The sequence below is a fragment of the Mus caroli genome, unplaced genomic scaffold, assembly GCF_978045245.1.
Source record: "Mus caroli unplaced genomic scaffold, Mus_caroli_1 scaffold_8, whole genome shotgun sequence".
In the NCBI taxonomy this organism is placed as follows: domain Eukaryota; kingdom Metazoa; phylum Chordata; class Mammalia; order Rodentia; family Muridae; genus Mus; species Mus caroli.
Window position 1 is genome coordinate 130,011,632 of NW_028227263.1, and position 70,534 is coordinate 130,082,165.

Here is a 70,534-nt window from a genome sequence, read left to right on the forward strand (position 1 = left end):
ACTCTCACCTCCAAGGTTGTAGGTACATTCTAGAGGGTCCTCACACATCATATCCCCAAGATTGCATATTTCCATTCCTTCTACTGGTCCTAAGGGCTTTTTCCTATGTCACCCCCAATACCTGATCATGCTCCCCTTTTCTTTTCTCCACCTCTCCCTTCCTCTCCCTCCTTCTGCCCCCATGATTTTTTTTTTTTTTTTGCTACCTCCCTAGTATGATTGAACCACCCTTACTTAGGCCATTTAGCTCGGTAACCTCTTGAGTTCTGTGGATCATATCCTGAATATCCTGTGTTTTTTGACTAAAGCCACATATTAGTGAGTACATATTATGTGGGTCCTTTTGGGTCTGACTTACTTTACTCAGGATGATATTTTCTAGTTCCATCCACTTGCTTGCAAACTCATATTGTCGTCATTCTTAATACCTGAATAGTATTCCATTGTGTAAAGCTGCTGTGAACATAGTGGATCACATGTCCCTGTGGCATGGTGGACACATATATCTTTTGGGTATATGCTCAAGTGTACAGCTGTGGCTTCAGGGAGATATATTTCCAATTTTCTAAGGAACCTCCAGATTGATTTCCAGATTGATTGTACCAGTTTGCAATCCCAGTACCAATGGAGGAATATTTCTCTTTCTCCACATTCTCCCCAACAGTTGCTGTCACCTGGGTTTTTGATCATAGTCATTCTGATTGGTATGAGGAAGAATCTCAGGGTAATTTTTGTTTTCGTTTTTGTTTTTGTTCTTATTTCAAATGTTTTCCCCTTCCAGGTCTTCCCTTTGGAAAATCCCTACCTCCTCCCTCCTCCCACTGAATCTATTGGGATGCTCTCCCATCCATGCACCCTCTCCCAACTTCCCTCCTTGGCATTCCCCTACTTAGGGTCATTGAAAACCCTCGGGCCCAAGGGCCTCTCCTCCCACTGATGTCCAACAAAGCCATCCTCTGCTACATATGATATCAACACCATGGGTCCCTCCATGTGTATTCTTTGGTTGGTGGTTCAGTCCCCAGGAGCTCCAGGGTTTCTGGCCTGATGACACTGTTGCTCCCTCCATGGGGCTGCAAACCAACTCCTCTCAGCTCCTCAGGCTCTTTTCCAATTCCTTCATCAGAGATCCCCATGCTCAGTCAAATGGTTGGCTGTGAGTATCCTCCTCTGTATTTGAAAGACACTGGCAGAGCCTCTCAGAAGATAGCCATATTAGTCTTCCATTACCAAGCCCTTCCCAGAATCCATATTTGGTCACTATATATGGTATGGATCCCCGGATGAATCAGTCTTTAGATGACTTTTCCTTCAGTCTCTGCTCCACACTTTGTCTCCATATTTCCAACTGTGAGTATTTTCTCATTAGTTCTAAGACGCACTGAAGAATCCACATATTGGACTTCCTTCACCTAGGCTACATATGGTCTGTAAATTGAACCTTGTATGTTCCGAACTTTTGTGCTAATATTCAGTTATCAGTGAGTATATACTGTATGTGTTCTTTTGTGACTGAGTTACCTCACTCAGGATATTATTTTCAAGTTCCATCATTTGCCTGTGAATTTCTTGAAGTCATTGTTTTTAAGAGCTGAGTAGTATTTCGTGTGTAAATGTACCATATTTTCCATATCCATTCCTCTGTTGAGGGACATCTGGGTTGTTTACAGGTTTGAGCTATCATTAATATGGCTGCTATGAACATAGTGGAGCTTGTGTATATGTCCTTATTACATGTTGGAGTGTCTTTTGGGTATATGTGCAGGAGTGGTATAGCTGGGTCCTCAGGCAGTACTATATCCTATTTTCTGAGGCACCACCAGACTGATTTCCAAAGTGTTCTTATCACCTTGAAATCGCACTAGCAATGGAGGTGCTAACACCTGATTTTTTTTTTTTTATCTTAGCCATTCTGACTTGTGTGAGGTTTGGTCTAAGGGTCTCAATGTCATTTTGATTTGCATTTCCCTGATCACTAAGGACTTTGAATATTTCTTTAACTGCTTCTTGGTCATTTGAAATTCCTCTGTCATAAATTCTCTGTTTAGCTCTATTCTCCATTTTCTTATTGGTGGGTTGATTTCTGGGAGGTTAGCTCCTTGACTTCTTAATATATTTTGATTATTACCCCTCCATTGGATGTGGGGTTATTGAGGTTTTTTCCTAGTCTGTAATTTGCCTATTTGTCCTATTGGCTATGTCCTTTGCCTTGGAGAAGCTTTTCAGTTTCATGAGGTCCCGTTTATCAATTCTCAGTTGTCAGGAGCCATAATGTGACAAGGTAATATCTAGCACGTGATCTTTCTGAGATGGCCTGCTTCTGATTATAATATAATCTGTGACAGGGTTGCCCTTATTGAGAAATGCTTTAAGGAAATACATTTTAGGAAAGTTTCCTACTATTAATATACTTTTCCTGTTGTTATTAAACCTATATAACAATCATTAAGTAACAGCACAAGCCTTTGGAGCAGGTCACTGCAGATACACAAAGATGCATTTTCTTGAAATGATGCTATATAGACAAATAGATGACTTCTTATGTCTTAATGATTATCCTAAAAGAATTCCTAAATTATATTTGTGATTAATATGCTTTTTTGTAGTGGGACTGCTATTAGGTCCTTTTCTGATAGTAAAAACTGCAATGAGAACTCTGCCAGTCTCCCATGTGTCACACTTTAACTTCTCTTAGTAGTAACCAGACTCTCTCCTACTCAGAGCACATTCCAAGAGGTTGTAAAACAATTAATCAAAGGTCATAAAAGAGATCTAATGACTTTTTACAGGTTAGAGGATAGAAGATAAAATATTGACTGGTTTTTCTATACAAAACTTCACTAATAACTTAGTTATGGTTTTAAACCTTCTGTAAACCTGTGAATTTGTGACTGGTGAAGGATGTTTAGCCAGATAATTACGCCTATTGGATTTGCATGTAAATATTCTCTGTTGAAAACTATTTCAATTTATGCTATGATTTATTTGTGTGAACTTGTGAAGAACCTTGTAACATGTGACCATGTATTCTGAAAGATGTATAAGTACTGAGGACAAATAATGAGAGGCAAATACAGAAGAATTTTTCCCTTAGAACATTTTTTCCCTTACTAGGATTTTTGCCCCTTCCCCTAGCCCTACCCCACTTTGGATCTTTCTGCTTTTCTCCTAAGTTTGCTTTCATAGGAATGTTTTTACAACATAGTAATAAATACTATAATCACTTTTCTAAGTGTCCCTTTCTCTTCCTGCTATTTACAAATAGGTGGCTGATAGAGCAGTAGAGTTCCTGCTGAGATAGTACAAAGGCTATTCACTTAATCCTTTGACAGTTTTAGGAAGAAATTAGTTTCTGATCTCAGATGATCTCAGGAGGCAGGTCAACTACAGTAGCAAGGTAACATAGACTTAGATCTAAGTGTCATAGTGAGGTTTTCTATTCCTGCACAAACATCATGACCAAGAAGCAAGTTGGGGAGGAAAAGGTTTATTCCGCTTACATTTCCATACTGCTATTCATCACCAAGCAAGTCAGGACTGGAACTCAAGCAGTTCAGGAAGCAGGAGCTGATGCAGAGGCCATGGAGGGATGCTCTTTTGTGGCTTTGCCCAGCCTGCTCTTTTATAGAACCCAAGACTGCCAGCCCAGAGATGGTCCCACAAGGGGCCTTTCCCCCTTGATCAATAATTGAGAAAATACCTCACAGCTGGATCTCATGGAGGCACTTCCCCAACTAAAGCTCCTTTCTCTGTGATAACCCCAGCCTGTGTGAAGTTGACACATAAAAATAGCCAGTACAATAAGTAAACTGTTTATTATTATACAACAACCCTAAATATCTAGTAAGACAAAGTCTTATGCCTGTATCTCATGAAACCAAGTCTTACTCTCTGCTGATGCTCTTCCCTCATCTCTACATCAAGAAGAACAGACAAGAAAGAAGAATCCCACTGGGATTGGCCCTGGAGGGGAAATACAAACCAAAATTATATTGAGATTCGGTCTTATATTTATAAGGCTTCAATTTATTTCTTTTTTCTTTTAATTAAATATTAATGTTTTCACACTCCATATTTTATCAGCACCTGCCAGGCCGGCACTTGGACTGCTCCACATCCCATAACTCCTCCTCATCCAGACACTTTTTATCACTATAGCTCTATAGTAAAGCATGAGGTCAGGGATGTTCATTTCCCCAGCTGTTCTTTTATTGTTAAAAATTGTTTTCACTATTTTGGGTTTTTTGCCTCACCGAACGAATATGAGAATTGTGCTTTCCATGACTTTGAAGAATTGTATTGGGATTCTGATGGTAATTGCATTGAATCTATAGATTGCCTTTGATAGGGTGGCCATTTTTATGATGTGAACTCTACCAATCTGAGAGCATGGGAGATCTCTCCATTTCTGAGATCTTCTTTAATTTCTTTCTTGAGAGACTTGAAGTTATTGTTTTATAAGACTTTCACTTGTTTGGTGAGAGTTACCCCAAGATATTTTATATTATTTGTGGCTATTTGGAAGGGAGTTGAGGTCTTGACCAGGCAAATTAGGATGAGTTCTTAAATGTCCAAAGACAATCCTTTAAAGGAATAGTATGTTTTTTCTTAACTTGAGTTATATAAGCACATCAATTGCAAATTTGAGAATTAGCAGTATATGAAAAAAAGGAACGATTTTAAGCCATTGTAAGCCCTATGGAACAAAATAAAGGGGGGCCCTGTGGGGGCCCAGGGGAAGGGAAGGTGCTCCTGTGCACAGGGCAGGCAGATGCAGGCAGAGCTGCTGGACACTTTTCCACAGGTCCCTGTGTGAGCATGCCTGACCCACGCAGTGGGTTTGGAAAAGGGACAGCCCCGGACCAGGGACCTCATTGGAGCAACCTTGCTAACACACCAGGGTTGCAGGAGAGAAGGAATAGGGGAAGAGGTTCCCAACACTGAACAGAGTGTGCAGTGGAATCTTGATGGAGCAGAGACTGTCTATGGTTTAAGAGATTCATTATAGAAATGCAGGGGAAAGAGAGAAGGTAGAAAATAGGAAGACAGACAGAGAGAGAGAGAGAGAGAGAGAGAGAGAGAGAGAAAGAGAGAGAGAGAGAGAGAGAGAGAGAGAGAGAGAGAGAGTCTTACCTGTCCAAAGTCCCTGTTCAAGGTGCCAGCTGCCATTGACTGGACTCAGTCAGTCCCTCAATCCACGAGAAACCAGGATTTCGGTAATCAGGCAAGCAAGGAGTTGGAGAGGATGACAGACAGACACAGAGAGTGCTGTATCTGAATATAATTTCTCAAAGCGAGCATTACATTTTTACTACAGAAGAAAATAAGGAATTTAGGTGACACATCACTCAAGGTACATTGAGGTTTTCTGATGATTAATGACTCTTATCCAAAACAGAGGACTACATACATAAAGACTGGTAGGAACTAGGCAATAAAACAACTGAGACAAAGTCTGTTCTATCTAAGGTCAACTACATTTTTAGAAGACAGGTATGAGATCTTTACACTCTGGACTAAGGGCTTTCATGCCCAAGTTCAGGGAGTTACACTCTAGCTAACCTTCTCATAATAATGCAATACCTCCTTAAACCACAGCCAGATCTTCTTCCTAAACCATTGTAAATTCCTGTAAATGGAATTGATGTGGCTGCTATTGTAAGTGACATTGTTGGGGACTTTCTTCTATTAAGCAATGTAATGTGCCATACATAATTATGATATAATTCTAAACTCACTTTGCTAAGGTTGCCCAGAAATTTCTAATTCTATGTAGTAGATAGTAATGTTTGATTTCTTTCATTATCTCTCTTATAATACTAGTGGTAATTCTGAATGTTACTGAATAGGTAACATTCTTACAGAATTCTAAGACCAGGGTCAGTTCAAGGACTGCCTAGGACATTGGTGAAGGCCAGGAAGCAAAGGTGAATTTTGCTTAGGTATTTGACAAGTCATTGTTTGAAGGTACCTCTAATAAAACAATAATACAAAACACAGATTGATTCATTGTCTAATGCAAGGACAAGTTTGGAGCATTCATGCTATGGGATGCCAAGGCTTCAGAAGACTATGTTTCCCTAAAACTTTTTGCCTCAGGATTTTATCCAAACTTTTGGGCCTGCAACTCAGTTTTTACTGGAGTGGGTGTGGCAGTGAAGTGATGTTGTAATCTGTCAAATGCTTTTTCAGCTTCTAAGGAGATGACCATGTGATTTTCTAATTTGAGTTTGTTTATATAGTGGATTACATTAATGGATTTTCATATATTAAACTAACCTTGCATCACTAGGATGAATTTGTCTTGATGGTTGTGATGAATTCACTCATGGTGAATGGTGGTTTTGATGTGTTCTTGCAATTAGTTTGCAAGAATTTTACTAAGTATTTTTGCATAGATATTCATAAGAAAGATTGGTCTGAGTTTTTTTTTTTTGGTTGGGTCCTTGTGTGGTTTAGGTATCAGAATAATTATGGCTTCATAGAAGAAATTAGGTAGTGTTCGTTCTCTTTTTATTATATGGAATAGTTTGAGGACAATTGGTATCAAGACTTCTTTGAAGGTCTGGTAGAATTCCGCACTAAATCCATCAGGCCCTGTAGTTCTTTTGGTTGGGAGATTTTTAATTACTTCTTTTATATCGTTGTGTGATATGGGCCTATTTAAATAGTTTACCTATGTTAATTAAACTTTGGTATGTGGTATCTGTCCATAAAAACTTCCATTTCTTTTAGATTTTTCGGTTTTGTTGAGAATAGGCTTTTAGAGTAGTATATGATGTTTGTTTGTTCGTTTGTTTTTTCTTCTGGTTTTGTTGATTCTTCGTATTGTTTTCTTTGTTTGTGTTTGGTTGATTTTGTCCCTGATTTTGACTGTTTTCTGCCTTCTATTTGACTCAAGTGAGTACGCTTCTTTTTATTCTAGAGCTCACAGGTGATCAGTTAAATTGTTAGCTTAAGATCTCTCCAATTTCTTTAGCAGGGCAAATAATACAATGAACTTTCCTCTTATCACTGCTTCCATTGTGTCCCATAAGTTTGGGTATGATGTATCAACATTTTCATGAAATTCCAGAAAGTCTTTAATTTCTTTCTTTATTCTTCCCTAACCAAGTTATCATTGAGTACAGTTGTTCAGTTTCTATACGTATGTGAGCTTTCTATAATTTCTGTAATAGGGACTGGCCTGGTATATAGTATGGTTCTGCCCTGAATATTTTGGTTTCTTCATATGTGTTGATTCAGTGTTTTTCTGGGTCTAGTAGGCTGGCCTTACATTTGTGTTGCCTTAGATTCTGCATGACCTCTGACCAGGTTCTTCTGGCTTTCAAAGTCTCTATTCAGAAGTCTTGCTTAATTCTGATAACTTTGAATGTTATTTGGTCCTTTCACCTTAAATCTTCTAATATTGTTTCTTTGTTCTGTGCTTTTAGTGTTTTGATTATTATGTGACATGAGGATTTTCTTTTCTGGTCCCATTTATTTGATGTTCTATGGGGGTCCTGTACCTTTATGGCCAACTTTTTCTTTAGGTTGGGGAAGTTTTCTTCTATAATTTTGTTGAAAACTTTTTCAGGTCCAACGAGCTGGGAACCTTTGATTGTCTTCTATTCTGATTATTCCTACGTTTGTTTGTTTGTTTTTGTCAACGTGTCTTGAATTTCTTGGATGGTTTGGGGTAGGAGTTTTTTAATGTTTTAAATTTTCTTTGACTGTTGTATCAATCTCTTCTATTTTATCTTCTACACCTGAGATTTTCTCTTCTTTTTCTTTTTACTTTTAATTTATTTTTATTAGATATTTTCTTCATTTACATTTCAAATACTATCCCAAAAGTCCCCTATAACCTCCCCATGCCTTGCTCCCAAACACACCCAATCTGCTTCCTTGCCCTGGAATTCCCCTATACTAGGGCATATGATCTTCATAAGACCTGGGGCCTCTCCTCCTATTGATGGATGACTAGGCCATCCTCTGCTATATATGCAACTAGAAACACAGTTCTGAGGGGTAATGGTTAGTTCATATTGTTGATCCTCCTATAGGTTTGCAGACCCCTATAGCTCCTTGGTTACTTTCGCTAGCTCCTTCATTGGGGGCCCTGTGTTCCATAAAATAGATGACTGTGAGCATCCACTTCTGTATTTGCCAGGAACTGGCATAGCCTCTCAAGAGATAGCTATAGCAGGGTCCTGTCAGCTATTCTTTCTTCTATCTCTTGGATTCTGTTGTTGATACTTACATCTGTAATTCCTGACATCTTTCCTAGGTTTCCCATTCCCAGGTTTGCCTCCATTTGTGTTTTCTTTATTATTTCTACTTCCACTTTTAGGTTCTGGATGACTTTATTCAATTCCTATGCCTGTTTATCTGTGTTTTCTTGTGTTTATTTCAGTGAGTTATTGTATCCTTCTTAAAGACTCTATTATCTTCATGAGATATGATTTTGTGTCATCTTTCTGATTTTTCAGGTCTGTTGTATTCAGGGCTTGCTGTTGTGAGGGAACTGTGTTCTGATGATGTCCTCGGATATTGGCTTCTGTTGTTGATTGTCTTGCACTTGCCTTTTGCCATCTGCTTATCCCTGGTGTTTGTTGCTCTGGGTTACTGTCTGGAGTCTACCTGTTTTGTCCATGGATTACTTCAGGTCTCCTGCATCCTTGGTTGTAGCAGACTACCTTGTGTGTGCCTCCAACTTAGGAGCTCTTCACAGGGGTAGAGAACTCCTGGGAGCCCTTCAAACTCTTGTGTCTTCAGTGAAACATTCAATCTGTTGTACAACTTCTCTGAGTACAGCTGATCCTCAATTACTCTGAGTGCAGTAATCCTCAACTGCTCAGAGTGCATCAAGTTTTATAGAATAGATCAGAATATGGTGTATTCACTGAAGCAGACCAGCAGAGAATCTGCCCCAGCAAAATGGACTGGGCATCTAATTACTTTCTTTAGTTCTTCCATGACCAATTTCTCACTAGGAAGAGAGTTGTTAAGTTTCCATTGGTATATAAGTTTTCTGTTTTTTGGTTGTTATGGAAGTCTAGCCTCAGTCCAAGGTGATCTGATAAAGTACATGGGATCATTTCAATCGTCTTGTACTATTTGAGGTTTGTTCTGTTACAGATTATATGTTCATTTTGGAGAAGGCACAGTGAGGTCCTGAGAAGAAGGTATATTCTTTTGATTTAGGGTGAAATATTCTGTATATATCTATTCAATCCATTTGTTTCATAACCTCTCTTAGTTTCACTGTGTCTCTGTTTAGTTTCTGTGTCAATGACCTCTACATTAGTGAGGGTGGGGCGGCGAAATCTCCCAATATTATTGTATGGGATTCAATGTGTGTTCAGAGCTTTAGTAAGTTTCTTTTATTAATGAGGTTGCCCTTGTATTTGGGCATAGGTGTTCAGAATTGAGACTGTATCTTAGTGGATTTTTCTTTTAATATATATGAAGGTTCCTTCCCTATCTCACTTGATAAATTTTGGTTGAAAGGTTATTTTATTGGATATGACAATGGCAACTCCAACTTTTTTGGGGGACTATTTGCTTGGTAGAATTTATCCATCCTTTTACTCTGAGGTATTGTCTGTCTTTATCTTGGAGGTGTGTTCCTTGTAGACAGCAAAATGTTGCCTATCTGCGTTGTTGGATTAAACAAAATTACTATGCAAAAATTAGTAGTATTCCTAAATGTCAACAATGGACATGTTTAGAAAAAATATAAATTATAATAGTTTAGAATATATTGGAAATAATTCTGAAAAATGGAGTGAAAGAATTTTACAATAAAAATTTATGATAAAAATAAAGTTTTATTTATTCATTTTATATCCTGATTCCTGTCCTCATTCCAATCATACTCTCCTACAACCCTTATCTCTACTACCTCCCATTCTCTTCTAAGATATGTAGACCCCCACTGATATACCCCCAACACTGGCAAAACAAATTTCTGCAGAGATAGGCACTTTCTCTCTTACTGAGACCAGACAACACAGCCCAGCTAAAATAACATATCCTAGAGAATGGAAACAACTTTCAGGATAGCCCTGGCTCCAGTTGCTTGGTACCCATATGAAGAACAATTTGTCCAACTGCTACATAAATATGGGGGAGTGGGGTAGGGGCTAGGTCCAGCTTGTGTTCTTAGTTGGTGTTTCAGCTTTGAGAGCACCAAGGGTTCAGGTTAGTTGACTCTGTTGGTCTTCCTGCATTGTTCCTGTCCCCTTTTGGGCCCCTCAATCCTTCCCTAAATACTTATAGAATAGGTCCCAATCTCCATCCTCTGTTGGGATGTGGGTCTCTGCATCTATCTGAATTAGCTGCTGGATAGTGCCTCTCAAGGGACAGTCATGCTAGACTCCTGTCTGCAAGCATAACAGAATATCATTAATAGCATAAGGGATTGTTCCTTAACCATAGGATGGGTCTTTAGTTGGGCTGGTTATTGGTTGGCTATTTCCTCAGAATCTCCTCCAACCTCCCTGACTATAGTTCTTCTAGACAGTATAAATTTTAGGTCAAAAGTATTGTAAGTGGATTACTGTACCTACCCTCTACTGGTGATCAACTTCATATTGCATATCTCCAATGCTGTGAGTCACAGTTTGAATGTCTCCCCCACCCCAGATTTCTAGCATGTCTTCCAGATCCTCCAACCTCCCCTGTCAGTTGCTGTTTTCCATTCATTCTCATAGCCATCTGGACATCTCTCCTGTCCCTCCTCACACCTAATCCTGAAACCCACATCCTCCCCCCCCCAACCCTCTCTTTACAAAGTTACAAAGTTCCTTCACTCCATCTGCCTCCATGACTATTTTGTTCCCCCTTCTAAGTGAGATTCAAATATCCCCAGTTGGCTTCCCTCCTTGTTTCTCTACTTTAGAAGACACCATTTTTTTTTTAAATAACCTAAAAAATGGGAAAACATAGACTGGTTCCTTGTTGATTACATCTGTGCCAGAAGCTCCTTGTGTAAGATAGCCCCTGGAGTTGATCCTGTGCAAAAGGACTCCATACCCAAAAGTGGCTGGAAGAGAGCTGAACTCCCAGGAATGCCAAAATACCTGTGAACATTGGTAAGACCACCATTTCTGCTCAAATTACTGGTCCAAGAGGGACCCACCATGATCCATCAGGACACAGAAACCAAGTAACAGCAAGGGACAGGATCCATCCATTTTCTGTCTGAGCCCAGAGCTGAGCCTGTACCACAGCACTCCATATACAAAGTCTTCCCAGAGAGAACTGGTCTTCCAGGAATACTGACACACAGGCTTGAAGGAGGGAAAAGCCACAGTCAGAGATAGTAAGACCAGCTGGCACCAGAGATAACCAGATGGTGAGAAGCAAAGGAAAGTACATAAGCAACAGAAAACAGGGCTATTTGGCATCACCAGAATTCAGTTCTCCCACCATGGCAAGCTCTGGATATCCCAACATACTGGAAAACCAAGATCCTGATTGATAAAAATCACATCTCATGATGATTTTTAGAGGACTTTAAGAAAGACTTAAATAACTCCCTTAAAGAAATTACAGGAGAACACAGGTAAACAGGTAGAAGCACTTAAACAGGAAACACAAAAACCCCTTAAAGAATTATAGGGAAACACAATTAAACAGGTGAAGTAACTTACAAAAACCATCCGTGATCTAAAAATGGAAAGAGAAACAATAAAGGAATCACAAAGGGAGACATCTCTGGAGAAAGAAAACCTAGGAAAGAGATCAGGAGTCATAGATGTAAGCATCACCAACAGAATGTAGATAAAAGAGAGAATCCCAGGTGCAGAAGATGACATAGAAAACATTGACCCAACAGTCAAAGAAAATACAGAATGCCAAAAGCTCCTAAACCCAAACTTTCAGGAAATCCACGACACATTGAGAAGAAGAAACCTAAAGGTAATAGGTATAGAAGAGAGCAAAGATTCCCAACTTAAAGGACCAGCAAATATCTTCAACAAAATTATAGAAGAAAACTTCCCTAACCTAAAGAAATAGATGTCCAAGAAAATATATGAAACCTACCGAACTCCAAATAGATTGGACCAGAAAGTAAATTTCTCTTGTCATATAACAGTCAAAACACCAAATGCAGAAAAAAAACAAAGAATATTAAATGCAATAAGAGAAAAAAGTAGGTAATATATAAAGGCAGACTTATCAGAATTAAACCAGACATCTCACCAGAGACTATAAAAGCTAGAAGATCCTGGGCAGATGTCATACAGACCCTAAGAATACACAAATGCCAGCATAACTACTATACCCAGCAAAATTCGCAATTACCATAAATGGAGAAACTAAGATATCCCATGGCAAATCCAAATTTACACAATATCTTTCTGCCATGCCCTCTGGTCGTGTCACTTTGACAGGCTGAAAAACATCTGTAAGCACTCAGTGAGGAAAAGAGTTTCAAGGAAGCTCACCTCCTGGAGTTTTGGCGTTCTTGTTTACCCATATACTCATCTCTATTCCCGAGTTAGTCTGGTGTATGGATCTATGAGCTCTCTTTTAATATTTTATTATAAATGCCTTTTAAGATTAAATTCTGTTATAGTTAAGTCTCCCCATTGTTTCAAGGTCCCAGAAGCCTGCAAGCTTGAAATCCAAGCTTGAAATCTCATAGGAATGCAGTAAGGAAGTTTACCTATTCAGTAACTAATTAAGCATTACAAAAGATGGAGCCAGTAGCTCAGAGCTGGTCTACCAAGGACAGTAGCAAATCTCACCCAAACAAGGGAATGCCATATTAGAGCTAGGGAATCCCACTGAGACAGAGATCTTCTCTACAGCTAGGTATTGCAAGCTTCACATTAGAAGCAATTTGGTAAATCCTTCTGTAGACACAGGAATGGGGTGTTGGGGTATTGCAGTATTCATGAAAAGGTCTGCTAGTGCAGAACTCCAGGTGGTGGGTTTAACAATAGACTAGTTTACACCTAGTTCCCTTCTTTTGCAGCAGCAGCCTGGTCCCCACCTTCTTTTGATGCATATATTCCTTTTGTATTGCGTCATTGTAACTTTGTGGATTTTATTTTGCCTGTTTTCTTGTTATTTCTTTGGTATAAAAAGTTTGATGCTTGACCTGACACAATACAATCAGATTCTCTACAATCTTGCATGTTGTTCTGTCTGTCACCTCCTGACACCTTGTCCACCTGCCCCAGAGACCCGTTCCACGCAGACAAAGGGACCCTGAGGGTCCGCAGCATCTTTCCACAAATCCAGCCCTACAAAAGATAAGACCCAGCCCTTTGCTGCATACAGAAAATGCACCTTAGTGACAAAGACCTTCACTACATCAGAGAAAAGGCTGGAAAACCAGTTTCCAAGCAAATGGTCTTAAGAAACAAATTGAAGTGGCCATTCTAATATTCTATTCTATTCTAATATTGAAGAAAATCAAATTTCAACCAAATTTACCAAAAAGGATAAGGAAGGACACTTCATACTGGTTAAAGGAAAAATCTACCAAGCTCAAATCTCAATTCTGAAAAATCTATGCTCCAAATACAAGGGTACCAAGAATATTTAAATATATATATATATATATATATATATATATATATATATATATATATATATATATATTAAAGCTCAAAGCACATATTGGACCTCACAAAACAATAGTAGAGACTTCAATACTGAACCATCATCAATGGACAGATCATGGAAACATAAACTAAAAAAAGACACATTGAAACTAACAGAATTTATGGACAAAATGGATTTGACATATCAAAATCTATAGAACAGATCATTCTAAAACGATTTAATGTACCTTCTTCTTAGCACCCCATGGTACCTTCTACAAAATTAACCATAGAATTTGTCACAAAACAGGCCTCATCAGATACAAGAAGATTAAAACAATCCTAGTTATTCTAATAGATCACCGTGGACTAAGGCCAGTCTTCAATACCAACTAAAACAACAGAAAACCCACATACATGTGGAAGCTGAACAATACCCTGCTCATTGATAATTGTTCAAGGAAAAAGAAAGAAAGAAATGAAATACTTTTCTGAATTTTATGAAAATAAAGATACAGCATACCCAAAGTTTTGGGAAAAAATGAAAACAGTGCTAAGAGGAAAACATGTAGATCTGCTGCAGGAATTGCCAGCTGGTACAACCACTCTGAAAATCAGTCTGGTGGTTCTCCTCAGAAAATTAGGCATAGTACTCCTTGAGAACATAGCTATACCACTTCTGCATGTATACCCAGAAGATGCTTCAACATGTAATAAGGACACATGCTCCACTATGTTCATAGCAGCCATATTTATAATAGTCAGAAGCTGGAAACAACCAGATGCCCCTCAACAGAAGAATGGATACAGAAAATGAGGAACATTTACACAATGGAATACTAACCAGCCATTAAAAACAGTGACTTCATGAAATTCACAGGCAAATGGATGGAACTTGAAAATACCATCCTGAGTGAGGTAATTGAGTCTCAAAAGAACATACACCATATATACTTACTGGTAAGTGGATATTAACTATCCCATATACATTCACCATACACTACACTATTGTGGATGCTGTGAAGTGCTTGCTGACAGAAGCCTGATATGGTTGTCTCCTGAGAGGTTCTGCCAGAGCCTGGTAAATACAGAGGCAAATGCTTGCAGTCAACCACTGGACTGAGCATTGGGTCCACAATGGTGGAGTTGGAGAAGGGACTGAAGGAGCTGATCGGGTTTGCAGACTCATAGAGGGAACAACAGGGTCAATTGGCCAGACTCTGGAGCTCCAAGTGACTGGACTACAAACCAAAGTGTACACATGCATGGCTCTTCCTACATATGTGGTAGATCATGGTCTCGTTGTCATCAGTGGGAGGAAATGCCCTTGGACCTGAGGGTGTTTGATGCCCCAGTGTATGTGAATGCCAGGGTAGGAAGTCGTGAGTATTTGGGTGGGGGAACACACTCATAGAGTCAAGGGGAGGAGGAATGGGATGGGGGATTCTGAAGGGAAAATCAGGAAAGGGAAAACACTTGAAATTTAAATAAAGAAAATATGTAATAAAAAATTAAAGATGGGAAGGCACCTGCACATACCACTCACAGATTGGCAGAATCAATATTATGAAAATGATAAAATAAGCAAAGGAAATCTACAGACACAATTTTTAAATTGCATTCCTTAAAATAAATAATGCACTTTAAATTTATTTTACTTTCATGTGTGTGAGTGTTTGCATAAATGATTGTGTACGTCATACATACTTGGTACCTATAGAAGCCAGAATAGATCATAGAATTCCCTAGAACTATAGTTACAAATTGTTGTAAGTGGCATATGGGAGAAAAGAATGGAACCTGGAGCCTCTAGAAGAACAATTGCTTTTAACCACTGAGCCATATCATTCCTCTCTTCTTTCAGGGTCTGTTTGTAAAATGAAAAATCTTGTCCAGCAAGACATGCTTATGCCTTGAATTCTATGACATACAGGTTTCCAATAGTCTAATCTCTTTTTTTTCTCCTATCATAATCAGACCGGGTACTTCAGAAGAGACAAAATTGTTAGAAAGGAACTCAAAATGATGCTATATTTTCATCTGATTTATTCTGTAGTGTTAATGCCCATTATTTTCTCCAAAATGATATCTGGTGGAATATGAAAATAATGGGCCTAGTCTAATTTTTATCCACACAAAAAAATAATACCTTAGATATTGAGGACTGTTGTTTCCTAAAATTAGTACTGAAGACATTTTGAAAAGGTATATGGAAACTTTATACATTAGAAGCTTCCTTAAAGTAAATAAAAATTACTTAAGTAATGTTATGATATATGGGGCAGACAATGCCCCAAGTGGAAATTATACACTACCAAGTAAAATCTCCAGTAGCAAGAATTGGTAACATCTTGTGAGTTGTTGAATAAATATGTCTAATATGACCCCCTAAACATTTCAGGCTACTGTCAATGCTATTTATTGCTTACATCCATAACATGATGGTAAGGTCCTATTACTGATGACATGAGGTAATTTCTCTCATTGTACATGTAGAAATTGAGCTGGTGTCCAACCAGATGCTTCAGCTTTTCTTTTTTTTTTTTTTTTTTTTTTTTTGACAGAATACAAACTAGATTTAAAATGCTGCATTAAAAACACCACAAATACCACATTTGGGTACCTACAATGAATGTTCTATTTGGAAGACAACAATATAGAGCAAAAAGAATGCACAATGCTTGCTCACTCACCACTCTACTTGCTGTTTTTCATTATAAGGTGTTTTTTATCATAGGGTGGCTGTTGTATCTTTGTGACTAGAAGCCCAACTCTTGTGCTAATTAAAGTATATCAGAATTTTGTTTAAAATACTTTAAACACCTGCAATAAACTACCGAATTTGCCAAGAATAGAGGTACTCTGGATAACAATCAAAAGGTTTTAAATATGAATGCAATCCATAAGAACAATAACAACAAAAATAGAACAATTTTCTTTCAAGAAAAATAGACCAATTGCTACAAGTTATCATTATGCGAAGATAGTATTTTGAAGGCTTAGTCACAGGTGCCTGTGGAATTTGCTGCTGGGCTTCTGCTTCATGCCTGGAGAACCTTGGGAAAAGCAGTACTAACACAACAGAATGACATTTGTAGCGTAGAATACTGGAGTGAGAGACCTGAGGTTGATGGCTAAAATCACATTCCTGTGTATTAAACTGTTACATCTTAATTATTCATATAGCTCATTGGTTCAATAGCACAAAAATAGAGAACAGCATCTCAAAATTTATCTCATTTCAAGTTCAGAGACAAGTCTCAAAATTTACCTCATTCCAAGTTCAGTTCCAAGGCTTAACCATTTTTGTCATTATTTTCTGGAGGCAATTCCTTGTTTACAATCTGATGGCATTCACACTGTGATAGTTTCCAAAGATACTATATGAAGAGGATGCCGAAGGCGATCACTATGAACCATATGGCCACATAAGGACTCTTGCATTCACCAATTCGGGCACACTTCCAAAGTATTACCAATAGTCCAGTTTTACTTCTGTCCAGGATGCTGTGTGCCAGAGATTGAATATAAGCACCCATAAATATAAGCAACAAGATTACAGTCAATAGACTCTGAAAATTGAATATGGCAGGCATAGCGAGGTCGTTGCTGGTTCAGCCAGATCATCATTCTGGCCAGGGCAAAAGAGAATGCCCAGATGCTTCATCTTTATTGGTTCTCATTAATAGTGCTAGAAGGTACTGTACACACTATAGGAGAAGGAAAGAGATCATCAATATTAAATAATGATGAACCCTGTGACCTGCAACAGTGACTTATCTTCAAGATATATTGGTGCAATAATGGCATAAGTGTTATGAGAATGACCAACAACTATTTGATTGAATTTAAATACAATGTCCTGAGATGGAACCCACACCAGACAATGGTAATGAAGCCAAGACCCTTATGGTAAATAGATTCTACTAAATCAACATAGCAATAAACTGACTCAAAGGGAGAAAACTCTGAAATAGAAATCCTAGTAAAGAAGTCAGGAACCATAGATGCAAGCATCAGCAACAAAATGAAAGAGATCGAAGAGAGAATGTCAGTTGCAGAAGATTCCACTGAAAATATAGACACAACAAACAAAGAAAATGCAAAATGCATAAATATCCTAACTCAAAACATCCAGGAAATCCAGGACACAGTGAGAAGACCAAACCTACAGATAATAGGTATAATAAGAATAAAGATTTTCAACTTAAAGGGCTGGGAATTATCTTCAACAAAATTATAAAAGAAAACTTCCTTAACCTAAAGAAAGAGAAGCCCATGAACATAAAAGAATTCTACAGAACTCCAAATAGACTAGACCATAAAAGAAATTCCTTCCAACACATAATAATCAGAACATTAAATGCACTAAACAAAGATAGAATATTAAATGCAGTAAGGGGAAAAGGTCAAGTAACATATAAAGGCAGACCTATTAGAATTAGACCAGACTTCTAGCCAGAAACTATGAAAGCCAGAAGATCCTGGACAGAGGTTATATAGACCCTAAGAGAACACAAATGCCAGCCCTGGCTACTATACCCCAAAAAACTCTCAGTTACCAAGGATGGAGAAACCAAAGTATTCCATGAGAAAACCAAATTCACACAATATCTTTCCACGAATCCAGCCCTTCAAAGGATAATAAAGCAATAACGCTAACACAAGGAGGGATATTATGCCTTAGAAAAAGCAAGAAAGTAATTCTTCAACAAACCTAAAAGACGATAGCTTCAAGAACAGAATTCCAAATCTAACAACAAACATAACAGGAAGCAATAAAGACTTTTCCTTAATATCTCAATATCAATGGACTCAATTCCCCCGATAAAAGACATCGACTAAAAGACTGGTCATGTAAACAAGACCCAACTTTTTGTTGCATAGAGGAGCCCCACCTCAGGCATAAAGGCAGACATTACCTCAGAGTGAAAGGATTGAATACAATTTCCAAGCAAATGGTCTGAAGAAACAAGCTGGAGTACCCACTCTAATATCGAATAAAATTGACTTCCAACTCAAAGTTATTAAAAAAGATAAGGAGGGCACTTAATACTCATCAAAGGTAAAATCTTCCAAGATTAACCCTCAATTCTGAATATCTATGCGCCAAATGCAAGTGCAGACACATTCATTAAGGAAACTATAATAAAGATCAAAGCACATATTGCACCTCACAGAATAATTGTGGGAGACATCAACACCCGACTCTCATTAATGGATAGAACATGGAAAGAGAAACTAATCAGAAACACATTGAAACTAACAGAAGTTATGAAACAGATGGGTTTAACAGATATCTACAGAACATTTTATCCTAAAACAAAAGAATATACCTTCTTCTCAGCATCTCATGGTACATTCTCCAAAAACTGACCATATAATTGGTCACAAAACAGGCCTCAAAAGATACAAAATATTGAAATTATCCCATGCATTCTATCAAACCACTATGGACTAAGGCTGACCTTCAATAAAAACATAATAATAGAAAGACAATATTCACATAGAAGCAGAACAACACTCTACTCAAGGATAACTTGGTCAACGAAGAAATAAAGAAAGAAATTAGTCTTTTAGGAAGTTATTTATTTAGATATTTTCTTCATTTACATTCCAATTGGTATCCTGAAAGTCTACTATATAGTCCCCCTGATGTGATCCTCAACCCACCCAATCCAACTTCCTGGCCCTGGCATTCCCATGTACTGAGGCATATGATCTTCGCAAGACCAAGGACCTCTCCTCCCACTGATGGCATATTAGGCCATTCTTTGCTACATAAGCAACTAGAGACCCAGCTCAAGGGGGTACTTGTTAGTTCACATTGTTTTTCCTCCTGTAGGGTAGAATACCCCTTTAGCTCCTTGGGTACTTTTTCTAGCTCCTTCATTAGGGGCCATGTGTTCCATCCAATAGATGACTGTGAGCATCCACTGCTGTATTTGCCAGGGACTGGCATAGCTTCACAAGAGACACATATATCAGGGTCCTGTCAGCAAAATCTTTCTGACATACTCAATAACATCTGAGTTTGATGGTTGTTTATGGGATGGGTCCACTTGTGAGACAGTCTCTGGATGGTCCTTACTTCTGTCTCAGCTCTGAACTTTGTCTGTGTAACTCCTTCCCTGAGTATTTTGTTGCCCAATCTAAGAAGGAAGGAAGTATCTACACTTTGGTCTTCCTTCTTCTAGAGTTTCATCTGTTTTGCGAATTATATCTTGGGTATTCTAAGTTTCTGGGGTAATATTCGCTTATCAGTGAGTGCATATCATGTGTTTTCTTTTGTGATTGGGTTACTTCACTCAGGTTGATATCCTCCAGACACATCCATTTGCCTAAGAATTTCATAAATTCAATGTTCTCAATACCCGAGTATTACTCCATTGTGTAAATGTACCACATTTTCTGTATCTATTCTCCTGTTGAAGGACATCTGGGTTCTTTCCAGCTTTTGGCTATTATAAATAAAGCTGCTATTAACATAGTGGAACATGTTTCCTTATTATAAATTGGAACATTCCTGGGTATATACCCAGAAGAGGTATTGATGTATTTTCTGTTTGTACTATGTCCAAATTTCTGAGGAACCGCCAGACTGATTTCAAGAGTGGTTGTACCAGCTTGCAATCCCACCAACAATGGAGAAGTGTTCCTCTTTCTCCACATCCTCATCAGAATCTGCTGTCACCTGAGATTTTGATCATTAGAGTTTAATGAAAATGAAGCCAGAACATACCCAAACTTACAGGACATAATTTAAGATGTCCTAAGAGGAAAATCATAGCTCTGAGTGCCAACAAAAATAAACTAGAGAGAGCATACACTAACACCTTGACAGCACACCTAAAAGCTTTAGAACAAAAGGAAGCAAATTCACAAAAGGAGAATAGACTGCAGGAAGTAACCAAACTCATCATCGAAATCAACGAAGTGGAAACAAAAAGAACTATACAAAAAAATAAACCAAACTAGGAGTTGGTTCTTTAAGAAAATCAACAAAATAGATAAACCCTTAGCCAGACTAATTAGAGAGCACAGGGGCAGTAGCCTAATTAACAAATTCAGAAATGAAAGAGGAGATGATATAACAGCACAACCTGAGGAAATGCAAAGCATCATCAGACCCTACTACAAAAATCTATACTAAACAAAACTGGAAAACCTGGATGGAATAGACAATTTCCTAGACAGATACCAGGTACCAAAGTTAAATCACGATCAGATTAAACAATTTATACAAGTCCCATATTCCCTAAAGAAATATAAGCAGTCATTAATAATCTCCCAACCAAAAAAGGCCAGGAACAGATGGGTTAAGTTCACTGTTGTATAACACCTTCAAAGGAGATGTAATTCCATTACTCCTCAAACTATTCCACAAAATAGAAACAGAAGATACTCTACCCAATTTATTATATGAAGCCACAATTACTCTGATACCTAAACCACAAGAAGACCCAACAAAGAAAGAGAACTTCAGACCAATTTCCCTTAGTAATATTGATGCAAAAATACTCAATAAAATTTGCACAAACCAAATCCAAGAACACATAAAAACGATCATCCTTCATGATCAAGCAAGCATCATCCCAGGAATGAAGGGATTGCTTAATATATGAAAACCCATCAACATATATATATTCACTATATAAACAAACTCAAAGACAAAAATCACACGATCATCTCTTTAGATGCTGAGAAAGTATTTGACAAAATCCAGCACACATTCATGGAAATCAGGAAATCATCAGTAATTCAAGGCCCATAACTAAACATAATAAAAGCAATATACAGTAAACCAGTAGCCAAGATCAAAATAATGCAGAGAAGCTGGAAGCAATCCCACTAAAAGTAGGGACTAGACAAGGCTGCCTACTCTCTCCCTACCTATTCAACATAGTACTTGAAGTCCTAGCCAGAAAAATTCAACAACAAAAGGAGATCAAGGGGATTCAAATTGGAAAGGAGGAAGTCATAATATCACTATTTGCAGTTGATATTATAGTATATATAAATGACCCTTAAAATTCCACCAGAGAGTTCCTATATCTGATAAACAACTTCAGTGCATTAGCTGGATAAAAAAAAAAAAAAAAAAAAAAATTAACTCAAACAAATCAGTGGCCTTTCCCTAGACAAAAGATAAACAAGGTGAGAATTAAATTAGGGAGACAATCCCCTTCAGAATAGTCATAAATAATATAAAATACCTTGGTATGACTCCAAGTAAGGAAGTGAAAGATTGGTATGATAAGAACTTCAAGTCTCTGAACAAAGATATTGAAGATCTCAGAAGATGGAAAGATCTCTCATGCTCATAAATTGGCAGGATTAATATTGTCAAAATGGCTATCTTGCCAAAAACAATCTACAGATTCAATTTAATCTCTGTCAAAATTCCAACTCAATTATTCACAGAATTAGAAAGGGCTTTTATTAAATTCATCTACAATCACAAAAAACTTTGGATAGCAAAAAATTAAGGGGATCAAGGAACTCTCATACAAAATGAGAGACACTGAAACTTATAGAGGGGAAAGTAAGGAAAAGCCTAAAAGTTACCGGCACAGGGGAAATATTCCTGAACAGAACAGCAAAGACATGTGCTGTAAGATCGAGAATTGACAAATATAATTGTAAAGATTCTGTAAGACAAAAGACACTGTCAATAAGACAAAAAGGCAACCAAGAGATTGGGAAAATATCTTTACCAATCATAAATGAGATAGGGTACTAATATTCAATGTATATAAAGAACTCAAGAAGATGGACTCCAGAAAAATCATATAACCCCATTAAAAAATGGGACACAGTGATGAAGAAAAAATTCTCAAGTGAGGAATATCGAATGGCTGAGAAGCACTTGAAAAAAATGTTCAACATCCTTAATCATCAAGGAAATGCAAATCAAAACAACCCTGAGATTCCACCTCACACCAGTCAGAATAGCTAAGATCAAAAATTCAGGTGACAGTAGATGCTGGCCAGAATGTGGAGAAAGAGGAACACTCCTCTATTTTTGGTGGGATTGTAAGCATGTACAACCACTCTGGAAATTAGTCTGGCAGTTCCTCAGAAAATTGGACATAGTACTAACGGAGGATCCAGCAATAACTCTCTTGGACGTATATCTAGATGTTCCAACTGGTAATAAGGACACATGCTCCACTATGTTCATAGCAGTCTTACTTATATTAGCCAGAAGCTGGAAAGAACCCATTTGTCCCTCAACAGAGGAATGGATACAGAAAATGTGGTACATTTATTTACACAATGGAGTACTACTCAGATATTAAAAACAATAAATTTATGAAACTCGTAGGCAAATGGATGAATATGGAGGATATCATCCTAGTGTGGTAACCAAATCACAAAAGAACTAACATGATATGGATGCACTGATATGTGGATATTAGCCCAGAAACTTAGAATACCCAAGATACATTTTGCAAAACACAAGAATATACAGAAGAAGGAAGACCAACGTGTAGTTATGCCATTCCTCTTTAAAATAGGGAACAAAATACCCATGGAAGGGGTTACAGAGACAACAATTGTAGCTGAGACCAAAGGATGGACCATCCTGAGACTTCCCCTCATGCAGGGACCCATCCTATAATGGGACACCAAACACAGACACTATTACATATGCCAGCATGATTTTGCTGAATGGACCCTAATATAGGTGTCTCTTGTGAGGCTATGCCAGTGCCTGACAAATACAGCAGTGGATGCTCACAGTCATGTATTGGATTGAACACAGGGCCCCCAATGGAGGAGCTAGAGGAAGTTCCCAAGGAGCTGAGGGGTTCTGCAACCCTATAGTTGGAACAACAATATGAACTAACCAGTACCCCCAGAGCTCATGTCTTTTGATGCAAATATAGCAGAAGATGGCCTAGTCGGGCATCATTGGGAAGAGAGAGCCCTTGATCTTGCAAACTTTATATGCCCTAGTACAGGATAATATCAGGGCTAAGAAGTGGGAGTGAGTGGGTAGAGAAGCAGGGCGGGGGATTGTATAGGGGACTTTAGGGATAGCATTTGAAATATAAATGAAGAAATTATCTAATAAAAATTATGAAAAATACTGACCTTTACCTCTGGCCAGTTTTATTTTTTCACAAGAGAAGAAATATATATATAAGAACTAAAATATACCTTCTTAATTGGTCAAAAACTTTAGCAAGCAAGGTAATAAAAATTAAACTATTTTGAGATTTAATCTACTCTAGTCAGAAATAATATGACCAAAAAAAAAAAACTTACAAAAAATGCAGGTGAGATAAATGATTGTAATAATTTGGGAAACGGCGACCCTCACGAACTTAACTGCATTTCAATATGATGAAGTCACTGTGAAAATCAGTGTGAAAAGTGTATCATATGGCACAGATACAATATTCCTTGACATATGTGAAAGGACTTGATATATTACTCCACAAATTGTTTCTCAGCCATGTTTATTACTTTTGTAGTCATAATAACTAGAAAACAAAAACAACTTAAATATCCTTCAACTAATAAATGAATAATGAAAGTGTGGTTCATATGTACAAAGAAAATCTACTTAGATGTGGAGATAAATGACATCATGAAATTTTTAGGCAAACAGGTGGATCTATAAGAGATTTGTGCGTTCTGCCTTTGAATTTGTAACTGTGTGCTTATAACTTGGAGTACAAACAGTAACCAGGAAAGTTAAAAGGGATCATTTGAGAGAAAAATTCTAGACACTGGAATAGCACACAGGTGTTACAAAGGGAAAAATGGGGAAAATAGGATGGAGTGTATTTTGGAAACAGGACACAGGTCTAATGCACAGTAATTGAAGTGACAAAAGGCTAAATAATTCCATGGATGTTTAAAAAAATATAGAAAATCATATTATTCAGTATTTATCTAAAATCACATATGATAAATATATATGTGAAACATTAATATGTAGTTTAAAGATATTTTGCCATTTGGAATGACAATGTTCTCCACAAGAACTATGGACTATATATCAAAACCCCAATATCATGCATGAGAAATATTCTCTAAAGTAGTTAGTAGAATCTGAGAATTCCCCCCCAAAAAACATAAGTTCTTGATGGCCTTGGTTGCCTCCCAGATCTTGGAGATGCACTTCAGACACACAATTTGGAGGAACTGATCTAAAATAGTCTGGAAATCTCTTGCCAATGAAGTGGTTTCATAAAGTAAGACCTTGCTCACTATGCCAGGGAGAGGAACAATCACTCAAACTATGCAGGCATGAAGCCTGTGAGCCAGAAGAATGACTTGACTGGCAAGGCATCCAATGAAGCCAAAAAGTGGCACTTTTATCTTGGGCTGATCAAAGGCTATATAATTAGACCTTAAGCCTTTTCAAATAGAGGCGAGCCATGTCTGGTATTATAAACATAAAACCAGGTGGGAATGGAAAAAGCAAAACCCCATGAGTCGCATTACCAACAGTTCCCTAAACCAGTGTAATTTCCAGCTGTTTTCTAAGTACTTGACCTTATACCCACAGGTTAATGCAGTTCTCACCCATTGTCAAAGATACTTCTTTTTGCAACATGTGGTGACTCTGGCAAGGATCCACAATGGACCAAAATGTAGATAATAACATAAAGGTACACAACCCCAACTGATATATCTGAAATAAATCCCTACAACCTGAGTGGCTCACAGAAAAGGTCACAGAAGAGGATACAGAGTTCCCCCAAAGGCCAAGGTTCCTGTTGATACAATATGTCTCTCTTAGACACAACAGGAAAATAGACACATGAACTTTTAACAGTATAGTTACCCAAACAAACCAGCGTAATGGCATTAGTAGGTATACTAAAGAAGCCAGGGGAAATTCTATATGATTTTACTATATAAGAAATATCTCATATCAGTTGTTGCTAAGATATGGAGAATAGGCTGTGTCTGAAGATGAAATCTCACATTGACTTTTCTAATCTTAACTGCACACCTCAAGATGCATCACATACAAGCTCAAATGCATGGACTAAGTAGGTTGACTATACATGTGTGTTTATATAAATAGCAGCAAATATTAAAGAAGAGATCAAAATTATGGGAAAAGGAGGGAAGGCTTTGAGGGGAAGAAGGGCAGTTAATGTACTATGAGTTTCTCAAAAGCAATCACTATTTAAAAAAAAAAGAAATTCCATAGAAAGGTTTTGTATGATCTCTTGTCATTTTTCTGTACATTCAAAATCATTCTGAAAGCTAAATTATATTACTAGACATTTTAAATTAACTTGCATTTCTATGTCCTATTGCATCTTACCGAGTCTCTGATTTGAGGTCATGAACTTGGTCTCACAAATTGCAGAATGTTATTTGTACAACTTTAAAATTGCTCAATATAGTAACCTTTGACTGTAGGTTACAATATTTATTTCTTCCTATAAGTAAATATTTCACAGCAAACAAGAGAATGTTAATGATTTTTACCTGCACTATAAATCTTACCTCTCAGCATTTGCTATAAGCTGAATAGGTGTGCTGGGCTTTAATCCTAACAGCACCTACAAGGAGCTATTCATGATGTCAGACTATAATTGGTTTGAAGGGATACCTTTTCCTACCCTAGCATATCAAAGAGAAGTTTTGGAAGATATCCGTAATAAGTTTGTGGTGAAAGAAGAAGACTTGTTGATATTGACTTACCCCAAGTCAGGTAAGGATCATCAGTAAGACTAATTCTGAAGTGTATAAGGGAGGTTAGTACTTTGATCCTAATTCATTTTGTATGATGAGTAGAGTGTTCTATATATTAATGTGTAAAATGACTTGTGGGCATGGAGATTTGTGTGTGTTCCACTCTGTCTGACCTATGTGGGCAGAGGAGATTAGCTATGGCACCAGAACAATGATAGTGCGTGCTCCCTGAGGCAGAATATGCCATTGGTCCCTTTCTCTGGGGTATAGATATAAGAGTGAGAGCGGTGAGATTAAATACAAGAAATAACATTAAGAGATAAAGGCATGTATGTGAGGATATTTGGAGAAGAGGGCAGTTTTAAGTAAATTTACTATGGACCTTGTGCAGGACGTAGAAAGAATCTGAAAACTCAAGAAAGCATAAAGCAACATCATGGTAGTTCGGGGGTATGGATGATTGCTGTTTGGAAGAAGCACTGAACATTGAGTAAGTATTAGGTTTTTGACTTTGAAAGAAAAATGACACAGAAATTCCATAGGCAGTAGGAATACAGGAAAAAAGTACCAGACAATATCTCAGAGAAGGAAGCTAGAGAAACATCCACTGACAAATGAGCACATAAACACAAATCAAGGGTGTGTGATAAATATGCACAAGGGAATTGATTCACTTTAAAAAGAAGAAGTACTCAGTCATATATTGCAGCCTGGGAGCGTCTCAATAACAGTGAATTAAATTAAAGGAGGTAGTCTCAGAGGGCATGTGCTATGATTAAAACATTTTGAAATATTTGAGATACAAATTCATCCCACCAGAATGTAGAATGATGTTGGCCCAGAGCTGGAGGAGATATTCCATTGCCAGGTTGCTGTTTATTGAGTATAGGGACTCTGTTTTGCAAAATTAAGTCTAGAATATGATGAGTGAATATACTTTGCACCTATGTCACATGGACATTGTGAACACAAGTCTGTGTGCTTGAAATTGGGCAGCACTGTAAATTGTATGGGCATATATTCTACTTGAAGCTTTTTCACAAGTAATGTTGACATGAGTGACAGTCACTTTTCCTTTTCATTCAGGAACAAACTGGCTGATTGAGATTGTCTGCTTGATTCAGACCAAGGGAGATCCAAAGTGGATCCAAACTGTGCCCATTTGGGACTGCTCACCCTGGCTAGAGACTGATACAGGATATCCTGCATTAGTCAATAAGGAAGGACCATGACTCATATCCTCCCATCTTCCCATCCATCTCTTCCCCAAGTCTTTCTTCAGTTCCAAGGCCAAGGTCAGTGTCCAGTGGTTGAAATTTTCTTTGACTAAACACTCTGAACTTATTTTACCTGACAAGTCCTGAAGATCTTTCTGAAATGTGAAGATGGGATTCTCATGCACTAGGTGATGCTGATGTTTCCCCAACTCAGACTATATTAGATAGAGTACAAGGATGTGGACCAGCACACAGTGATCCTGGGCAGCTTTAAGAAATAAAGTGAAATATCACACTGAAATATTCATGAACTATATACAGGCCAAACAGAGTTCAAATTCTAATGTACAGATATAATTACTATATCATTGTCATCAAAGAGCCAATCTTACTTATAACATATACTCTAAGCCCTGTGGGTGAAACACCTAAGACACAATTGCTCATAGGGGAAACAAAATGACCAGGTATCAATGTTCAAAGATCAGTTATATATAAAGTGTCATCATGTGTCTAGCTGTCTATTAATATCAGTAGCCACAGGAATCTCCCATGAAATGGAAAGAGGATCAGTAGAAGGAATCAGAGATATCCACATACTGACCTATCACAGGTACTAGTTAGTAAGAAAGTTTTCTGTAAATCCCTCCATCCATTAAAGCTATAAATAGTTTATGCTGCAACTACAAAGACAAACTTAGAATAATCTCTCATTAAAATTGCACAATGAATTTGTGGCGACTCTTATATATGTGTGTGTCTTATCTGGATTTGGAAAATTTTGACAGGGGAAACTGAAGCTTAAAGAGATAAATTCTATATTTCTGGCAGAGCCTCTCAGAAGACAGCTCCTGACAGCATGCACTTCTTGGCATTGACAATAATGTCTTGGTTTGTTTACTGAATATGGGATGGATCCTCAGATGGAGCAGTATCTGTATTGTCTTTCCTTCAGTCTCTGCTCCACACTTTGTCTCCATGTTTCCTCCCATGAGTTTTTTGTCCACCCTTCTAAGAAGCATGGAAGTATCAACACTTTGGTCGTCCTTCTTCTAGAGCTTCATGTGGTCTGTGAATTATATTTTGGTTATTCTGAGCTACTAGGCTAATATCCACTTATCAGGTAATGCATATTATTTAGATACTTTTGTGATTGGGTTACATCACTCAAGATGATATTTTCTATTTCTATTAATTTTCCTATGAATTTCAAAGGTCATTGCATTTCAAAGGTTTTTGTTGATGAGTAGTATGCTATCTTGTAAATGTACCACATTTTCTGTATCCTTTCCTCTGTTGAAGGACATCTGATTCATTTCCAATTTCTGTCTCTTATAAATATGGCTGCTATGAACATAGAGGAGCACATGTCCTTGTTATATGTTGTAGCATCTTTTGGGTATAAGCTTGGGAGAGGGTCCTCAGATAATACTTTGTACAATTTCCTTAGAAACTACCAGACTGATTTTCAGAGTGGTTATACCAGCTTGCAATCCCACCTGCAATGGAGGAGTGTTCCTCTTTTCCATTTGTCCTAATGACAGTGTTCATTGACTTACAGAAACTTTGCAATTTTATTAGGTCACATTTGTCAATTCTTGATCTTAGAGCATAAACCATTTCTGTTCTGTTCAGGAATTTTTCTTTTGTGTCCATATATTTAAGGTTCTTCCTCTATTTATCTTCTAAAAGTTTCAGTGTGTCTGATTTTATGTGGAAGTTCTTGATACACTTGGAGTTGAGCTGTGTAAAAGGAGATAAGAATGGGTTGATTTCCAGTGTTCTACATGTGGACAGCCAATTAAACAGGCATCATTTGTTGAAAATGCAAAATATCAACTGAACATAGGAGTGTGGGTTCAATTTTGGATTCTCAACTCTATTTCATTAATCTACCTGCATTTCATTGTACCAATAGCATACAATTTTTTAAATCAGTATTGCTCTATAATACAGCAAGAGATCAGGTATTGTGATTCACTCAGTAGTTCTTTTATTGTTGAGAATAATGTTTGCTATCCTTGGGAAGTAGGAGTGGATGGTTTGGTCAGAAAACACTTTCATTGAAGCAGGGGGAAGGAGATTGGATTGGGGGCTTCCAGGGAAGAGGTGGGAAGCTGAAAAAAGTGATAACATTTGAAATGTATATAAAAATATCCAATAAAATATTTAAAATTTCTAAAAAGACTTAGAGAGATGGCTCAGCTGTTAAGAGTTCTGGCTTCTCTTGCAAAGGACCTCGGTTCAATTCCCAACACACACATGGTGTCTCACAACTGTCTGCAACTCTAGTCACAGGGCATCCAACCACCTTTTCAGGTGGTTTTGGATTTCTGTCCACAAATAATGTACAAAAATGAATGTGTGCACTCAGACATGAATAAATCAATATTTTTTAAGTTAAAAAGATGAGATCTAGAAGTATTGGTACAAAATATGAAGTGCCTTTTATTAAAAATGATTACTTTGGGGGCTGGAGTTGTGGCTCCAGGATTAAGAGCAGTAACTGCTTTTCCAGAGGTACTGACATCAATTCTCAGCAACAACATGGTGACTCATGACCATATGTAATGGGATCCAATGCCTTTTGGTATGTTTGAATACAGCGACAGTGTACTCCTATATATAATATAAATCTTTTTTAAAAAGTAATGATTTCTTTTAATTTTTTTTCTTTTCGTTTATGTTTTGAAATTTTTATAATAAATTAGAATTATATACATCATTTTCCCCTACCATTTTCTCCCTCCAAAAACATTAATATATCACTTTTTTCTCTCTTTCAAATTTATGGTTTATTTTTTCATTAATTCGTGTTACATAAATATACATATACACATACACATACACATAACCATACATATACATATACATATACATATACATATACATATACCTATACCTATACCTATACCTATACCTATACCTATACCTATACCTATACCTATACCTATACCTATACCTATACCTATACCTATACCTATACAAAATCATATACATATACATATACATATATATTCCTAAATATATTTCTATGTTTATGTATTCCTATATAGACATATATTTACATGTTTCTAAAGTATACAGTATATATTCATATTTAAATAAATAATCAATATATTCCTAAATGAATCTGTATATCCCTAAATCCTTCAGTACATCTTTCTCAATCACTACAGCATTACTTGTATGTATATTTTACAGGCTTGCCATTTGGTATTAGATAACCAATTGTTATTGTAATCTAGAACTGTCTAATCAGCCCGGTTTTTTTACACTGTTAATGAACTAGTCATTTTGTTGTTCCATTTTTACAAATCATATAAAATTAGAAAAGGGGAATTATGACTATAGATTTTTTCACTTGTGTATATGTTTTGCCCACATGAAAATAACAAATGTTTTTAAAAACCATTAGATATTAGAAAATTTCATGGAACTTAAGAGAGTTAAAATGTGAGGAATAACTATTGACCTTCATTTACATCTTTATCCATTCAAGGCAATCTATCTCATCAGAAATCCCAGAGATATTCTTGTGTCTGGTTACTTTTTCTATGGTAACACAAACCTTGTGAAGAATCCAGGGTCACTCAGAACTTATTTTGAATGGTTCCTCAAAGGAAATGGTGAGTAATCTGTAAAATATAGGAGGTGGGAGAAACTCAGAGACATTTATTTCATTAATTAACTTATTAATTAATGATTTATTTATTCATATTACATATACTATTAATTAATTAATTAATTAATATCACAATATTCAGGACCCCTCTCCTCTTAATGATCCCTACTTGCAGCTCCTATCCCCATCCTCTTTTCTTCTGAGAAGGGATAGGTGTCCCTAGGGTACCTCCTTACCATGACACATCAATTCTCCCCAGGACTTAGTGTGTCTTCTCCCACTGAGACAAGACAAGGCAGCCCAGATAGAGGAATAGGATCCACAGACAGGAAACATGTTCATGGAGAGCCCCAGCTCCAGTTGTTGAGAGACCTGCTCAAAGACTAAGTTGCAAATCTGCTACATATGTGCAGGGCCCCAAGGTCTAGCTCTTGATCGCTTTTTGTTTGGTGGTTCGGTTTCTGAGAGTGTTAAAATGTCCAGGTTGGTTGACTCTTCAGGTCTTGATCTGGGGTTCTTAACACCTTTGGGTCCCTCAATCCTTTCCCCAACTTTTCCAAAAGACTTCCACAGCTCTAACTAATGTTTGGGTGTGGACATATACAATCTCTTTTACTCAGCTGCTGGGTGGAGCCTCTCAGAGTACAGTTATTCTGGGCTCTTGTAGGCATGCATATCAGAGTATCAGTAATAATGTCATGGATTGTTTATTGCCCATGGTGTGTGTCTCAATTTTGGCCAGTCATTGATTTCCCATTCTTTCCATCTCTGCTCCATCTTTCTTTCTGGACATCTTGTAGTTAGGACACATTTGGGCCCAAAGGTTTTCTGAATGGGTTGCTATTCTTATCCCTCCACTGGGAATCCTACCTGCCTACAGGAGGTGGCATTTCAGGCTCCATGTCACTTACTGTTAAGAGTTTCAGATAGAGTCACCACCATAGAGACTTTGGAATCTCCCCAGTTCCAGGGCTCAGAGGTTTTTTTTTAAAGACAAAGTGAGAGATAGCTTAGGTTGGCCTTGAATTCTCTATATTGCTTGGGATGACCTTGAAGTGTGGTTCCTTCTTCTGCTACCTCTCAAGATCTAAGACTAAAAACACCTACTGTATATTCTATTTAATTGGTGCTGGGGCTCAAACCCACAATTTCATGTATGATACCTAACTTGCCTGCATCTCTAGACCTTTAATATTCTGTAGGTTCCATTTTATCTCTATACATTCAACAAGTCTATGGGCCCAGGAGTCATCATCATTTGAACACTGATTGTGAAGTATTTCTGTTCTCACATGCCACTACAGTGCAGGATACAGTCACAGATTGCCCCATGTCATAATATTTAAGCATCATTTGGAGTATCTAGTCTTTACAGACCTAATCTTGATATTGACATTGGTCATCATTTTATTAAGAAGTGGCCCACATAGGCCCCCAAATTTCAACACTTGGTTCCCAATTGGTGGCACTTTTTCAGTATGTTTATGAGGCACAGCCTGGTTGGCGAAAGTATTCCATTCAAGGAGGGCTTTTAGATAATAAACAAACCAATTCCAGTACACTCCATTTGATTCCTGCATGCAGTTGAGAAAATGAAATCCCAGATTTCACTTCCTATCGTTCTACCTGACACAAACAAGCTCTCTCTTCCTTAAATTGCCTTTTATCATGGTGGTTTATCACAGAACAGAAAAATAACAAATGCTGCTTACTTCCTACCATGCTTCTCATTTGTCTATTTTCTTAGTCTTTTTGTAATGGCTTCTTATACATCTTATAAATTAGCATGATCATCCAGCATTTTTTTAAAAGACATCTTTCTATATATTGTAAAACCTAATCTCCTATTTGTCTCTAAAATATTTTCAGAGGTGGGGTGGTGGATTCTTGATACACTGTTTTGATTTATATTCTTATTGAAATATATTAATCACATATAATAAAGTGTTTTATTTTTGTGTTTCCATACATGTATACAGGGATTTTGATCTCAGTGACAGCCCACTTACCATTCTTGCCTTTTCTCCATTCTAGCTGATTTTAATTCTTTTTCCAACTACCCCTTTCTTATTTTTTACATCTCTTATGATATATTTTCTTTATGTACATTTCAAATGTCATCCTCTTTCCTAATTTCCCCTCTGAAAATCACATATACCCACCATGATCTCCCTGCACCCCAACCCACAGAATCCCATTCCAGGTCCTGGCATTTCTCTATATTGGGGCATAGAGCCTTCACAGGACCAAGGGCCTCTCCTCCCATTGATGATCAACTAGGCCATTCTCTGCTACATATACAGGTAAAGCCACAAATTCCACTATCTGTTTTCTTTGATTGTTGGTATAGTTTGAAGGAATGCTGGGGGTATTGGTTAGTGCATATTAATGTTCCTCCTATGGGGCTTCAGACCCTTACAGCCCCCTGAGGACTTTCTCTATCTCCTTCATTGTGGAACTTGTGCTCAGTCCAATGGATGGATGACTGTGAGCATCCACTTCTGATTTTGCCAGGAACTGGAAGACCCCTCAGGAGACAGCTATATCAGGCTCCTCTCCGCAAGCTCTTGTTGGCATCTGAAGTAGTGTCTGGTTTTGGTGGTGGTTTATGGAATGGATCCCCAAGTGGGGCAGTCTCTGCATGGTCATTCCTTCAGCCTCCACTCCGAAATTTGTCTATGTAACTCCTTATATGGGTATTTTGTTACTCATTCTAAAAAGAATTATGAGACTCTGAGCTAATGTCCACTTACCAGTGAGTTCATATCATGTGTGTTCTTTGTGATTGGGTTAACTCACTCAAGATGATATCCTCCAGATCCATCCATTTGTATAGGAATTTTATAAATGTATTGTATTTTTTCAATATTTATTATATATTTTCTTCAATTACATTCCAAATACTATCCTGAAAGTCCCCTATACCCTCCCCCCTGCACTGCTCACCTACAAAGTCACTCCCACTTCTTGGCCCTGACGTTCCCCTGTACTGGGACATATAAACTTTATAAGACCAAGGGGCCTCCCTTCCCAATGATGGCTAACTAGACAATCTTCTGCTACATATGCACCTAGAGACTTGAGCTCTGTGGGTACTGGTTAGTTCATATTGTTGTTCCACCTATAGGGTTGCAGACTCCTTCAGCTACTTGGGTACTTTCTCTGTCTCCTCCATTGGGAGTCCTGTGTTCCATCCAATATATGAATGTGAGCATCCACTTCTGTATTTGCCAGGCACTGACATCACAAGAGACAGCTAGATCAGGGTCCTTTCAGCAAAATCTTGCTGGGATATGCAAAAGTGTTTATGTTTGGTGGTTGATTATGGAATGGATCCCTGCATGGGGCAGTCTCTGTACAGTCCATCCTTTGGTCTCACCTCCAAACTTTGTCTCTGTAACTCCTTCCATGGGTGTTTTGTTCCCTATTCTAAGGATGAATGAAGTATCCACGCTTTGGTCTTCCTTCTTCTTGGTTTTCTTGTGTTTTGAAAATTGTATCTTCAGTATTCTGAGATTCTGGGCTAAAATCCATTGATCAGTGAGTGCAAATCAAGTGAGTTCTTTTTTGATTGGGTTACCTCACTAAGGATGATATTGTCCATTTACATCCATTTGCCTAAGTATTTCATAAATTCATTGTTTTTAATTGCTGAAGTGTACTCCATTGTGTAAATGACCACATTTTCTGTATCCATTCCTCTGTTGAGGGACAAATGGGTTCTTTCCAGCTTCTGGCTAATATAAGTAAGGCTGCGATGAACATAGTAGAGCATGTGTCCTTATTACCAGTTGGAACATTTTGGTATATGCCTAGGAGAGGTATTGCTGGATCTTCTGGAAATATTATGTCCAATTTTCATAGGCATCATCAGACTGATTTCCAGAATGGTGTAAAAACTTGCAATCCCACCAAGTAATGGAGGAGTAATTCTCTTTCTCCACATCCTCGAAAGCATCTACTGCCACATGGATTTTTGATCTTAGCCATTCTGACTGGTGTAAGGTGTAATCTCAGGGTTGTTTTAATTTGCATTTGACTTAGGATTAAGAATGTTGAACATTTTTTTTCAATTATTTCTCAACCTTTTGGTATTACTCCGTTGAGAATTCTTAATTTTAGCTCTGTACCCCATTTTTAATGGGGTTGTTTGATTTTTTTGGAGTCCAGCTTTTCAATCTCTTTGTATAAATTGGATATTAGTCCTCTATCAGATTTAGGATTGGTTAAAAAAGAAAAAAAAAAAACAAAAAAAACCTTTCCCAATCTGTTGGTGGCTTTTTTGTCTTATTGACAATGTCTTTTGCCTTACAGAAGCTTTGCAATTTTATGAGGTCCCATTAGTTAATTTTTGAACTTAATGCACAGGCCATTGCTATTCTGTTCAGAAATTTTTCACTTGTGCCCATATCTTCAAGGCTTTCCCCACTTTCTCCTCTATAAATTTCAGTGTCTCTGGTTTTATGTGGAGTTCTTTGATCCGCTTAGACTGGAGTTTTATACAAGTAGATAAGAATGTATCAGTTCGCATTCTTCTACATGATAACTGCCCGTTGTGCCAGCACCATTTGTTGAAAATGCTGTCTTTTTTCCACTGGATGGTTTTAGCTCCCTTGTCAGAGATCAAGTGACCATAGGTGTGTGGGTTCATTTCTGGGTCTTCAATTCTATTCCATTGATCTACCTTTCTGTTGCTGTACCAGTACCATGTACTTTTTTATCACAATTGATCTGTAGTACAGCTTGAAGTCAGGCATGCTGATTCCACCAGAGGTTCTTTTATTGTTGAGAATAGTTTTTGCTATCCTAGGTTTTTTACTATTCTAGATGAATTTGCAAATTGCCCTTTCTAACTCAGTGAAGAATTGAGTTGGAATTTTGATGCGGATTGCATTGAATCTGTAGATTGCTTTCAGCATAATAGCCATTTTTACTATATCAATACTGCCAATCCATGAGCATGGGAGATCTTTCCATCTTCTGAGATCTTCTTCAATTTATTTCTTCAGAGACTTGAAGTTCTTATCATATAGATCTTTCACTTCCTTAGTTAGGGTCACACCAATATATTTTATATTATTTGTTACTATTTTGAAGGGTGTTTTCTCCCTAATTTCTTTCTCATCCTGTTTATCCTTTGTGTAGAGAGTTAATTTTATATACAGCTACTGCACTGAAGCTGTTTATCAGCTTTAGGAATTCTCTGGTGAAACTTTTAGGGTCACTTATATATACTACCATATCATCTGTAAATAATGGTATTTTGACTTCTTCTTCTCCAATTTGTATCCCCCTTATCTCCTTTTGTTGTAAATTGCTCTGGCTAGTACTTCAAGTACTATATTGAATAGGTAGGGATAGAGTGGACAGCCTTGTCTAGTCCCTAATTTTAGTGGGATTGCTTCCAGCTTCTTTCCATTTTGTTTGATGTTGGCTATTGCTTTGCTATATATTTCTTTTATTATGTCTAGTTATGGGCCTTGAATTCCTGATCTTTCCATGACTTTTATCATGAATGGGTGTTGGATTTTTCAAATACTTTCTCAGCATTAAACAAAATGATCATGTGGTTTTTGTCTTTGAGTTTGTTTATATAGTGGATTACATTGACGGATTTCTGAATATTGAACCATCCCTGTATCCCTGGGATGAAGCCTCCATGATCATGATGGATGATCGTTTTGATATGTTCTTGGATTCTGTTTGGGAGGATTTTATTGAGTATTTTTGCATTGATATTCATAAGGGAAATTGGTCTGAAGTCCTTTTTCTTTGTTGGGTCTTTATGTGGTTTAGGTATCAGAGCAATTGTGGCTTCGTATAGTGAATTGGATAGACTACCTTCTGTGTCTATTTTGTTGAATAGTTTGAGAAGCACTGAAATTAAGTCTTCTTTGAAAGTCTGATAGAACTCTGCATTAAACCCATCTGTTCCTGGGCTTTTTTTGGTTGGGAGACTATTGATGACTGCTTCTATTACTTTAGGGGAAATGTGACTTTTTAGGTCATTAATCTGAACCTGATTTAACTTTGGTACCTGGTATATATCTAGGAAATTGTCCATTTCATCCAGGTTTTACAGTTTTGTTGAGTATAGCCTTTTGTAGTAGGATCTGATGATGTTTTAGATTTTCTCATGTTCTGTTGTTATGTCTCCGTATTTATTTCTGATTTTGTTAATCAGGATACTGTCCCTGTGCCCTCTAGTGAGTCTGGGTAAGAGTTTATCTATTTTGTTGATTTTCTCAAAGTACCTGCTCCTGGTTTCGTTGATTCTTTGAATACTTCCTTTTGTTTCCACTTGGTTGATTTCAGCCATAATTTGATTATTTCCTGCTATCTACTCCTCTTGGGTGAATTTCCTTCCTTTCCTTCTAGAGCTCCTAGGTGTGCTGTCATGCTGCAACTGTATGCTCTCTATAGTTTCTTTTTGGAGTCACTCAGGCCTATGAATTTTCCTCTTAGGACTGCCTTCATTGTGTCCCATAAGGATGGAAAAGTTGTGGCTTCAATTTCATTAAACTCTAAAAAGTCTTTCTTTCTTTATTTCATCCTTGACCAAGGTATCAATGAGTAGAGTGTTGTTCAGTTTCCACATGAGTATTGGCTTTCCATTATTTATGCTGTTTTTGAAGATTAGCCTTAGTCCATTTTTATGTGATAGGGTGCATGGGATAATTTCAATATTTTTGTATCTGTTGAGGCCTGTTTTGTCCCTGATTATATGGTCAATTTTGGAGGAGGTACCATGAGGTGCTGAGAAGAGGGTATATCTTTTTGTTTTATGATAAAATGTTATATATATATTTTTTTTTCAGAATTTCTGTTAGTTTCCATGTGTCTCTGATTTGTTTCTGTTTCCAGGATCTATCCATTGATGAGAGTGGTGTGTTGAAGTCTCCCACAGTTAGTGTGTGAGGTGAAATGTGTGCTTTGAGCTTTACTAAAGTTTCTTTAATGAATGTCTGCCCTTGCATTTGTAGCATAGGTATTCAGGATTGAGAGTTAATCTTGGTAGAATTTAACTTTGATGTGTATGAAGTGCCCCTCGTCTTTTTTGATAACTTTGGTTTGGAAGTCGATTTTATTCGATATTAGAATAGCTACTCCAAATTGTTTCTTCGGACCATTTGCTGGGAAAAATTTTCCCAGCCTCTTCCTCTGACATAGTATCTGCCTTTTTCCCTGAGGTGGGTTTTCTCTAAGCTGCAAAATGTTGGGTCCTTTAAAGGCCTGGATTCATTGAAAAATATTGTGTGAGTTTGGTTTTTTCATGGAATAATTTGGTTTCTCCATCTATGTTATTGAGAGTTTTGTTGGGTATAGTAGCCTGGGCTGGCATTTGTGTTCTGTTACGGTCTGTATAATATCTTTCCAGGATCTTCTGGATTTATTAGTCTCTGCTGAGAAGTCTGGTGTGATTCTAATAGGTCTGCCTTTATATGTTACTTGACCTTTTCCCCTTACTGCTTTTAATATTCTATCTTTGTTAGTGCATTTGATGTTCTGATTATTATGTGTTGGAAAGAATTCCTTTTATTGTCTAGTCTATTCAGTGTTCTGTAGGTTTCTAGTGTGTTAATGGTCATCTCTTTCTTTAGGTTAAGGACGTTTTCTTCTATAATATTGTTGAAGACATTTGCTGGCCCTTTAAGTTGAAAATCTTCATTCTCATCTACTTCTATTATCCATAGGTTTGGTCTTCTCATTGTGTCCTGGATTTCCTGGATGTTTTGGGTTAGGATCTTTTTGCATTTTGCATTTTCTTTGATTGTTGTGTCCATGTTCTCTATGGAGTCTTCTGCATCTGAGATTCCCTCTTCTATCTCTTGTATTCTGTTGCTGATGCTCACATCTATGACTCCTGGTTTCTTTCCTAGGGTTTCTATCTCAAGAGTTGTCTCCCTTTGGGTTTTCTTTATTGTTTCTACTTCCCTTCTTTTGATCTTTGATGGGTTTGTTTAGTTCCATCACCTGTTTGGTTGTGTTTTCCTGAAATTCTGGAAGGGATTTTTGTGTTTCTTCTTTAAAGGCTTCTACTCATTTAGCAGTGTTTTCCTGTAATTCTTAAGGGATTTTTGTGTTTCCTCTTCAAGGCATTCTGCCTCTTTAGCCATGTTCTCCTATATTTTTTTAAGTGAGATATTAATTTTCTTCTTAAAATCATCTACCAGCATCATGAGATATGATTTTAAACCTGAATCTTGCTTTTCGGATGTTTTGTGGTACCCGGGACTTGCGGAGTTGTGGGTGCTAGGTTCTGAGGATGGTGAGCAGTCTTGCCGTCTATTAGTAAGATTCTTATGTTTGCCTTTAGCCGTCTGGTAATCTCTGGTGTTAGTTGTTATAGCTGTTTTTGACTGTATCTTGTTCCTCCTGTGATTCTGTTTGCTTCTGTTAGCACTCCTGGGAGGCCCACTCTCTCCTGAGTCTCAGTGGTCAGAGTACTCTCCTCTGACATGGAAGGAGCACTGATGTCTGGATCTCAGATCTGCTTCCTGGCTGAATATGAAGGCCCGAAAAGGGGCCTGTCCCAGAAGCTATGTTGCTTTTGCAGTCTGCAGGCTCTCCTATGCAGACTGGTCTCTGAGGGACCTGGGATACAAGATCAACTTCATTGTCTTTAATAGCTGCATAGTACTCCATTCTGTAAATTTACCACATTTTCTGTATTTATTCTTCTGCTGAGGGATATCTGGGTTCTTTACAGCTTCTGGCTATTATAAAGATGGCTGATCAGCAGATAAAAAAAAAATTGAAGTAATCCCATACATCCTATCACCATTGACTAAGGCTGACCTTCAATAACAACATAAATAATAGAAAACCCACATAAACGTTGAAGCTGAACAACACTGTATTCAATGATAACTTGGTTAAGGAAGAAATAAAGAATGAAATTAAAGGCCTTTTAGAGATTAATGAAATGAAGCTACAACATACCTAACCTTATGGGACACAATGAAAGCAGTCTTATGAGGAAAACTAGTGTCTATATTTTAATAGGGCATTGTAAACTTCCAGGTGTACTAGAAACTGAATCCTTGTCTTATAGAAAACAGGGGATGCTTTGAACTGCTGAGCCTCCTCACATATGTACCTCATTAATTGTTTCAAATGTAATATTTATCATATACACACACACACACATATATATATATATGTATATATATATATGTATATATACATATATTCATCCATATCTTTTATGTTTTCAAGCATAGTGGTATATGATTTTTAAGGTAAACTCTAAAATTTTTCTTAATTTCATTTGTGCTGTGATAATGACTCCTCTTTTGTGTTTTACTGTATTGCTTTTGGCATTTGTTATTCTTTTGGTGAGTTTAGATAAGATTTGATCAATATTCGTTATATTTTGAAGAATATAACTGTTTCATCAACTCCCTATATTGTGTTTCTTGTTCCTGCTGTTCCCTTCTTTAATTTCTACACTGAGGTCACTGATATCTTTCCAGCTACTAAGTTCGCTGTTTGCTTTGTTCTTTTTCCAAATTTCCATGTTGAACATTAACTACTGTATTAGAAATCACCTTGATTTCTTAATGGAGGAACTTTGAGCTTTAAATGTCCCTGTTAGGGCTGTTTTCATTTTATTCCATAGGTTAAATGCTGTTTTATTTCCATCTTCATTTGATTATATGAGTCCTTTTATTCTTGACTTCTTCATCATTCACTTGTGAGTTGTTAAATCTCCGTGAGTTAGTTTGCATTCTGGAGATTCTCTTTTTATTTATTTGTAACCATTTTATTATTGCTAAGTAGAATATAAGAAATTATTTTAATTTATATTGGTCAATAATTTCTTTATATATATATATATATATATATATATATATATATATATATATATATATATATAAAGAATAAATAAATATATATATTTGAGTAATAGCTCCATAGGCTTCTGAGAACAATGTGTATTCTACACTGTTTAGATTTAGTGTTCTATAGATGTTTGTTAAGCCTGCTTTATCCGGGACATCATTTAATATTGTTTATTTTTTAATAAGATGATGTGTTAACCATTCAGAGTAAGACTACTGTTTGTTACTGTATATCTAGTAGTATGTTCTGTGTAGAACTAGGTGGACCTGTAATTACAACTGCCCTGTCCTTTCCATGCATTATTCCTTTAATCAATACAAAATGATGTTTATCATTTCTCACCAGAATTGATTCAAGTCAACTATGATTTTGTAAGATTACATCAGCAATATTTGCTTTTTCTAGTTCCATTGGCCTGAAACACTTTGTTTAATCATTTCATTATTAGCTCTCATCTATTTTTTTATGATAACATACAGCAAATATATACTTCCCTAAAGTAAAGGAAGAGATGCACAAGAAAATGCAAAAAACATATAGAACTCAAAATAGACTGGACCAGAAAAGAAATATCTCCCTTACATCACATAGTAATCAAAACAGCAAATGTACTAAACAAAGAATTTTAAAAGCGTTAATGAAATAAGGTCAAGAAACATATAAAGCAGACCTATCAGAATTACACCACACTTCTCACCAAAGACTATGAAAGCTAGAAAATCCTGGACAGATGTCATACAGACCATAAGAAAACACAAATGCCCTAGACAGAGAAAACAAGATATTCCATGACAAAATCAAAATTATACAGTATCTTTCCACAAATCAAGCCCTACAAATAATAACAGAAAACACCAGCACAAGGGGTGAAACTACACCCTAAAAGAAGCAAGAAAGTAATCTTTTAACAAACCTACACAAACATAATTCCACCTCTAACAACAAAAATACCACGAAGTAACAATCACTTTTCCCTGATATCTTTTAATTTGAAAATTAGTATTACTAACATATCCTAATCTATTGAAATTCAAAAATATAAAAAAATTAGGAATTAGTAAGATGCAATCCAGTAGTCTCTCTAGTTTGGTATTTGGAAAAATAGGTCCAAAATTATGCAATCCATATAAACTTTCTTCGTGTTTGTACACAACCCTATCTTTCCCTGAGCTTCTCCTACCTCAACCTCTCTCTTACTAGGGTTGTTTATTTGTTGGTTTTATCTATACTATGATTTTCAGAACAGGTTACATATTTCAAAATTATTTATGTGGCCAAAAGAAATATAGACAACTAATTTGAAAGATGGCTTATAATAGAACAGCAAAGATTGAGACTAAACGCTTTGCTTGGATACATATATTTATTGTATCCATTTTTAAGAAAAGAATTGTATAAGTTATTCTTAATCTGAGATGTATGCTTTTTAAAATCATCAAAGCAAAGGAAACAGAATCATAACCACACCTAATATCTGTGCCACCCTCCAAGCAGAACCATTCTACATTGAAACTGTTCATGAATGATTTCATCGATAAACCATCTTAATATCACACCATTTCTTAAATGAGTGTAACCTGATCCTTTTGGGCTGAGAATGAAGACAATCACTCACGTCAAATAACTTTGACCATAGCAGGAAATCTGTATCGAAAAATCATGCCTACAATTCGTTCCTTGGCACAACTGATTTTTCAACTCTTAGCTTGGCTAATATGGAGGTATAACCTTTGGTTATGTGAGGAATATTGAAGTAGGGCCTTATTACAAAGACCTCCAATGTCCAAAAATTTTTCTTATTGTGGGTTTGCACCTCAGTAAGAGCAAAGATTGTAAACTCTACTAAAAACAAAACAAACAAAAAGACTTTTTCTATTTATGTTCATTAAGAAAACCTAGTAGTGATGTATTATTTTTTAAATTTTTTATGATAAGTTTTCTTTATTTAAATTTCCAATGTTATCCCCTTTCCTAGTTTCCCCACTGAAAATCCCCTATCCCCTCACCCTGCCTGCACACTATCCTACCAACTCTCATTCCTAGTCCTGGAATTCCCCTATGCTGGGGCATAGAGCCTCCACATGACCAAGGTCCTCTCCTCCCATTGATGACTGAATAGGCCATCCTGTGCCACAAGTTCCACCATGTGTTTTCGTTGACTGGGGGTTTCGTTGACTGGGGGTTTCGTTCCAAGGAGCTCTGGGGGGTACTGGTTAGTTCATATTGATGTTGCTTCTATGAGGCTACAGGCCCCTTCAGCTCCTTGGATACATTCTCCAGCTCTTTCATTGCAGACTTTGTGCTCCATCCAATGGATGGCTGTGAGCATCCACTTCTGTATTTGCCAGACTCTAGCAGAGCTTCACAGGAGACAGCTATATCAGGCTCCTGTCAGCCAGCTCTTGTTGGTATCTGCCTCGTGTCTGGGTTTGGTGGTTGTTAATGTGATGGATCCCCGAGTTGAACAGTCTCTGGATGGTCTTTCCTTCAGGCTCTACTATGAACTTTGTCTCTGTAACTCCTTCCATGGGTATTTGGATCCCCTTCAAAAAAGGATTATGAAATTCTGAGCTAATATTCTCTTCTCAGTGAGTGCATATCATGTGTGTTCTTTTGTGATTGGGTTACCTCAAGATGATATCGTACAGATCTATCCATTTGTCTAGGAATTTCATGAAGTCAATTGTTTTTAATAGCTTCATAGTACTCCATTCTGTGACTGTACCACATTTTCTGTATCCATTCCTCTGTTGAGGGACATCAAGGGTCTCTTCAGTTTCTGGCTATTATAAATAATGCTGCTATGAACATAGTGGAGCCTGTGTCCTTACTACATGTTGGAGCATCTTCTTGATATATGCTCAGGAGAGGTATTGCAGGATCTTCAGGTATTGCTAAGTCGAATTTCCTGAGGAACTGCCAAACTGATTTAGCTCCCATCTTTTAATAGGGTTGCTTAGTTTTCTGGTGTTCAACTTCTTGTATTCTTTATATTTATTGGATATTATCCCCCCTTTCAGCTTTAGGATTGGTAAAGATCTTTTCCTGTTCTGTTGGTTGCTTTTTGTCTTATTTACAGTGTCCTGTGCATTTTATGAGGTCCTATTTCTCTATTCTTGACAAACCATTGGTGTTCTGTTCAGAAATCTTTTCCCTGTGCCCATATCTTCGAGGCTCTTCACCACTTCCTCTATAAATTTCAGTGTCTCTGGTTTTATGTGGAGTTTTTTGATCCACTTAGACTTGAGCCTGATATATCTGTTTCCTGAGAGGCTCTGCCAATGCCTGACAAATACAGAGGCAGATGCTTGGATAGAACACTGGGTTCCCAATGGAGGAATTAGATCAAAGACTGAAGTAGCTAAAGGGATTTAAAATTCCACAGGAAGAACATCAATATCTACCAACCAGACCCCAGAGTTCCCAGGGCCTAAACCATCAACCAAAGTGTACACATGGAGGGACTCATAGCTCCAGCCACATATGTAGTAGAGGATGTCCTTGTTGGGCATTAATGGGAGGAGAAACCCTTTGTTCTGTGAAGACTCAATGCCCCAGTGTTCAAAGTCACTGTGGGGTGGCAGCGGTTGGTGTGTGGGAGAACACCTTTATAGAAGCAGGGTGAGAGGGGATGGTATAAGGGGATTTCTGGGGAGGGGGATGATACCAGGAAAGGGGATGACTTTTGAAATGTAAGTAAAGAAAATATCTAATAAAAAGGAAGACAAAAGAAAATATCCCAGAATAAATATATCACCGTTTGCTTGCTTGAAAGAGATGTCCCCTATAAATTTCAGGCATTTGAATATGTGATCCCGAAGTGGTGAATATTTTGTGAGTATTATGAACTGTGAACTTGCTTGAGGAAATATGTCACTGGAGTGAGATTTAAAGTTTCATAACTGGCACGTTTTTGAGTGATCTCTCTCCCTCCTGCTTATGGATTCACTTGTGAGATCTAAATTGCTGCTTGAATACTCTGTCTACTTGGATGGTGTCATACTTCCAGCCATAGTAATGATGATACACCCTTGTCTCTCTAGATCCATAAACCCCAAACAAAACATTCCTTCTATAACGTGCCCTGTTCATTGTGTTTTATCACAGCAGTAGAAAAGAAATTAATACAAGAAAGAGGTGATATATCCTCTACAGTGAAATTTTCAACAGGGTGAAGCAGACACTAAGAGGTAGAAAATAGAAAATCTCCTGCTCTAAAACTAGGAGAGTTAATGTTACAAAAAATTGCCATCCCTCCAAAACAATGTACTGATCCAACACAATCCCAATCAAAATTTCAATGTCATTATCCACAGAATTAAAAAAAAATTGAATTTGTTCAGAATGGTAGGATGTTCATTCTTACATGGTATATTGCACATCCACTTCTCATGCTTAGATATTATTGCAGAAGAGATGGTGGAATGAATGTAGGAGCTGAAGATAAAGAGAGAAGTGCTATAAAATACTGGCTTGTGAACATGGCAGACTAAATGCAGCAAGTAAAATCATTTGAAGCTGCTTGCAATGGGTCTGTACAAGACTGGCATTCATCAATAATTAGTCATAGGTTGGGGAGGAGACTCATGGAACATCACTAATCCCTGCTGAAGTGCCAGATACTGAAGGATTCTGGGTCATAGGAAGCCACTGTCTTCAGTTTTATACCAATTGAGATCCTTAATAGGTTTCAATGGGTAGTTCAACTCTACAGTTTCACAGAAAATCCTATACATGGTTATACTAATGAGTCATGAATAAAGAGATATGAGTGTTTTAAAAGAGAATATAGGGAATAGAGGTTAATAAAGGCAGAGGGAGATTAGAGAAGGTGAATGCTATGAATATTAGAATGTAATTTATACATGTATGAAATGTCCAAATAAAAAACAAAATCAGTAATAAGTTCATATGAAAGCAAATAAAAAAATCATTCTGTTAATCAAATTGATCTTGAAAAAACAGTACCTTATTTCCAGTTATACTACAGAGATATTAAAGAGAGCATTCGACTGTTACAAAAACAGACATAGAGATTAATGGAGTAGAAAAACAAGACAATATGTTAACACAACTGATGGTTCTTTTTGTTTGGCAAAATTAAAAAAATATACATTTAAGAAAGACAATTTCTTCAGTAAATTGGTAACTAGATTGCTGTATGTAGAAGAGTGAGTCTATATCTTCTTTTTTATTTTTATTTTTATTAGATATTTTCTTCATTTACATTTCAAATGCTATCCCCTTTTCTACTTTACTCTGAAAGTCCCTTATACCCTCCCCCCTCCCTGCTCCCCAACCCACCCACTCCTGCTTCCTGGCCTTGGCATTCCCCTGTACTGGGGCATATAATCCCTCATCCCTCAAACATATAAACAGTGACACACATAGACAGACCGACAGACACAGAAGGATAGACACAGCCTGACAGACACACACCAATATCAAGTGGATCAAGAACCTCAACAGAAGACTCAAATCTATGAAACTGCTAAAGGAAAAAGTCGTATATTGGTTCAGGTAAGGACTTGCTAAATAGGATTCATCCCACTCAGACAACAAGGCAAATAATGGACAAGTAGGACCTTGCTCAAAGAAAAGGCTTCTATAAACCAATGTAACTCATTTTTCATGTGAACATGCAGGCTACAGAATGGATGAAAACCTTTCCAATCTACATGTTCACGGTCTGTGGTTGTCTAGAGTCTAAAAGATTTTTAAAAATTCAAAATCAAGAAAAAAAAACTGGAGCAAAATCTGTATCATGGAACCTAATAGTGCAACCAAAACAAGAAAAACAAATTCCTCATCTCCAATTTTTAAACCATTCAACATTATTAGCCATCCTGGAAATGCAAATAAAAACTACTTTGTGAGCTTATCTTACTCCAGTCAGAATGATATTTTCAAAAGAAAGAATATTTATGAAGCCTTGGGAAAATAAAAGAAAGCATAAATATAAAGTGATGAGAAAGAATTTGTTGCAGGTAATTTGCAAAAGTGTTGAAAGAGAATGCATAGCTAATTATTGTTTTCGTTCTAAGTCTACTAATACAGTTTTGGTTTTGGTGGTGGATAGTGAATTGAGGTGATGTTGAAATTGTAATATTTCATGTGAAGGTTCAATTATTCTTGTATGTCAATTCTTTTTTTTTATTAGATATTTTCTTTATTTACATTTCAAAATGTTATTCCCTTTCATAGTTTCCCCTCTGTAGCTCCCCTATCCCCTTCAACCTCCACTACTCCCCAACCAACTCACTCCTATTCCAGGTCTTGGCATTCCCCTATACTGGGGCATAGACCCTTCACAGGAACAAGGGCCTGCCTCTCCTCCCATTGATGACTAATTAGGCTATCCTCTGTTACATATATATCTAGAGCCTCAAGTTCTACCATGTGTTTTCTTTGATAGGGGGTTTAGTTCCAAGGAGTTTTTGGGGTACTGGTTAGTTCATATTGATGATCCTCTTATGGGGCTTCAAACCCCTTAAACTCCCTGGGTACTTTCTCTAGTTCCTTCATTAGGGACATTTGGCTCCATCCAATGGATGATTGTGAGCATCCACTTCTGTATTTGCCAGGAACTAGAAAAGTCCCTCAGGAGACAGCTATATCAGGCTCCTGACAGCAAACTCTTGTTGGCATCTACCACAGTGTCTGGGTTTGATGGTTGTTCATGGGATGGATCTGCAAGTGAGGCAGTCTCTAGATTGTTGTTCCTTCAGGCTCTGCTCTGAACTTTGCCTCTACAACTCTTTCCATGGTTATGTTGTTCCCCTTCTAAGAAGGATTCTAAACTTATGGGTATTATCCACTTATCAGTGAGTGCATATCATGTGTGTTCCTTTGTGATTGGGTTACCTCACTTGGTATGACAACCTCCAGATCAATCCATTTATCTAAGAACTTCATAAACTCATTGCTTTAATAGCTGCATAGCACTCCATTCTATAAATGTACCACGTTTTCTGTATCCATTTCTCTGTTTGAAGTTTTTTTATAATAAACTTAAAATGCTTAAAAATTTTATAAGATTTGTTTTTAAATCTGGTTCTAGCTTTTCAGATGTGTTGGGGTGCTCTGGACTGGGCACGGTGGGAGTGCTGGGTTCTAATGATGGTGAGTGATCTTGGTTTCTGTTAGTAAGATCCTTACGTTTACCTTTCGCCATCTGGTAATCTCTGGAGTTAGTTGTTATAGTTGTCTCCGGTTAGAGATTATTTCCCTCATGATTTTTAGCCTCTATCAGCAGAACTGGGAGACTAGCTCTTGTCTGAGTTTCAATGGTCTGCAGGCAAGCTCTCCTCTTACAGGGAAGGTGCACAGATATCTGGTGTTTGGACCTCCCTCCTGGCCAAAGATGAAGGCCCAAAACAGGACCTGTGTCAGAAGCTGTGTTGCTTCAGCCTGTCACAGAAGCTGTTAGCTTCTGTAGTCCACACTCTCACCTGCACAGATTAGTCTCAGAGGGATCCAGGAACCAAGATGGCTCCCCCAGGTGCTCCTGCAAAGCCCTCCCTGGCAGGGCGGACACCTATCCTCTGGCAGGGAAGGTGCCTGGATGTCTGGAGCCTAAAAAGGGGGCTGCCTCAGAAGCTCTGTGGCTCCTGCCTATACTAGAAACTGTTAGCTTCTGTAGTCCACACTCTCACCTGTGCAGACTACTTTTAGCGAGTTCCGGAGCCAAGATATCTCCCACCGATGCTCAGGCAAAGCCCTCCCGGGTCAGGCGGACACCTATCCTCTCTTTTTCTGAGATGTATGGCTTAACAGATCTCAGTGATTTCAATGTACTTTCTTTGTTACACAGTCATGATCAAGAAGAGAATAAATATATAGGTCATGGCCTTTTGGCCTTCATTTGGATTTTTCCTCCATCTATACTTCTCAGGATCCCACTAAGTAAGGAATGATGCTGCTCACAATATACATTATCCTTCTATATCTTCAATTAATAATCAGGACAATGTTTACATACATACACACATGCCAATTGTATCTACATGATTCCTAATTAGGACTGTCTTCCCGGTATTTATAGATTGTGTCCAGTTTCCTATTTCTTTTTTCCTTTAATGATATTTTCTTTATTATTATCTGGGATGTATGTGTGCATAGTGTCTGTGTGGATACACATGTCACGGAACATCAGTGATGATCTGTGGGCAACTTTGTGGAGTCATTTGTTTCCTTCTGATTTATTCAGGTTACAGAAAATGAGATGTGATCATAAGGCTTATATGATAAACACTTTTATACATTGAGCCATAAAACAATTCCTTCATTCCCTTTTAAAAATCTATTCATTTCATTTACAATTTCGAATTTTTGCTAATTTCTACTTTTTTGTTCAGTAAAGTTGCTCATGTCTTTCTTTTAAAAATGATACCATTAGGAACTGAACAGAAGGCTCAGTGATCTATAGCACTTGCTGCTTTTTTAGAGGAGTAGAGTCTGGATCCCCACACTCAAACCCTGAGTAGGTGATGATTTTCTATAACTCCATATTCAGAGTAACTGACATCCTCTTCTCTCTTTTGCAAATAAAAACATACATACATGCAATCTCACAAACATAACATAGGCATATATGGAAATAAAAAATAAAATAAATCGTATAAATTATTTCTTTTACTTCAACTTTCTAGGGCTTACTATATTCTCTGAATCTCTGTGTATACAGCTGTAAAATGAGGTATTCTTTTCATTGATCTTCCTTCTCAAGGGCTACAAGACTAATGTTCTTTGAGTTAACTCAGTATCTCTGTGCTCTTTGTATAAAAGTTTTTAAATATATCTTTTAACTCTTTGATAATCGCATAAATTGTATTTTTATCACATTCATTCCCTTTCCTGATTCCTCCCTTATACTGCTTCTAATCCCATAAGCATCCAACTTTGTATATTATCTTTTTAAGATTTAGTTTTATTTTATGTCTAGGTGTCTTTTATCTGCATGTATGTATGTGAACCATAATGAGAGCATTACCCACGATGGCCAGGGGTATAAATTATCTTCTAGAACTGAAGTTACAGAAGATAGTGAGTTACCATGTTGGTACTGGGAACTAAACCAACATCTTCTGTGGGAGCAGCAAGTGTTCTAAAATCCTGAGCCATCTCTCCAGTCCTGTTGCTTTTTAAAACCATCCATTGCAATTAATTCTGACTATACATCTTTGGGTGTATGAATATTCAATGTAGTTGGATAAACACTCAGAAATAAACTGACTCTCTTCAGGAAGCCATCAGTCACTAGTAGTTCCTCATAGTTGGCACATCATGACCAACCTCTTGCTCCATGCAGGAACTCAGTCTCTCTTGAGCTTACACAGGTCTTGCACATACTGTCACAACTGCTGAGTTAATGTGTCCAACAGCCATGATGTGTCCATAAAACACTGTTTATTCAAGTCATCCACCACCTCTGCCTCTATAATATGTCACATCCACATCCAATATGATACCTAAACATTGGAGCAAAAGGTTTAATATAGAAGCCAATTTTACTGCTCACCACTCCAAAGTCTCATATTGTCTGTACCAATAGGAGCTGTGGGTCTGTGACTTAATCTCTGTTTACTACATGGATACACTTTTCTGATAGTGGATGAGAGATGAACTAAACTATCATGAAAATTCATCATGAGGTGGTTTCTGAAGAAGATTTAAAAACTCATTCTTGGAATAAATATGTCTTAGATATTGGAACTGGTGTCCTTCAAAAGTAAAGTGAATTGGCATCATATATTGGCTTCTTCATCCTGAATTATCTGCTTTTAGAATTTTATTTAGACAAGCATTAGATTTTCCTATGTCCGTTGTTTGTGCTTGATTTAGTTTTCAAATTTTTTGTGATTTTTACATAATATTTCTATTCTTCAAAAGATAAAAAATGAATATGTTATATCATATTCTGCCAGATTTGCCAGTATGTATTCCAACACATTATACATCACATAATATGTCCATAGTGGAACTTAATTTTTTTCAAAACAATACAACCCCCTAATGCTAATTTGTGATGTTCATATGTGCATGGATGTGGGGCCGTCCATGTGGGCACTAGAACCATAATAGTAGTCCTATATGAAAAGGGTGTGGAAGTCTTTCTCATCTAGCAGTCATTAACTGCAAATAGATCCTCAGTGAGGAGTACAGATTCAGGAAACCCTCTCCCATGCATCCTGGAATATTAACCAGCTTTATGTTATGCAGTTTTTCTTTAGGCAACCATTGGTGATATGAGCACATTTGCATAACAGCTAATTTATATTCAAAGGACAATATTTACAGAGCATTCCAAATTTCAAAGCATTCCACCACATTCTCTAGCTTTTAATTTCTACTTCCTGTTCCATGGTATTTCCTGAGCCAGAGATAGTTGCAAAACTAATCTCTAACAAAGATATAGAACAGCACAAATCTATGGGTATAAATACAAATATTTAAACTGTAGTTTGACAATATGACCATTTAGTAAATTGACAGTCGGAATCCTAGTTTGGAAATATGACATCATCAACCATGGGTTCATGACCAGGATTATAGTACCAGGCATGAATTCCATCTCAAGGATCAAGCCTCAAATCCAATCAGACATCATTTAAGTAACCCCATAACAATTGTGTCATTATTGCACTACTGGACACCTCTGACCTTGCACATCTATATTGCAGCATGTGAGTTCAACTCAGGAAAAGAGCACTATGTAAAAAATCAGGGACTGAAAATTGAAAATTGAGAAATGGAAATGATACCCCTATATACTCCCAAAGGGAATTGTAGACATAGGTATGCTGCGTTGAGATATTCTCTTGAAATTACTGTCTCTTGTCTTCCCCACTTGGCAGTGCCTTATATAGTTCTCTTATATACTCTAAAACCTCACAAACATATTCTCTCTCTCTCTCTCTCTCTCTCTCTCTCTCTCTCTCTCTCTCTCTCTCCATCTCTTACACACACACACACACACACACACACACACACACACACACTCAAAGGAGCCTGATCCCCTTAACTAACTTTGTTGAGATGATTATTAATGATGTCATATAGCTTTGATTCATACATCTATTAGATTTCTGCCAGTAGGTTGCTTTACTGATGGAAATCTTTCTTTCCAACACCATATAAAATACTGTTCTCCCATCTCTGTTATCAAATCGTTGTGTTTTCTTCATACACCTCACCAGGAGGCAGGAATTTACAGAAATCACCTCTAGATTTCTGTATTGTTGTGATAGATTTCCCCCAGCACACACCTCTGTCCTTGCACCTTGACAGTAGAATATCTCCTCTTGGCATCAATGGTAAAGCTGTGTGGTAATGAGTTTGATAATGAACTTGATTTTATCAGTTCTCTATATCTGTGTTAACCTCAAACATCATGTTTAATGCTATAAATACAGACTAGTTAGATTTTTCTTAGTGAAGCTTTCTGCTGCTGCTTTCAGAAAATGAAGAAAGTCAAGCATACCCTGTGTTAGTGCTTTGTAACTGACACTCCACTTCTCCCTGCACACAGTTATATATGGATCATGGTTTGAGCATGTCCGTGGCTGGCTGTCCATGAGAGAATGGGACAACTTCTTGGTACTATACTATGAAGACATGAAAAAGGTGACGTTACAGTTACCACTCAGTTAAATACAAGAACCTATTACAACAACAACAACAATAAAAAAGATGAAAATTAGGCATGGGATCTAGAAAGGCAGAGAGAAACCAAAGATCTGCTCTCAACCTACCTGCTCCCCTCTAGGGATGGAGAAAAATATTTATTAATAAAAAGAAAAAGTGCAACCAGACAAAAACTGAAAGATGCAATTATTCAAAATTAAATTAGACCTCGGAGTGTTTATCTCTGAGGAAGCAGAAGGGAGGAACCTGGGAGGGAAAGTGTATGGGGGGACTGGGAGGGACACGTGAACCTGATCTAGTATTGGGTGAAGGAAAAGGACTGAAACTCTGATGGCCAGCAGAAAGAATGGAAACAGGCATCCTCTGAAAATAAGAGGTTGGGGGGACCCTCCAGAATGCACCAGAGACCTGGGAAGTTAAAGACTCTCAGGACTCAAAGGGAGAGAACTTAGATGAATTTCCATGCATTTGGGAGCAGGATGTTATAGACCCTACCTCCACCATCTGCAGGAAGACAGGGCATCAAATGAAGGAGAGTGGGCCCATCCCACAGTCATAAGTTTAACCCATAATTTTTCCTGTCTGAAAGAATGACAGGGTTGGAAATGGAGAGGAACCTGAGGAAAAGAAGGTCCAGCAAAAGACCCAAAGTGGGGTCCAGTTCAAGGGGAGGTCACAAGGTCTGACACTATTTCTGAGTTTATGGATAGCTTACAAAAAGGGTCCTATGATGAATGCCCTCTGAAAAACCCAGCAAGCAGATGAAAGCATCAGAGGCAAATGTTTGCACCCACCCAATGGACAGAAGCAGCTAACACTTGTTTTTGAATTAGAGTACGTTGAAAGGAGAAGGGTGATCCTTTAGGAGGACAAAGAGTCTCGATTAATCTGGACCCCTGAGATCTTTCAAACAGTGGACCACCAGACAGCATACACCAGCTGATATGAGGCCATCAACACATATACAATAGAGAATTTCTGGGTCACTGTTCATTCAAAGATGATGCATCTAACCCTTGGGAGAAAGAAGGACACATGGAGATTCGACGTCAGCTGGGTTTGGGAGGACACCGCCATAGAGATACCATGGTGGGGAGGATGTATGCAATGTGGAACAGTCATAGGGTGGATCAGAATATAAGGGAATAAAATATAGAGTGTAAAAAATAAATAAACTTAAATAATTAAAAAAGTTTCATCATACTCTTTTTCCCATATGTAGAATCTTTTACTTAATCATCATTAAGTTCAGTTTTCCCAAGAAAGGATCACTACCCAGCTGTCTGCTACACACTACTGCACATTCCAATAAGTCTTCTATCTGACCATTAACACATTCTTTTCAGTTATTATCATGATTGTTTACATTTGTATGAAATATTAAGCAGTACTCTGATAAATATGTAAAAAAAAAGTTTTAAACCAATAAAACCTCATGTCCCCAGGGGGAGGGCTAGGATTGAAAGCACAATTTTTGTTGTTCTAAGATTTTACCTTGTAATGATTATATCAGAAGATTAAATTAATTGTGGTAGTACACTGACATCATTGCAACGGTTAGAGATCTGAGACAGAAAAATTGGGAATGTGATGACCACCTGAGCCACCACCTGAGATGCTTACTCAAAACAAAATGTCTCAGAAGTATTCTCAAGTAATAAATATTGAGAACATTCCATGAAACTGTCATAATATCTGGATTGTTCTCAGTTAGCCTAAGCAAACAGTATTATCTGGCACTAACATTAATATCTGCTGAGGATTTTGTGCACATGTCTTCATTTGCCTTGATCATTGTTTAGCAGCATTTCTATAAGTTTCTATAAATGTCCCAGGGCAGGATAGTTATGGTTGTACATACTTTCAGTTCCAGAACTTGGAAGGAAAAAGCCAGATAGATGGATTTCTGATCTGTGTGAGCTTGACATATACTAATCGCCACAGCAACTTCCAACACACAAGAAAAACTCCATAGTGAGGCCCTGTATTAAGAAAAAAATCTCAGTATAATGAGTGAGTGCATCAGCACACACCTGTGACCTTAGCACTATGGAGATGGACAAGGAAGGTCTCAAATTCAAGGTCATGATCCTCTAAAAAGCAAGTTTAAATTTAACCTTGGTTCTATGAGAATCTCTCTCTTACATTTTCTCCTCCCTAAAAAGAATCCCCAGCCTCTGTCTTTTAGACACCATAGATGAGCCACATTGCAAGCACACTCAATATATAAATGTTGAGTGTGAGTCCTTCCTCCCTTTGTTCCATTTCTTTTATTGCCTAAATCCTATTCATGCTCTCTCATTTGATGATGCCCTTTCACAACACTTTGATCATCCCCATCCTCAGATCCCATTTTTTAATCTTTTCTCTCAGTGCTCTCTGTTTATTGCCCTCATTTCAGTTTGTTCTTCTTTTAGGATACAAAGGGAACTATAAAGAAGATCTGTGACTTCCTAGGAAAAAAATTAGGGCCAGATGAGCTGGATCTCGTCCTCAAGTACAGCTCTTTCCAAGCCATGAAAGAAAACAACATGTCCAATTTTAGTCTCGTTAAGGAAGATCAGATTACTAATGGCTTGAAGCTCATGAGAAAAGGTAAAGAGATCATCTAGCTTCAGAATATGTCAGAACATGTGAAGGGCTTGTTGTGGCAATAAAGCTCTAAGTAGTTGGTAATGTACTGAAAGTCACTGCTCATCACCGATAGCTTCTCACAGACACAACAGGGAATGGTTTTATGGAGAAGATATGGGCTTCAAATACTCTGCAAAGCTGATTTATTCTGGGATATGAACTTGGGATTGGAGATGGTCATGTCCAATAACTTCAATGAAAAAAAATGGGAAAGAGGACAGTGTTTTATGAGGCATTTTGTCAAGTTCCCTGTATTATATTCCTCATCTCTAAAATATAAAATAAAAAAGTGTAATGCATTAGAGCAAAGATATATCTAAGATGATAACCATAAGACAACAAAAATTACATTAACAGCTGGAAAAGATGTTGACCAGGTCAAGATTGCTGTCCAGTGGAAGCCAAGTCCAATAGTTCTAAAAAAATTTTCTAGTGTTAAATTCTGATGTTATTTGCGAACCTATTTAGATTACATAGGTTCATGACCCCTCTCTTCTTTGGAATTATCTCTCCTGGAAAGGGAATTTCAATCCTCTTTATTTATGTGCCAACTCTTTCTATGCTGGGAACAGATTGTTTGTGTGTGTGGTTTCATAGCTGTACAGTTCTGGATTGACTTTGCCAGAATGAATCAGATCTTGTGCCTCACCCAGACCTAATTAGATAATGATAGGTGAGATGGAACTTAGAGTAGAAGAAAGAAGGTGTCAGTCATTAAATATTTAACACTAAATAAAAACATGGGTATAAATGAATGAAGTAAAAATTATCAGTTTAATTTTCTTTATCCATACTTAAAATGTTTCAGACTTTACCTTCCATCGACTGCTTTGGAGTGTGAGATTTGGAAACTAAAAATATAGGGATATCAGGAGTTTTTGTAGAAAAAAGGAAGTCTAAGTAGTTACCAGATTGTATTTAATCTAGTACTCATACTATCCAAATAATATGAAATTTTGACTGAGATTTAAACATAAAGATATGTCACCACTCACTAAAAGAACATGGAAATCTATACACTAAAGATCAAGGCATATGAAAGAATAAAGTGTTCTTGCCAGCTTCCCTCAGACTCCTGCACTCCAGACTCTGTGGAGACATATTTCTCTGTACTAGAAATGAATGTCTCACCTAAGCAATGTGTTCTGTTTCTTGATTTCCTATAATGAATGAGAATTTGGCAGAGTTAAAACATTGTAAGAGGGCTGGTGAGATGGCTCAGTGGGTAAGAGCACCCGACTGCTCTTCCAAAGGTCCAGAGTTCAAATCCCAGCAACCACATGGTGGCTCACAACCATCCGTAAAGAGATCTGGCGCCCTCTTCTGGAGTGTCTGAAGACAGCTACAGTGAACTTGCATATAATAAATAAAAAAATTAAAAAAAAAAGTTTTAGTTAAAAAAAAAACATTCTAAGAAAATAAAAGTCTGTTATCACATACCTGAAGGAATGAAGTAGCTCTGTTAACAGCAAAGGAATAAGGAAACTGACAAGCAAAAGCTTTAGCAGAGACAAATCACAGCAGATGGAATGGAATTTAAGACAAAATTCCATGAAGATAACTGTTGTTTCTGCTTTTCCAGGAAGATTCTTTTAGGATGAGACCACACTTGGATTTAATCTCTTCTGAATAGAAATACTATTTGTCATGCAGCACAGATGATAACAGGAACACATACATACATACATACATACATACATACATACATACATACACACTAATTATAATATAGTTCGGCCAAAATACTTGATAAGACCTCATTAATCTTTTGAAATTTAATTATCAAAGTGATTATATGTAGCATATGATTTTTTTGCATTTAAAGACAGCTTTTATTTTGGGGGATTATTTTTTCTTATACTAGTGTGACACCAATATCCTTTAAGCCAGGGAATTCTGGAAACCAGGTCACTGATGGGGGACACCAAATACATTACCCACTTGCTTCACTAATTCATTATAGACAATGATGAATTGGATATGTCTGGAAATAACTTTGAAAGTAAAATGTATATAAAGATAATATTTGTCTTCTCAATTCCTCTATCACATTGGTGCCAGTTTTGAATCATCAAACTATGAGCAAATCAAAGATAATGCTAATTCACTAGACCTATTTTCCCATATCCTTTAATTGTTCTCATCTCAAGACACAAGAAATTATCTTTTATTGCCTCTGCAGAGCTACTTTGTAAGCTTTATCCCAGAGACTCAATCATTCAAGTTGTTGAGATGCATCTGGTTTTAATCTCCAAGCAATGATTTTCCTCCTGCAATTGTAGTCATTATAATTCAATATTTAGGCTCTGCAGGAAATGCACACTAGAGAGATATTTAGCCCCTGTTTGGTTGACAAGACTTTGTAAAGACAATGCCACAATCAAGAAATGTATAGGATACATATTCTGGCAACACTCAAAATTCCCTGTACCCATTGCTTCAGAGTATATGTTTAATGGACACAGTAGTTGGGCCATTGATCATTTTCACTGGTATCTTCAGAAGACATTAATCAGAGTCAAAAAGGGAAGATGACCCAAGGACAGAGGAAGAAACCTGCCATCTTCAGGCCAAAAAGAAAATCCTACAAAGGTTTGGACAATACTCTGATGTGAGATCTGCAGCCTCCAGAACTATAAGGAAGTTCTTTTTCAATAAGAGTTAAGCCACCACATGTTAGGGTTATCCTGCCATCTAACACACAAAAGATTGGGGAGATTTTTAGAAATAAGGAAAGAAAATAAAATTAAAATAAGGTGCACAGAATTTGCACATAGGTGAACTTACAACTCCATGTGTGTACCTCCAAAGATGTGGTTTCTCAGATGGACTGATTTATTCCATTGGGAATCCATATTGAATTTGTTGAGATACTTGTAGTCTAGTATCTATCTGGTTTGGCTTATCAGGATCCAGGCATGCTGTCAAAAACAAGAAAACGTATTCTAATAAAGAAAAGAAAGAACCTGAGAGCACAATGGATATTAATAGGTACCATCTCATTAGATGACATTTTACATTCATATCAATTATAGTATATTATTTTAATATGCTGTATCAAGGATTTACATTTTTATGAATTCTTTATATTTTCTTTAATATAGACCTCTGGTGAATTAAAATTAACTTATGTGATGATACAGAAAGAAAGTATGTGATAAAGAAAAGAATGGCTTCTATTGTCATTCTTTTTGGATTCAAATACACACCCATCACTGTCATAATGATAACATCTCAAAGACTAATTTTTCCTCATCAGCAAAATAGGAGCACTGACTATACTTTTCTCAGGTATTCATGAATTTATTTGAAAATCCCACACTGAGTATGTCCTATATGTTTGGCACTCTTTGTAAAATGAACAATTTAGTAATATCAGAATCACTTTCTTTTCAAATATATTAGATGCATATTCTGTGTGTATATTCAAAGCATAAATGCATGGTACATATAACAGTGTCACAGCTAGGAAATAAAGCAATGATGGGGCCTGCTAGATTGAAATGGAGGAAAGATGGGAAGAGAAGGTTACAGTATCATTAATAAGGAGACAAAGACCAAGATGTAATTATATGAAAAATATTAGCCCTCTAGGGTGAAGGAAGATACAACACAGCTTGAGCAGTTGATTGATCTCTAAGTTTCAAACTAAAGACATTCTGGAATGGAGTGGTGAAAAACAATATATGTTCATAAGACACAGTGCTACATAGGACAGGGGCTGAAATTATACAGATCTTCATGTATCACCAAACACCATGGATGAGTGAAACAGAGTCCTTCAATGCCCTCAGCTGGGAGGGACTGGGTCCACTGCAGCTGAAATGCTGCTCATAACTATGCGTATCTGCAGCACTCATGTGACCACACACACACATAAGTAGAAACTACTTTAAGATATTAGTTAAAACTTGTTTTAAAATTATTTACTTCTATAAGTAAATACTAAGAAGTAGACAGAACACTTGAAGTCTGTTTGGATCATTGACATGATAAAACCTGCTGAGTAGGATAGCATGATAGGAACAGGTTTGATGGGAAGCAGGAATAATCTGTATATATATAAAAAGATCAAGCCATTGTTGCTGCTGTTAGATTGTCTAGCATATTGGTGAGAGAGGAAAAGGTAGGACATAATTTAGACAGAGGGTGAAGTTTGCATATATGATTTCAGGACTTAAGAAATTTTCGGTAGGGCATGGTGGCACATGCCTTTACTCCCAGCCAGCACTGGGAAGGCAGAGGCAGGCAGATTTCTGAGCTCCAGGCCAGCCTGGTCTACAAAGTGAGTTACAGGACAGCCAGAGAAACTCTGTTTCAGGGAGAGAGAGAGAGAGAGAGAGAGAGAGAGAGAGAGAGAGAGAGAGAGAGAGAGAGAGAGAGAGAGAGAGAGAGAGAGAGAGAGATTTACTACAGGAAATGATAGTTTGATTTATTAATGCCAAGGACAGGGTTCAGTCGGCCCCCCTCAATTCATGGGAATCAAGGTTCCAACAGGTGAGCATGGAGTCTGGGAGAATTCACTGACAGACACAGAGAGGAGAAAGTGTGCTGAATCTGAATGTATTGTCACAAATCGAACACCACTCTTATATAATACAGAAAAGAAAGGAGTAGGGTGTCACAGCAGGCAAAATACGTTGAAGTACATGGCACAAAACAGAGAAATGACTTCAAAAGACTTACAGGAACCAGGTAATATTTAGAATAAAGATAGAACAGCCCTGTCTAGAGTCAGCTAATGATAGGTAAGGATTTCACAACATAGTTACAATTTGTCCTTCTCCTTTGAGCCTTGTGAAAGCTAGCACCAGGGCTTTCTGCTCTAGCAGACCTTCTCATGAATAATGCAATACCACAACCCTCCTATTTCCTAGGCCTTGGTAAATTCTTGCATATGAGTGTAACTTGGCTGTTAAGTATCTGTAGGGAATCTCCATTTCTCAGAAGAATTCACCAACTTGCTTCTAATATGCAATGTAGTCTGCTACACCTGGCTGTAATGAAGATTCTAAATATACTTTGCTAAGCTTACCCTGAGACTTCTAAATCTTATCCGGTAAAACACCACAAGAAAACATGCAAGACCCTTCACAATATTGCAGAGAGAAATCTGGGGCATTCTAGCTATGGGAATGCCAAGGTTCCAGGAGGCTCTTTCCTTGATACTGTGCCTCAAGTCTGCTTCCAGATTTCTAAACCTGTAATATGAGTCACTACTGGAGTGGTTGTAGCATATTAACTGTGTAATCATTGTCAAACAGAAGGTAAAAGCATATGATGGGAAGAGCTAGTGCAGTGTTACAACAATTATTAATCCACCTATATATCTTATTCACATTTTACAGGCACAACTGGGGACTGGAAGAATCACTTCATAGTAGCCCAAGCTGAAGCCTTTGATAAAGTTTTCCAGGAGAAAATGACTGGATTCCCACCAGGGATGTTCCCATGGGAATAAGTTTTCAAAACTTTTAAATAATATATGAACACTGATGTTTATGTTCCCGTTGTTCTATATCTTGAATGCCTGGATGTGGTCATAGAATAAATCCTGTTGTGGAATTGTGAGAGTGAATTTTTAAAACCTTGTGTTACTAATACTAGTAGTAGCAACAGTAGTGGTGGTAGTGCTGGTGTGTATACCTTTCTGTTTGTAGTACCTACAGAGGCCAGAAGAGTGCCTTGGTTCCGAGGGACCTGCAGTTGAATGTAGCTGTAAACTTCCTTCTTTGGGTCCTAGGAACTCATCTCAGGTCCTCTGCCTAAGCCATACAGTACTACTAATATCTCTCCATCTTTGAGAGTCATCTCTTCAGCCTAGAACCATGGAATCTTGAGTCATCATATATTTGCTACTATTATTATTGTCTTGTTGTGTATTATCAGCAAATTCCAATTCACTTTATAGAATTCCAGCTTTAAAACATTTTATTTTCATTTAAATAGGTCATTTATTTGTAGTTTTATTGAATGAGATTGGACATGAAAAATTTTCTAAGTGTGACACTATGGAAATTGCACAAGAATTACTCAGTATTTGTGCATTTATCATACTTTGCATGAATACCAGCTTCATTATTTGCAAGGAAATATATATATTCTTAACGTTTTCATTTGTTTATTTATTCTATTTACATCCTTCTTGCAACCACCTCACTACTCTCCTCCCAGCTGCACACTTACAACTTCCTCATTCTGTCACCTCTCCTCAAGGAAGGGGTTTCCCTTGCATTCACCCAGTCAGGGACAAACCCACCCTGGTGCATCAAATCACATAGAACTAAGTACATCCCCTCCCATTGAGGCCAGACAGGGCAGCCCAACTTGGGAAAGGGATACAAAAGGAGGCAACAGAGTCATAGTCAGAGACAGCCCCCCCCCTGGTTCAATTAGTCTTCATGAGACAAACATGAAGACTAAGATGTATACTTGTTACATATGTACAGGCAGCCTAGATCCAACCAGTGCATACTCTTTTGTTGGTGGTTCAGTCTCTGGGAACCCCCATAGACCCAGGTGAATTGGCTCTGCAGGTTTTCTTCTGATGATCTTGACCCTTCCAGCTCCTTCAATCTTACCCACAATTCTTTCATAAGACTCCCTGAGCTCTGTAGTAGAAGTTGAGAACACAGATGGTCATACATGCCCGAAGTTCTTGGACAGGAGTTTTTAGCTTTCTTGTTTTGTTTTGTTTTGTTTTGTTTTGTTTTGTTTTGTTTTTAACCACATAAAATGAAGAGTTATTTTTCTAAGGTGGATAAAGAAGTCTGTAGGAATTTTTATAGAAGTCTCACTGAATCTAATGATTGCTTTTGGTAAAATGGCCATTTTTACTATGTTAATCCTACTTGTACATGAGCATGGAAGATGATGCCATCTTCTGATTTCTTCTTCAATTTCTTTTCAGACACTTGAAATTCTTATTATACAAATCTTTCACTTGCTTGTTTAGAGTCACACCAATGTATTTTATATTATATGTGGGTATTCTGAAGGGTTTGTTTCCTAATTTTTCTTTCTTTCTTTCTTTGTCTGGTTTTTTTTTTGTTTTTTTTTTGTTTGTTTGTTTTGTTTTTTTTGGCTTTTTGGTTTTTTGTGACAGGGTTTTCTCTGTATAGGTCTGGCTGTCCTGGAACTCACTTTGTAGATCAGGCTGGCCTGGAACTCAGAAATCTGCCTGCCTCTGTCTCCCAATTGTTAGGATTTAGTTGTGTGCCACCATGCCCTCCCTTTAGCCCATTCATCTTTTGTGTAAAGGAAGGTTAATAATTTTTTAGTTAATTTTTGTATACAGCTACTTGGCTGAAGATGTTTATCAGCTGTAAGTGTTCTTTGATAGAATTTTAGTGGTCACTTATGTATACTATCACATTATCTGCACATAGTGATATTTTGACTTCTTCCTTTCCAATTTGTATCTCCTTGATCTTCTTTTGTTGTATTATTGAAATATCTAGAACTTCAAGTACTACATTTAATAGATATGGTGAGAGAGGATAGCCTTATCTTGTATCTGATTTTAGTGGAATTGTATTAGGTTTCTCTCCATTTAATTTGATTTTGGCTATTAGCCTGATGTATATTACCTTCATTATGTTTAAGTATGTACAATATATATCCCTGATAACTCCAAGACATTTAAAATAAAGGAGGAATGTTGGATTTTCTCAAAGTTTTTTTTTCATAATCTGACGAGGTGATCACATGTTATTTTTCACATTCTGTTTGTTTGTTTATATGGTAGAGAATATTGGTAGATTTTTGTATGTTGAACATCCCTGCATTCCTGGGATGAACCCTATTTGATCATTGTGGATTATGATTTTGATGTGGTCTTGGATTGGGTTTGCAAGTATTTTGTTGAGTACTTTTGCATCAATGTTTATAACGAAAATTTATCTGTATTTCTCATTCTTGGTTTTGTCTTTTCGTTGTTTAGAAATCAGGGTGACAGTTAACTCATAAAATGAATTTGGCAATGTTCCTTCTGTTTATATTTTGTAGAATAATTTGAAAAAGTATTAACACTTCTTTGAAAGTCTAGTAGAATTCTGTGCTAAAATCTCTCCCAAGGCTTGTTTGTCTGTCTTTTTCTTTCTTTCTTTGTTTTCCTTGGAATGAAAGATCTTTATGACTACTTTTGTTCTTTGGCGGTTATAATTCAATTTGAATTGTTTACCTGATCTTGACTTAAGTTTGTTAAGTGAAATCTATCATGAAAATCATTGATTTTACTTTTATATTCCACTTTATGAAGTACAGGCTTTTGAAGTAATACATAATGATTCTTTGTATTTCCTATTTGTCTGTTATGTCCCCCTTTCATTTCTGATTTTGAAAATTTGAAAATTCTCTTCTGTCTTTATTTAATTTAGCTGAAGTCTTGTCTATTTTACTGATTTTCTCAAAAACAAACAAACAAACAAAAAGCCCATAATTTGCTTCATTGTATGTTTGTATTGTTCTCTTTTCTTGTAATTTATTGATCTCAGACTTGAGGTTGATCATTTCCTCTAATATACTCCTCTTGTAATGTTGTCTTCTTTATGTTCTAGAGCTTTCAGGTGTATTATTAAGTAGCTAGCATGATAACTCATCAACTTCTTTATGAAAGCATTTAGTACCATGAATTTTCCTCCTAGCACTGCTTTCTATGTGTATCATAAGTTTGTTATGTTATGTTTTCACTGTCATTGAATTCTATAAGGTCTTTTATTTCTTCTTTATTTCATCCATGTCCCAGTAGTCATTCAGTAGAGTTGTCAGTCTCCTTCAGTTTGTAGGCTTTCTGCTATTTCTCTTGTTCTTGTTGAAGCCCAGACTTAATCCATGGGGATCTGATAAGATATAGGAGGTTATTTCGATTTTTTGTATCTGTTGAAATTTGCTTTGGAACTGATTACATGGTCAACTTTTAAGAAAGTTCTGTTATAAGATGAGAAGACAATATATTCTTTCATGTTTGCGTATAATATTCTGTACATATCTGTTAGGTTCTTTTGAGTTCTAATGTTGGGAGCTATTTAGACAACACTATTGTCCTGATCTCTGAATTGGGCCTCTCCCCCTAAGAAGAGAAGTGGGTTAAAAGAGGGCCTCCGATGCACTGCTCTGAGAACAACCACAGATTTTTCCAACCCTAAGTCAGCACTGGATGTCCTGACCACAAGATGTACCCTGATACCACCAAGTTCCTGCTTCCCTGTGTAGTTGCCAAAAGAAAAAATTCCACTACCCCATCCCTCCTGCTGAGAAGTACTTACTCCTATGCTTGCGCATTTCTGCTGCCTCATTCCTCCTGCTGAGAAGTACTTCCCCTTTTGCTTGTGCATTTAAGCCTTAAGCCTAGCTAAATACAGTGAGACCGTGATGCTACTCAGACTGCTTCTGTGTGTCGTTCATTGCACAAGGTTCTTGACTCTCTCTCCCCCCATTTGATTCTTAGGAGAAGGTCTCCTCGAGACCCTCGAATAACTGGACCTGCTGGACAGGTCATTCTAACATCTGTTTGTTTCATTATTTCTCTGTTGAGTTTCTGTCTAGATAGCATACCCAGTAAGAGGAGTGGGGTGATAGTCTTGCACTATTAATATGTGGAGTTTAATGTGTGATTTAAATGCTAGTAATGATTGTTTTATAAATGTGGGTCGCTTGCATTTAGGGAATGGATTTCAGTATTGAGATATCATCTTGAAGTATTTTATTCTTGGATGAGTATGAAAAGTCCTTCCCAATCTATGGATTCATTTTTGTTGGAAGTCTGTTTTATTAGATATTAGGATGGCTGCTCCAGCTTGGTTCTTGGGTACATTTGCTTGAAAAAACTTGTCCCAGCCATTTACTCTGATGTAATGTCTATCTTTGTTACTGAAGTGTATTTCTTGTGTGTAGCAGAAAGATGGATCCTATTTTCACACACATTCTGTTAGCCTGTGACTTTGTATTGGGGAGTTGAGTACATTGATGTTGAGAGATATTAATTACCAATGACTGTCAATTCATATTGCAGTAAATTTTCAACCCCAATAAGCCCATGTAGATAACACACAAGTCAGTTGTTATGTTTATATTCTGTATGCTTAGATTGGGGAGATCTACCACTATACCAATCTATTCCCTAGGTATGAGATAGATCCCTTGCTACTTGCAGCTTCTCCAAGCCATGTGGTTCTTTTCCATGTTCCTTCTACCTCTTCTTTCTCTGTCCTTCTTCTCTATCATGCCCTAAACTTCTTCCACTCTCTAAAACTTCCTTTCCCCAACTATCCCTTCTACTGCCCAATCACAGGCTCCACCATTTATTTGACCAGTTAGAATGGGGAGAAGGTTCACATGTGATCTACTATTAATTGAGGTAGCCCCTCTTGGGAATGCAGAATTAACATCAGACTACAAACAGCACCAGGGCCACCTGTAAGGCAATGAGCTATGCACAGACAGCCTGATCTCCAGTCAAGCTGAGGGCTTGAACCCCAGGGTGACCCAATGGGTGGTAATTTTCACCTACATGGGTCAGAAGGAGTTCGATTATGTCTCCTGGAGCCCTGGCTCCTGACAACGTTTCAAAACCCACAGCCTTCACAAGCGTGTGGCTAGCAGTCATGTAGACAATGTCCCAAGCTTTTGGCAGGCTGGCTAGACTCCTCCTCAAACTAATCTAGCAACAGCAAGATAGCTAGCCTACCATAAGACAGGCTGCTTGACCCCTTCTTGCCTATAGCAATGACCAGTCTCTCTCTCTTTCTACCATTTCTCTTTCCCCCTGCATTTCTCCAATAAAGCTCTAAAATCATAGACTGTCTCTGACTATCAAGGCCCAGCATGCTTGAACAATGGGATAGGCTTTCTCCTAACAAGCCATGTCTAAACACCTGACAGAAGACCTTCCTATAGAGCAGCCAAGGACTGGACAAAGGACTCTCGCCTGTGTGGCAATCATCCAGCACTTGCCTCTCCCTCTCCCCTCTTCTCTTATCTCTGGGGCCAAGTGCCACCCTGGGGCCGCTATTCTGTTCTCAGCTCCTCTGCCATATCCACATGCAATGCTGAAGGCTGAGAACCTGGTATCTGAGGCTGCCTTTGTCCACCATCTGCAATGTAGATCAGTGACTTAACACAGCCAGATACCCATCCAGGTCCACGTGAAAAGCATCCGGCAATCCTCCCGTGTTCACACACCCAGACCACCAGATCTCTGGTGGGACTCAGGAACTCTCCTAATACTCTCTCAAACACACCCACAGCCCAACAGCCATCCACAATATTTCCCCGATTTTGTCCAAAAATAGCCTCTTTTCTCTAAGATATAAATTGACCACAACCATTACAATTATGTGTATTATAAAGTATGAGATACACTCAGACCATCATATTTGTGAATTTAGATGAAACATCTATGTAAACTTAAAGTGCTTACAATATTATACCTGAATTATGTCGTGGATTTAGCTTGGATTACCATGTGAAAACTTTCCTCTCAAATCTATATCTTCTCTCTCGATGTTAAACAACTTGAGTTGAGTATGGCACTAGAACTAGTCTACAACCTTGTCAGAATATGAGAACAACTTAAACATTACCTGCAATTACTAAAGTGTAGGGACAGTTGACTACCTTCATTCCTCAAAATGTTGGAATATCAGTCATTGTTGTGTTGACCCAGGATCATCTGACAGACCTATGTAAAGCAGAATTATGAAGGACTTGTTTCCCTCTCTTGTCAGAGCTATCAGTTGACTATTTCACATAGTGTGTTACTTTCCCACACAATATTTTTGTCAATAGATGAATTAGGGCAATTCTTGCCCAGTAGGTATCTTGCCACAACTGGAGAAACTCCATTGTTGCTCAGTTTTTTCTTTGAACCAAAAAGGGAGTGTTGCCAGGAGCACAGATGGTACTAGTCAAATGATCTTTAATAAGGAAATGGCCTTAAATGTCATATCCTGTGGGTTTCTGACACTTTTGAAGATTATGTAAAATATATCTGAACTGTGAAACCTAACTATTCTTAGTCATGTCTATTTGAGTAAATTGAAAACACTTTATAATAATTAAATCAGAATATAATGTAGTCGTGAGTTTACTATCTATCTGGTCTTTAACTTGTGTTACTTAATTATGCTAAAAAGTTTGTAATGGAGGTTATTAGAAGAATTTGGTCTAAGTCTTGTGTTCTCAGATATGTTGCATAGGCTCATTGCCTATCAAAGGGTAACAATATTAATTTCAAATTTTATATCAATCAAACAATAGTTTTATTAGATATTTTCTTTCTTTATAATTCAAATGCTATCCTGAAAGTCCCTTATATCCCCTACCCCTGTGCCCTGCTCCCCAACCCACCCACTCCCACTTCCTGGCCTTGGAATTCCCCTGTATTGGTGCATATAACCTATGTAAGACCAAAGGCCTCTCCTCCTAATGATGTCCGATTAGACCATCATCTTCTACATATGCAGCTAGAGACACGAGCTCAGGGGGTAATGGTTAGTTCATATTGCTATTTCTCCTATAGGGTTATAGACCCCTTCAGCTCCTTGGGTACTTTCTCTAGCTCCCCCATTGGGAACCCTGTGTTCCATTCAAAAGATGTCTCTGAGCATCCACTTCTGTATTTGCCATGCACTGGTATAGCCAAAAAATGACAGCTATATCAGAGTCACATCAGCAAAATCTTGCTGGCATCTGTAATCGTGTCTTCATTTGGTGATTAATTAAGGGATGGATTCCTGGATGGGACAGTCTCTGCATAGTCCTTCCTTCCATCTCAGCTCCAAATTTTGTCTCTGTAACTCCTTCCATGGGTATTTCTCCCCATTGCAAGAAGAGACAATTATCCACACTTTGGTCTTCCATCTTCTTAATTTTCATGTGTTTTTCAAGTTTTATCTTGGGTATTCTAAGTTTCTGGGCTAATATCCACTTATCAGTGAGTGCATATCATGTAAGTTCTTTTGTGATTGGATTACCTAACTCTGGATGATATCTTCCAGATACATCCATTTGCCTAAGAATTTCATGAATTCATATTTTTTAATTGCTGAGTAGTATTCCATTGTGGAAATGTACCACAATTTCTGAATCCATTCCTCTTTTGAGGTTCTTTCCAGCTTCTTTCTATCGTAAATAAGGCTACTGTGAACATAGTGGAGCTTGTGTTATTTTTACCAGTTGGAACATCTTCTGGATATATGCCCAGGAGAGGTATTGCTGGATCTTCCAGTGGTACTATGTTCACTTTTCTGAGGAACTGCCAGACTGGTTGTACAAGCTTACAGAAACTACACATAAAACAACAGACACTAAAACTTATAGAGGAGAAAGTGATGGAAAGCCTCAAAGATATGGGCACAGGTGAAAAATTTCTAACCAGAACACCAATGGCTTGTCCTGTAAGATCAAGAATCGACAAATGACAATTAATAAAATTGCAAAGGTAAAAGACACAATCAATAAGACAAAAAGTCCACTAACAGGTTTGGAAAGGATTTTTACCAATCCTAAATGTGATAGGGGACTAATATCCAATATATGCAAAGAACTCAAGAAACTGGACTCCAGAAAATCAAATAACCCCAATTAAAAATGGGGTACGGGTCTACATGATCTTTAAATTCTGTACCAATGTAGAGTTATAAATAATTTGCACTAATCATAAAGATTTCTGCAGTGTAAGATATGGCTATACAATGTTTTGTTTAATAGTAAAATTGATAACCTATACCTATTTTTCTATTCCTCTAATTCATATATTACTATATCTCTTCTTTTCCACTCCCATTTCCCCTTCCTTTACCTAAGAAGGAAGGATAGACTAGAAGAAAGGAAAGATTAAAATCCCTTTTTCTATTCTCTTCAATTTCCTCTCAGTCCCAAGCCACATTTGTGAATTTTCCCTTAAAATGGAAATATATCTATAATTCATAAAATAGTATAAACTAAGTTTCTGGAACAACAAAATTCTTTTGCTAGGTTTTAGCTGAATTAGGGAAAAGAATTCCCTTATGTGGACCCAAAAGAAAATAGGAAAATTAGTTTTGTCAAAGGAGGGCTAATTGGCATCATTTGCCTCCCAGTCTCTATGTGTTGAGCAAGTTCACAGCTTAGCTGACATCCTGATTATAACATTCTGAATGGCTAGATGGACAAGCTAGGTGTTCTGCAAAAGTCCTGGAAGCAAGTCTTTAGAGGAAACAGCTTCAATGTAGTTGAGATAAAATCAATCAAGGAGATGGAATGGAAGGTCCCATAATGTTGTCAGGCCTGTCTTCCTCCTCTTTCATTCTGCAATGTATAAACCTTACAACCTACACATAGCTCTGTAAAGACCTTCATATGAAAGGTATAAGGTGCAAAAATTAATTAATGAAGATCAATAAAGAAAGACAATTGTTTTTCTTTAGTGGTTACTTTGATCATATAACCAAAAAATATATAAATTTCTTTTTTGTTTGTTTGTTTTTTTTTGAGACAGGGTTTCTCTGTGTAGCCCTGGCTGTCCTGGAACTCACTCTGTAGACCAGGCTGGCCTCGAACTCAGAAATCCACCTGCCTCTCCCTCCGGAGTGCTAGGATTAAAGGCATGTGCCACCAACGCCCGGCTAAAATATAAATTTCTATTCATGCCATTTTAAAGGATTGTATGTAACAACAAGTCATGGGAATTTTATACCCAATAGGTGTTATTGGCTACATATAGACATTTAAATGTCAGCTTGTTCTCGAGCTATCTTCGTGTACAGAGATATATACATCACCTATCTTTTTATCCTTTCTTTGTCTCTTTCTTCATGTCTGTAGCCAAGGTCTTTAGGGGTTCTTCCTTGGTCATCTGTGGGAAGCCATTCCGGACTCCCTGGCCAGCCAGATGGAAATCTATGCCAGGAAGTAAACAAGCCCATATTTGGTGGATGGCTCACCCTTAATCCCTGATTGGCTGAGCAAGCCTGACTGGTGAAGTGATGTGACCTGTGGTGATTGATTGAGGCATGGTTGTGGCTTGAGTGGATAAAAACCCTTGTACCCCAATGCAAGGGGGATTTGAAGAGAGAAGCTGCCTGAGCAAACTGCTTTAAGAAGAACCTGTGGTTGCGTTTTCCTTGCTGGTCAAGTGGGATGCAACAAATGGTGCCAAAACCAGGGAACCGACTCCCCCACCGAAGAGGTTCAGAACTTTCTGCAGTCAGGTTCTGTCAACAGGATGAGTACAATAAGTAACTCACCATCCCAGGATTGAGATTAGGCTCTTGGTAAAGAGACAGTAAGGCTCTCAGTAAGAAACAATAATGCTCTCAGTAAAGAGACAATTAGACTCTCGGTAAAAAAACAATAAGGCTCTGGGTAAG

At 37.4% G+C, this 70,534-nt stretch overlaps 1 pseudogene; it reads left to right on the forward strand.

Annotated features, from left to right (window-relative positions):
- Nucleotides 1–26,063: 26,063 nt before the first annotated feature.
- Nucleotides 26,064–60,674, forward strand: LOC147003524 (sulfotransferase 2A1-like; annotated as a pseudogene).
- Nucleotides 60,675–70,534: the final 9,860 nt, after the last annotated feature.